A 72,089-nucleotide genomic window follows, 5' to 3' on the forward strand; every position below is an offset into this window, starting at 1 on the left:
GTGATAAACCATAATGGAAAAGAATATAAAAAAGAATGTGTGTGTGTTTATATATACATATATACACATATATATGTTTAACTGAATCACTTTGTAGTACAGCAGAAATTAACACAATATTGTAAATCAACTATACTTCAATTAAAATAAAGAGGCAAAAGGGATTTCCCTGGCTGTCCAGTGGTTAAGACTCCATGTTCCCAATGCAGGGGGCACAGGTTCGATCCCTGGTTGGGGAACTAAGATCCCACATGCCACATGGCTCAGCCAAAAAAAAACAAAAAAACAATAACAATACTTTAACTTAGTAAGTTTAAACTTGATGTGTAATAATATAGGGGACACAATGTTATATGTCAAACATGTTTAAAAAAATATAGGAAACAGTGAGAGGCAGATGAGAGTGGGCACTTGTTTAGGGTGTGGCCCAACTCAGAGGCAACAGGCAACACTGCACTCCACCAGCTGTAGGCCCTGGCACCCCCCAGCCTCAGCTCTCAGTGCCACTCCAGAGAAGCTGGAACACTCTTAGCATTGAATCCATGAGTTCTTCCTCCTGCTGCCCCAGGAAGATACTTGTTCAAAGCCCTTCCCATCGGTGTCAGCAGGATACAATTTGTGTTTGGAGGACCATCAGATATTCAGACTATGATGTTTGGGACCAAAGCAGTCAAATACTTAAGAGTAAGATAATTTCAGTCGAAAGTGTTTTAGAGAACCATGTAAATGAAAGTTTCAGTTAAGGGGGGGGATGGGGTAATCATACCTTTTATGTGCATGTGAATGCATATAATGCATGCGAATTAATGCATGCAAATCTCTCATACTGTGATACAAAGCCCAAAAGCAAAGGGGGGTCCCCACTCCTGAGACCTGCCTTAGGTACAGGAATCTATGACAGTTATAAGGATAATGAACACTATTACTAAGAAAAGCCTGTAATGAAAAACTGAGCCCATCTAAACCTGCAGAATCAGAGTGATTTGGGTCACTTTTTTTTTTTTTTTTTTTTTTGCGGTACGCGGGCCTCTCACTGTCGCGGCCTCTCCCGTTGCGAAGCACAGGCTCCGGACGCGCAGGCTCAGCGGCCATGGCTCACGGGCCCAGCTGCTCCGTGGCATGTGGGATTTTCCTGGACTGGGGCACGAACCCATGTCCCCTGCATCGGCAGACGGACTCTCAACCACTGTGCCACCAGGGAAGCCCTTGTGTCACTTTTTTACTTTCAGCTTTTACAGTAACGCAATGTCTTTCAAGTGTCATCTCTAGTCATGACTTCCCCTGATGTTCCAGAAAGGGTTGCTTATTGCCAATAATTAGAGAAATGTAATAAATGCCTTTACAAATAATTTTACAAATACATTTAACAATGCCAAGTGTTGGTGAGAATATGGAGCAGTTGGAGTTCTTACACACTGCTGGTGAAAGTACAAATTGGTACAGCAACTATGGAGAACTATTTGGCATTATCTACTAAATTTTAACATATGCATACCCTGTTTCCCAGCTATTCCACTCCTAGGCATCTACCCAGCAGAAATGCATTCATATGCACACCAAAAGTCATGTAGATGAGTGTTTACATCAATGTTCTTTGTTGAAATAAGAACCTGGAAGCAACACAAATGTCTGTGATGATACAATGGTTAAATTATGATATATTCACACAATGAAATACTAGACTGTGACTAAAAGAACAAACCATAGGTATATGAAACAACATGGATGAATCTCATAACATGATGAGTGAAAGACGTCAGACACCAAACAGTACATCCAATGCTATTCCAATTATTAAAGTTCAAGCACAGACAAAACAAACGTGTGGTGTAACAAGTCAGGATAGTGGTTACTTTGAGGAGGCAGGAGGATAGTGCTTGGGAAGGCACAAAGGGAGTTTCTGGGGGTGCTGATAAGGTTCTATTTCTTTTTTAAATTTTTATTTACTTTTAAAAATTTTATTGGAGTATAGTTGATTTACAATGTTGTGTTTCAGGTGTACAACATAGTGATTCAGTTATACATATACATATATTCATTCTTTTTCAGCTTCTTTTCCCATATAGATTATTACAAAATATTGAGTAGAGTTCCCTGTGTTATACAGTAGGTCCTTGTTGGTTATCTATTTTACATATAGTAGTGTGTGTATGTTAATCCCAAGCTCCTAATTTATCACTCCCTGCCATGTTTCCCCTTTGGTAACTGTAAGTTTGGTTTTGAAATTTGTGAGTCTGTTTCTGTTTTATAAATAAGTTCATCTGCATCATTTTAAACAATTAGATTCCACAGATGAGTGATATCATGTGATCTTTGTCTTTCTCTGACTTCATTTAGTAGGATAATCTCTAGGTCCATCCGTGTTGTGTAAATGGCATTATTTCATTCTTTTTTATGGCTGAGTAATATTCCATTGTGTATTTTTACCACATCTTCTTTATCCATTCCTCTATTGATGGACATTTAGGTTGCTTCCATGTCTTGTCTATCGTAAATAGTGCTGCAGTCAACATTGGAGTGCATGTATCTTTTCAAATTATGGTTTTCTCCGGATATGTGCCCGGGAGTGGGATTGCTGGATCTTATGGTAGTTCTATTTTTAGTTTTTTAAGGAACCTCCATAGTGGTTGTACCAATTTCATTCCCACCAACAGTGCAAGAGGGTTCCCTTTTCTCCACACTGTCTCCAGCATTTATTGTTTGTAGATTTTTTTTTTTTTGGTACACGGGCCTCTCACTGTTGTGGCCTCTCCCGTTGTGGAGCACAGGCTCCGGATACACAGGCTCAGCGGCCATGGCTCACGGGCCTAGCCTCTCCGCAGCATGTGGGATCTTCCCGGACCGGGGCACGAACCTGCGTCCCCTGAATCAGCAGGCGGACTCTCAACCACTGCGCCACCAGGGAAGCCCAATTGTTTGTAGATTTTTTGATGATGGCCATTCTGACCAGTGTGAGGTGAAACCCCATTGTAGTTTAGATTTGCAATTCTCTGATAATTAGTGATGTTGAGCATCTTTTCATGTGCTTTTTGGCCATCTGTGTGTCTTCTTTGGAGAAATGTCTATTTAGATCTTCTGCCCATTTTTAGATTGGGCTGTTTGTTTTTTTGACATAGAGCTGCATGTGCTGTTTGTATATTTTGGAGATTAATCCCTTGTTGGTTGCTTCATTTGCAAATATTTTCTCCCATTCTGTGGGTTGTCTTTTCGTTTTGTTTATGGTTTCCCTTGCTGTGCAAAATTTTTAAGTTTAATTAGGTCCAATTTGTTTATTTTTATTTTCATTACTCTAAGAGGTGGATCAAAAAAGATCTTGCTGCAATTTATGTCAAAGAATGTTCTGCCTATGTTTTCCTCTAAGAATTTTATAGTGTCTGGCCTTACATTTAGGTCTTTGTTCTGTTTTTAGTTTATTTCTGTGTATGGTTTTAGAGAATGTTCTAATCTCATTGTTTTACATGTAGCTGTCCAGTTTTCCCAGCACCACTTATTGAAGAGACTATCTTTTCTCCATTGTATATTCTTGTCTCCTTTGTCATAGATTAATTGACCATAGGTGTGTGGGTTTATTTCTGGGCTTTCTATCCTGCTCCATTGATCTATATTTCTGTTTTTGTGCCAGTACCATGCTATTTTGATGGCTGTAGCTTTGAAGTATAGTTTGAAGTCAGGGAACCTGATTCCTCCAGCTCCATTTTTCTTTCTCAGGATAGCTTTGGCTACTCGGGGTATATTGTGTTTCCATACAAATTAAAATTTTTTTTGTTCTAGTTCTGTGAAAAATGCCATTGGTAAATTTGATAGGGATTGTGTTGAATCTGTAGATTGCTTTGGGTAGTACAGTCATTTTCACAATATTGATTCTTCCAATCCAAGAACAAGGTATATCTTTCCATCAGTGTTCTATTTCTTGACCAGGGCATAATTACATGTGTGTGTGTATTCATTTTGGAATAATCCAGTCAGCTATACACTTAGGCTGTGTGCATTTTTCTGATAAAAGCTTCAATGAAAGTTTTAAAAAATCAATTGAAAGAATAAAACATGAATAAAACATCATGTCATGGAAAAATACACTTTATTATTGATAACCTAACCAGACACAAGCTATCACTAATGTTAAATGAAAAAAACGGGCACAACCTAAAAGTTGAGAATTATGTTTTATCTAGCAGACTTACTGTGGACTATAGCCTGAGCTACAGCAACTCAGATAGCTCTGAGGGACTGGTCCAAAGAGGTAAATGAGGACCCAGGATATATGAGTGTTTTGCTGAAAAAAAAATGTAGTTGAACATAAAATGATTACTGCAAATCACAAAAAACAGACATCTCCAGTTAATGATTTTGGTGCTTTTCTATATAGGGGAAGATACAAGAGTCTGGGCTCATTAAAATCATTCCTTAGATATGTATCTCAACTGTCTCAGGCCAGTATCCTGTTTTTCTCCATCCTGAATTCCCCTCAGGGGGCACTGTGTGTGTTTGTCTGGGGGGGCCTGCAGTGGCTGATGGCTTGATGGCCTCAACACCCTTTGTTTACTGAAATGGCAGGCAACATTCTTTGTCCATGCCAATCCTTCTAGGTGCCCTCTTGAATGCTTTTTCTTTGCCTTTAGGCTTTATCCTCAGTCATCATTTCTTCTCACTCCACATGCTCTGTATTGATGTCACTGTTCCCATGCCTTCAGTTGCCATGTTAACGCAGAGTGCCCTCATGTTGCTATTTCATACTTTTCTCCCTCAAGCTCAAAAGAAGCATTTCAGAAAGGGTTCCTTGGAACATGAGTCCTGCAAGATACTCTGTGGGAAGAAAACCAGGTCCATGGTCAAATGATTTTGAGAAATGCCTTGCTCTTAGAAATTCACAATATACATTAGCATATTAAAGACTATGTACCCGTTTAATTTTGTGTAACCAAACGTTCCCCCTAACTTCTTTTACATGGAGTCCCCACTCTTTCATTTTTCAGTTAACATTTGCTAATGCCCTAGAGAACTATCATTTTTTAGGGCAACTGCTTTGGGAAATGCTGATGTTAACCCATTTATCCAACTATCTGATGGATGTCTCTATTTGGATGTCACACAGATGCAACAAACTCATCTTGCTCAAAACAGATCTCATACTATCCTTCAGTTCTTAGAGGTAATCAGTCATCAGATCCCAGGATTATATTCTTCAAATCTCACTCAACATCCCCAATCCTCACTGTTTCTACTTCAGGCCATTATTACATTTTCTACCTGGACTATTGCAGTAGTATCCTATATGTCTCTCTTATCCCATTCTTTCTCTTTCCTTGAATTCATACCTCACACTTCCACCAAACTGATCGTCTGAAAACGTACAGTGATTATGTTATTCCCACTCATTAAAACTGAGGATTATTTCTTCATTTGCTTCAGTGAAAAGCTTGAATTCCTTAGTGGGGCCGGCAGGGTGCTCCGTGACTGACCCTTGCTCTGCTCTAAGCCTCTGGTGCCTTCCTTCTCTTCCTCTGTACCGTGTACAGATCACAGAAGGCAACAAATCATTTCCCACCCTCTGCTCCCTCTGCCTAGAATTTCTTTATCATCCTTACAGATTAGTAGAGTCAGAACTGGGTTCCAATTCCCACTTTACACCTTACTAGCTCTGTGACCTTGAACAAGGTACTTTAACACTATGGGCCTAATTTTCCTCATCTGTAAATTGGGGATCATCATAGGCTCAGTGCTTAGCAAAACAAAACCAAACGAAACCAAAAACCCCAAAATATACTTCATACATTTCATTTTTATTTATTTTTAAAAAATATTTTATTTATTTATTTATTTGGCTGTGTTGGGTCTTAGTTTTGGCACGCAGGATCTTCGTTGCTGTGTGCAGGATCTTTCATTGCTGCATGCGGGCTCTTGTTGAGGCACACGGGCTTCTGTAGTTGCAGCGTGTGGGCTTCTCTATAGTTGTGGTGCACGGGCTCCGGAGCACGCGGGATCAGTAGTTGTGGTGCACAGGCTTAGTTGCCTCGTGGCATGTGGTATCTTGGTTCCCCGACCAGGGATCAAACCCACGTCCCCTGCATTGGAAGGCAGATTCTTAACCACAGGACCACCAGGGAAGTCCCTACTTCATACATTAAAAAAAAAATAAAACTGTGACAACATTATGTTTTAAGACCCAATTTTTTTTAGTGGCAATTTTGAAGGATCTTTATTCAAGATTGCCTAGCAAGCTGGTGTCATTTTACCTTTAGTAGTTGCTATCTCTTTTTCCTCTCCCAGCTATGTTGAGATATAATTGACATAACAGTGTAATAACATCACATAACAATGTGTTATTTGATACATTTCTAAATTGCAAAATGATTAGCAATATAGCATTAGCTACTACCACTATTCCGTTACATAATTACCATTTCTATTTTTGTGATGAGAACATTTAAGGTGTACTCTTTTAGCAACATTTAAGTATATGATATAGTACCATTAGTGGGATAATGTATCATTAGAATCACCATGCTGTATATTAGATCCCAGAACTTGTTCATCTTATAACTGGAAGTTTGTGCCCTTTGACTAATGTCTCCCCATTTCCCCCACCCCCTGATAACCACAACTCTACTCTCTGCTTCTCTGAGTTCAACTTTTTTAGATTTCACATACAAGTGAGATCATGCAGTATTTGTTATCTCTCTCTAAGACCCAATGTGTTGCATATAGCCTTTATTTTAACTTTGAATCTAGCATTTAACCAGTAGTTACACACCTCAAGCTAGGCTCACCCATGACACTGCTTCTCCAGCAACCTAATCAGCAGCCCTAAGCCCACTGAACTTCAAGCTTTTCAAGGAGGCCCAGGCCTTACAGGGGCCTCTCAGCGTGATGATGCCTTAGAGAAGGTGTGTTATGTCACCATAACACCAGTAGTTGCAGAAGAGGCCATAGTGTGGGTGCCACCATCTTGCTTGAGGGGGAAGGATGCTGAGTGGCGCACACCAGAGCTGTGGGGACTGTTTTGTTAGTTTAAAGCATCTGTCTACAAACTTCAGTCTTCAGTGAGCACTCTAGAAAATTGTCAGCTTCCCGGGTGGAGCCTATGGGGATCAGGATTGTTGTGCAAAGTTTAAGAACACAGTCTGATTTCCTGTCACCTTACTGACATCCTCTCCTCCAACCTGTCTTCCCACTCACTTCCTTCAAGACATTTTGGCCTCCTTGCCACGTGCCCTTAATACCCAGGGGCACCCAGTAATTTCCCACCTCAAGCCTCTGTGTTTGACTTTCCCTCTGCTTGGTACACTCTTCCTCTGGTTGCCCACGTGGCTGGCTGCTCCCTCATGCTCTGCTTAAAGGTCACCTTTGCGGAGAGGCCTTCCTTGACCTTCTTTCTCCAAGGCAGAAAACAACCATCCTGAATTTTAAAATGATAGCTTTTCGTGTGTGTGTGTGTGTGTGTGTGTGTGTGTGTGTGAATTTTTTTGCCCTTAATTACTTTCTGTCCACCTATTTGTTTACCTGCTTATTGCTTGTCTTTCCCACTCATATATAAGCTTTATGTGGGCAGGGATTTTTCTCTGTTCTCTTTCACTACTGTATAACCAGCTCCTAGCACACAACAAATAAATAGGTAAAGTACTGGGGGATGGCGTGGAGTTTGTCTTCTCTGGGCCTTAGAAGAATCTCAGGGGGTTCAGAATGGGTTACTAGCCTGGAGTTACCTTCCTGTTGCTGAAGACAATCTCAAGTCCTCCCCCACTGTGCCCCCAGTGCACGTCCAGTCTCACGGATGACAAATATCAGTGGGCAAGGACACCAAGATCATGATCCTCACCTCCTGAGGCTCTTGTTTCTTCCTCAAGGTATTTATGAGGGTCCTGGGTGATGGTGGTGAATGCTGGTCATTCAGGCAGTGGCCCACCCATTCTGTCCTGGATAGGCCATGAGAAGTGTGCGTTCATGTCTAAGAGCTGAAACTCGCGTCCCTCAGGGTCCAGCATGTGAACCACAGCCAGAACAGGTTGGAGAGACCATAGCCCTGCTGGTCCTGCAGGAGTGAGGAGGGCTGCCTGGGAGGCTGTGGAGGAGAGACAAGGTGGGAAGGATGGTGTCTGAAGGTGAAGGGGGATGTCTGAGGGAAGAGGCCTAAGGATATTTGTGCCCTGACGCCTATGTCCCTACTATTGTTTTCCCTTCCCCTTCAGTGGACCCTCAGCTGTCTTCCCCACAGCTAACTCTCTGTGCCCACGGGTACCACGTCTCTCCCCTCAATGTGCACCATCTGTCTGGGAAGACTGGAGGAGACCACTTCCCACCTCTTGTCCACCAACACTGTATCTACCTGAGCCTGCCACATGGACCCGAGGACAGGAGATAAGGGCTTGGAGCCTCATGACAAAGTTATCCAGCAGTGGGTGAGGGGCCAGCGGGAGGGGGTCAGAAGAAACGCTTCTTCGTCAGGCTGTCTTGCTCTTCACCTCAGAAGCGGGCCAGATTGCCACGTGGAGGTTCAGACAGGGTCAAGAGTGACAGATGGAGACTAATTTTTACCAGTCAAGGCAAGGGTGGGTCTGAAAGTGGAGTCAGCTGGGAGACTCCCCTTGGTGTACAGGCACCCAGTCGGTTGAGGGCTGCAAGCTTGGGCTTGGTGATCAGTTTGGGGACTTAACATTGCACCTAGGCCTGGGATTTGGGGCCTTGCTTGGAATAAAGCAGCTGAAGTCCCCAGGCTGGAATTTAGCTAGAGTGAAACACCTAGCAACAAGCCAGCCCCTTAGCTACAGCAAGGACACTGGCAATGCAGGCCTGGAACCTCCCCTTGGAATCCTTGGCAAGCAGCCCTGAGGCCTAGAAATCATGGTCAGAGATGGAATGCTTAGTGGAGAATGGGTATCATGGAGACTGGGGCTTGCACCCAGGCCTGGCAGGGTGGGGTGAGGAAGATTAGATTCAGTCACAGGGCATTTGGGGGAGAGGGAGTTCACTCACATTTGGGGTGGGCGTGGCTAAAAGGAACCACCTCTCTGGAGGGCTGACAGAAGATGGCTGTGCTCAAGAAGAGGCCTGAGTGTGGGTACCACCAGCTTGCTTGAGGTTTAGGGAGGAAGGATGGTAAACGGTGCACAGCAGAGCTATGAGGACTGCTGTGTTGGTTTAAAGTATCCATCTACAACCTTCAGTCCTCAGTGAGTACTCTAGAAAATTGTCAGCTTCCCAGATGGAGCCTATGGGGATCAGGATTGTTATGCTAAGTTTAAGAACTTGGTTAATTTAAAATCTCAATGTCAGACTACACTTCTATTATTTATTTATTTATTAAAAATTCTGGACTGAATGTCAATATTATGACATAGTATGAGTATGTTTCATGTTTGGTAATTGCAATCATTGTTGCTTTTGTTGTGGTCATCCATTTACAATGCTTGGTGTCAGTTTATTTATCTCTTGTAAAAATAAAATACAGTTTGTGTGTGTGTGAAAAAAAACTAGGAAAAAAATAAATTAAAAAATGTTAAAAAAAAAGAATAAATTGGATTCTTCATTCACTTCTGGAAAAAGGGTTGGGAACTAATATTTTTTGAGCACCTGTTAGCATCCATGGTTTGAGCAACCATGCTGGGAATTTTATATATGTTATTGCATTCATTCTTACGGGACAGGGATAAAAGAAAATATATTGAATTCTAAGAGACTGTGGGTGTTTTCCTCCCCCATTTCTAAAGAGGAAGGCTGCTGCCTTGGTTAAGGAGCTACCTTTGTAGTGCAGGATCCAGGTATTCCCAAATGAAAAGAAAATCAAGAGATGGAGAGACTCATCTACATCCTTGGCACATTGATATTTTGTGCCAAATAGTTCTTTGTTTTGGAGGCTGACCTATGCACTGTAGGATGTTTAGCAGCATCCCTGGACCCCACTTGAGAATCACAGATATACATGTTTAAGGGTTGAGACTTGGAGGTGAGAAAGGAGCTAGACTAGAGAGGTGGTGGAGTGGGCAGTGAGGACAATTTTGGGGGGTAGAAAGAGAAAAAGGAGAATTTTTTGAGTCACTACTACAGACTGAGGATGAGACAATCCCCCAAAGGATTTTTTGAGAAGTTATTCATTAAGAGTGAATTTTCCCCTTTATAATTTTCTTGAAAGTTTGGATCAGGATTTGAGTTGCTCTGAATTGTGATTTTTATATGGTGGTTGTTTCCTTGAATATGATTCTGTGTTGAAACTGGACCACATGGTAAGTGTTCGTGTAGATTTTATATGGTTTACACTCATAACAGTCTTTTAAATTCACACTATCCCCATTTTTATAGATGATGCCCTAATCTCTCTGAAAGGTAAGATTTCACCTTGTACCATTCTGTCTTCCTCTTCCCTTTGCCTTCACAGAGAGGACCATGTTTCATTTTCTCAAGATTTTTAAAAGATTAGTATGAAAAAACACCTGTTTTTCCTCTTTTTAAATGATGTCATAGCTTACATTCTAATTTAACATCTAACCATCATATGATTCAGAAAGGTATGTCTGCAAGTTTCTTATTGTTGCTATAACAAATAACTACAAATTTAGTGGCTTAAAACAATACAAACATTATCTTACAGTTCTGGAGATCCACAATCAGTCTCAGTGGGCTAAAATCAAGGCGTTGACGAGGCTGCATCCCTTCTGGAGACTCTAAGGGAGAATCCATTTCCTTGCCTTTTCCAGCTTCTAGAGGCTGTGTGCATTCTTGACTCATGACCCTGCATCACTTCAACCTCTGTTTCTTTCATCATATGTATTTTTCTCTTTGACCTGCCTGCCTCCTTCTTAATAAGGACACTTCTGATTACTTTGTGAACCCACCTGAATAATCCAGGACAATCTTTCCATTTCAAGATACTTAGTCACATCTGCAAAGTCCCTTCTGCCATGTAAAAGAGCATATATACAGGTGCCAGAGACTGGGATGTGGGCATCTTTGGGGCCATTATTCTGCCTTCCTCAGCAAGGGTGTAAGACCTCGCAGTATGTATGGTCTCATTCTGACAACGTGCTTGAATTGTTCCATCTTGACTAGATTTTTTTTTAATATGAAATTCTTAGGCTTAGCTGACATTTAATTTTCACACTAGAGTCAGAGTCAGTGCCTGGCTCACAATGACCACTTAGTAAATAAAAGCTAATATTTGTCAGATTGAATTATTACCTATTAACCAGTAAGATTGTAAGACGGGCGTTCTGTACTTTCCTGTGTCCATGACTATTTTGAGGAGATTTTTGGGGAAGAACCTATCCCTCCTCCTGGAGGAGAGTGGGAGAGCAGATGCTTAATGGTTGTAGGATTTTTTTTTGAAGTGATCAAAATATTTTGTAACTAGATAGAGGTGGTGGTTGTACAACATTGTGAATGTATTAAGTGCCACTGAATTGTATACTTTAAAATGGTTAAAGTGGTGAGTTTAATGGTATGTGTATTTTGCCACAATTAAAAAAAATCTCAATGTCAGACTACACTTTTATTATTTATTAAAATTAATTAATTAATTTTTGGCTGCATTGGGTCTTCGTTGCTGTGCGCAGGCTTTCTCTAGTTGCGACGCACGGGGCCTACTCTTCGTTGCTGTGTGTGGGATTCTCATTGTGGTGGTTTCTCTTGTTGTGGAGCACGGGCTCTAGGCACATGGGCTTCAGTAGTTGTGACACACAGGCTCGGTAGTTGTGGCTTGCGGGCTCCAGAGTGCAGGCTCAGTAGTTGTGGCGCAGGGGCTTAGTTGCTCTGTGGCATGTGGGATCTTCCTGGACCAGGGCTCAGACCTGTGTCCCCTGCATTGGCAGGAGGATTATTAACCACTGCGCCACGAGGGAAGTCCCAGAATGCCACAGACTCTTACTATTCTTACCCAGTTTTACTATATATATATTTTTTTCTTTCTTTCTTTCTTTCTTTTTTTCTTTCTTTCTTCTTTCTTTCTCTTCCTTGCTTCCTTCCTTTCTTTCTCTCTTTCTTTTTTTTCTTTCTTTCTTTCTTTTCTGTACCATGTGGCACTCAGGATCTTAGTTCCCACATTGGAAGCATTGGAAGCACAGATTCTTAACCACTGAACCACCAGGGAAGTCCTAGATTTTCTTGAATAAATAGTTCTTCATTTGCTGTACGCTCTTAGGACAATTTGCAGAGACTTTAACTGGTTGCTTTCTTTTAAAAAATTTCACCAACTTTATTAGTTTTGTTGGGAGGGGGTCCATGGAACATCTCACTCTACCACCCTGGAACTCTCCATATATATATTTAACTGACCCAGCTTCAGTAATTGAAAGACTACTATTAACTATCAATAATACTGTATCTAGTTTTAACAAATACAGTGAGTATTTGAGAAATAACGAGAATTGCAAGTGATATTAAAAGAATCATAGGACACTACTTTGTTCAATACCATCCAAATAAACTTGGCAATGTAAATGAAATTTGTGTTTTTAGGAAGATATAAATGGACAAAACTGACTCTGGGATAGAGAGAAAAAAGAATACACTATTTACAATAGAACAAATAGAATGAAAATTCAAAGTTACCCTCCTAAACTGTGCCAGAACCAAAGGAAATCCTAGGGGAATTCTACCAGTGCTCCTTTTTTTTTTTTTTTTTTTTTTTTTTTCAGTACGCGGGCCTCTCACTGCTGTGGCCTCTCCCGTTACGGAGCACAGGCTCCGAACGCGCAGGCTCCGGACGCGCAGGCGCAGCGGCCATAGCTCACGGGCCCAGCCGCTCCGCCGCATGTGGGATCATCCCGGACCAGGGCACAAACCCGTGTCCCCTGCATCGGCAGGCGGACTCTCAACCACTGCGCCATCAGGGAAGCCCTACCAGTGCTCCTTTGACTTTCCCAGAGCTTAGAAAGAAAAAGGAAAACTTTTCAATTCTTTCCATTTATTTATTTTTAATATTTACTTATTTATTTATTTGGCTGCATCAGGTCTTAGTTGCCGCAGGCGGGCTCTTAATTGCAGCATGTGGGATCTAGTTCCCTGACCAGGGATTGAACCCGGACCCCCTGCATTGGGAGCGCAGTCTTAGCCACTGGACCACCAGGCAAGTCCCTCAATTCTTTTTAAATTGAATGTTACACTGATCCAAACTTACCAAAAGTAGGGGAAGAAAAGTGGGAAGGTAACTAACTACAAATTTCATTTATGCATATCTGTTCATAAATCATACATGAAACAATGTGAAAAACACTACAGAACAAAAGAATAATCCAGCATAAACAAGTGGGAGTTTTTTTTCTAGAGATGCCAGGAGAGTCAGATGGAAGGAAATCTATTACTGTAAATCATTATACTGATTGATATTAGGAGAAAATTGGATTATCTCCCAGAACTGAGCCCACGAAGCCACAGCTACTGAAGCCTGCACGCCTAGAGCCCGTGCTCCGCAACAAGAGAAGCCACCACAATTAGAAGCCTGCGCGCTGAAACAAAAAGTAGCCCCGCTCCCACTCGCCGCAACTAGAGAAAGCCTGCACAGCAGCGAAGACCCAACGCAGCCAAAGATAAATAAATAAATAAAATAAAAGGGGAAAACATAAAGGTTTAAAAAAAAAACAATGATCATTCCAAATAAAAACTCATAATACACTAAGAATTGTTGGCTATTTCTTTAACTTGATAAAGCCAATAATCAGCATCGTATTAAGGGTGGGACCACAAAAGCTGTTCCATTAAAGTCAGGAAAAAGATGAAATTGGTCCCTGTCAGGACCTGACATGTCCTAGTTAGCCAATGATGGTTAAGAAATTAGAGACTGAAACTAGAGGAACAAATATTGGAGAGGAAAAAATACATAACTTTTTTTAAAATATAGGTGCCCTGCATATACCAAAACTCTGTGAAAATGAAGAATGTGAAAAACAATAAATGTAAAAAGCTCAAAGAAAATTTAGAATGATAATTATATAAATTTGGGGACAGGGGGTCTTGCCACGCTATTCTTTATAAAGAATATCTCAACTAGGAGTACTTATAATATGGCAAAAGAAGCCAAGGAAATAATAAAACTATATCAGTGACCTGACACAATTCCAATCATTCATCCCACAGATCTCTAAACACTCACCCCAGAGACCCCCTTCACTAACTTCACATAGTCTCCATCACGCACCCCATTACTGACCCTACAGATCTCCATAACTTGGCTTACTGAACCCCAGCCCCCCATCACTAACCCAAGGGGTCATTCCTGATAAAAGCCAGTATCTAGGTGAGTTCTTGTAACAAAGACCCCTTCTGCTGCTTTTTATCTGTCCCCTTCTCTCAGTCCTCACCTATTTGCCACCACTGTGCATCCTCATTAGCAGCTGTGAAGTCAGTTTCCTATGGCCAACAAGGGCGCCTTTGTGACCACAGGGATTTTGCTCCTGGGGGCTCTTCAGTTGCTGCGGGCACTCAGTGGTGCTCCCCACAGCGTTGTGTTCCCAGCGAGTGGCAGATTGGATCTGTTCCTCTGGCAGAGGAGCTGGCCTCTCTCTGGTGGCCTGTCTTTGTACCCTTGGGATAGGACAGCAGGAAGCGGATCAGCTTTTATGAGTTTTGGAACTGCCTCTCAGACTGTAAATTTGGAGAAATCTCTCTTGCTGTTTATATAGTTAAATATAGATATAAAAATATAACATTATATAGATTAATCACATAGATATTGCATAAAGATGTGTTAGCTATGTGATTTATGTAAGGTGTAAAAATAGTTTTCATGAAAATTGTTGAAACTTGTGCTGGTTATATGACAGGTCACTGTACTTTTTAATTACCTTTTGTCCATGTTTAAGTTTCTATAATAAAACTTAAAAAAATCGTTATTTTGGGACTTCCCTGGTGGTGCAGTGGTTAAGAATCCGCCTGCCAATTCAGGGGACACGGGTTCAAGCCCTGGTCTGGGAAGAACCCACATGCCGTGGAGCAACTAAGCCCATGTGTCACAACTACTGAGCCTGCGCTCTAGAGCCTGGGAGCCACAAGTACTACTGAAACCCTTGTGCCTAGAGCCTGTGCTCTGCAACAAGAGAAGCCACCACAATGAGAAGCCCGCGCATCGCATTGAAGAGTAGCCCCCCACCCCCACCCCCCCCACCACAACTAGAGAAAGCCTGCGTGCAGCAACAAAGATCCAATGCAGCCATAAATAAATAAATAAAAATCATTATTTTGAGTACTGTAATGATAATAAACATGGCTCTGTTACCCAAAGCAAGTTCATGTGCTCTATGCACAGTGAGGCCAAACAAACTAGAGTTTGGAGCAGAGAAAGATTTGTTGCAGGGCAAAGCAAGGAGAATGGGTGGCTCGTGATCAAAAGACCCAAAGTCCCCAATGGTTTTGGGAGAGAAGTTTTTAATAGGCAAAATTTGGGGTGAGGGCTTCAGGGTGTGTGACTTTTCTTGTGATTGGTTGGTGGTGAGGTAACAGGGTGGTGCTCCGGAGGTCTCGTGCTCAGCCTGAAGTTACCATCCTCCACCTGGTTGGGGGCCTTAGTTCCTGAGGAAGAACTCAAAGATATTGTTATGTATATTCCTTGAGTAGTAACCAGGACCCTGCTTTAATCACTGCACTGTTTCTTGACTGCTCCTCCTTTGTTTCTGCATTCTCTCTCTTCCTTAATTAGTAACTGTTTGAATCTGCCCTTTGGAACTCAGGGAAGGTGTAAGAGGCTGTGAGTGAAGCCTATTTCCTACAAACAAGAAACTGGGGAAACGGAAAGGATTTGTACCCTGGAGGGCCCCACAGGTTCCTACTCAGTTTCACCTCTTCTCCCTGCTTTTTAAATTGTACTTTTTAATATGTATTCCCCCCCCTTTTCATCCTTACTTTTAGTCCAACTCCAGGCACACTCCTTAAAGCATTGTGTCCTTTATGTCTAGTGACATACAGAAGTATATATTTCACCATCAGTTAATATTTGTAAGTACATAGGGTGAATTGAAACCGCACAACTCAGATGGGATTTGAACCCAGCCAAAACTCAGGTTGGGACTCGAACCCACTGTCTCTTAATTGAAATCACTCACCTGGTCTCAGGACTTAATCAAGCTCAGGTTCTTTATGTCTCGTCAGAGAAAGAATTCAGTGAGAGACAAAGTGATAGGTAAGAAGTGGATTTACTTAGAGAGATACACATTCCATAGACAGAATGCGGTCCGTCTCAAAAGGCAAGAGCATCCTCAAAATATGGGGTGGTTAGTTTTCATGGGCTGGGTAATTTCATAGGCAAATGAGTAGGAGGATTATTCCAACTATTTTGGGGAAGGGGGTGGGGATTTCCAGGATTTGGCCACCACCTACTTTTTGGCCTTTTATGGTCGGCCTTGGAACTGTCATGGCGCTAGTGGGTGTGTTATTTAGCATATGCTAATGTATCACAATGAGTGTATAATGAGGCTCAAGGTCTACTGGAAGTTGAATCGTCTGCCATCTTGGACCTAATCAGTTTATGTTGTACCCTCAATGACTATGTCATTCTTTTAAAGGTTGTGCCTTGCCCCCTTCCCTCCTGTTTCAGAATCAGCCACTATATTTCACCATTATGCAACTAAATCCTCTTATGACCACTAAATGTCTTCATCTTAAGATTCAGAAAGATGCCCATATATCTAAATATCTATATCTAGATATAAAAGTTATTCTATATATTTCCATATGTGCATATTCATATCTATTTTATTTTTAACAAATACATTTATGTTACACACACATAAATCACACGGAAAAAGAATCTCCCTGGCCCAGACAAGGCATCTCGGCTGGGGCTAGGACTCTGGTGCAGGTCTAGTCAACCAGTTCGGTAATGAGATCCCACAGGTTAAGGGCTCAGTCCTGCAAGACTACCCTCTCCCCACCCACTTCAGATGCCAGATTGTCACCCATACTTCTGACCAGTTTCCATGCAGCAGAAATTTGATTAATTCACAGAACTCAGAGAAACATTTTACTTACTAGATTATAGGTTTATTATAAAAGAATATAACCTAGGAACAGCCAGATGGAAGAGTTGCATAGGGCAAGATGTCTGGGAAGGGGGGCAGAACTTCCATGCCCTCTCTAGGTGCACCACTCTCCCCACATCTTCACATGTTCACCAAACTTGAAGCTTTTTATTTCCCCTTCTTACCGGAAGGATAGTTTCACTAGATGAAGAATTTGCACTTGACAACTCTTTTCTCTCAGTACTTAAAAAAATATTACGCCACTGATGAGAAATCTACTGTCATTTTCTTCAGTCTTTTTCTTTTTTGCATTTAAAAAAATTGAGATATAATTGACATATAACATTGTGTAAGTTTAAGGTGTACAATGTGTTGATTTGATGTGTTTATATACTGCAAAATGATTATCACCATATCATTATATATCATATCACCATATATATATCATTATAACACCTCTATCCTGTCACAAATTACAGTTTCTTTTTTGTGGTGAGAACAATTAAGACATGTATATATATAACTGATTCATTTTGTTGTAAAGCAGAAACTAACACACCATTGTAAAGCAATTATACTCCAATAAAGATGTTAAAAAAAAAGATTTGCTCTCTAGGCAACTTTCAAGTATATGATACATTATCACTAGCTATATTCACCATGCTGTGTATTAGATCTCCTTTATTTATCTACTACTTGCAAGTTTGTACCCTTAAACAGTATCTCTCCAATTTCCCCACCCAATCTGCTATCATTTAAATTGGTGTTCCCCTGGGGATAATGCTTTATTTTTCTCTGGCTGCTAAAAGGGAGCAGATTTTGCCACCCCAAAACATGCCTCTTCGGCATATTTTTTAAATTAATTAATTAATTTTAAATTTATTTTTGGCTGCATTGGGTCTTCGTTGCTGCGTGCAGGCTTTTCTCTAGTCGCGGCGAGTGGGGGCTACTCTGGTTGTGGTGCGCAGGCTTCTCATTGCAGTGGCTTCTCTTGTTGTGGAGCATGGGCGCTAGGTGCACAGGCTTCCATAGTTGTGGCACATGGGCTCAGGAGTTGTGGCTTGAGGCCTCTAGAGTGCAGGCTCAGTAGTTGTGGCGCACAGGCTTAGTTGCTCTGCAGCATGTGAGATCTTCCCGGACCAGGGCTCGAACCCGTGTCCCCTGCATTGGCAGGCGGATTCATAACCACTGCACCACAAGGGAAGCCCTGGCATATTATTTTAAGCTGGTTATTTTTAAAAAGACAGGAGCCCTGAGAGAAGCTCTGAAAACTGAGTAGAAGTTACCCTTTTGTAAGAGACCTTTACATTTATAAGGGAAATCTCCATTTGTTAGGTGTCTCCCTTCTGTACCAGGAAGAGAAAGATGATTTTAAATCTCTAGAACTTCTTATCAATGGAGAAGGCAACAACTTAAATCTATATAACAACCTTACCCCTGTTTACTGTGCTTTTCCTGGTCACCTCCCATAACTGACTCTCCTCCCACCCCCTCCAACATTTTCTTCTACCTTTAGCTGGAAGATAGTATTTAAGGTGATGGCTTTGGCCATTTCAGAGAGTTACTCAGTTTTCCTGGGTATCTCCCATGTATACAGGAGGTATACATGTTATTAAATTTTGTTTGTTTTTCTCCTGTTAATCTGTCTTATGTCAATTTTATTAGACCAACCAAAGAACCTAGAGGAAAGAAGGGAAAATTAGCCCACCCCTTCACTGTTTTCAAGTTATTTTCATTGTCTTAGTTTTCAAAAGTTTAATTATGATATATACATATTTTAAAATTTATTTATTTGACTGCATTGGGTCTTAGTTGTGGCATGTGGGATCTTTCATTGTGGCGAGTGGGCTCCAGAGTGTGTGAGCTCAGTAGTTGCAGTGAGTGGGCTCAGTAATTGTGGCACTTGGGCTTAGTTGCCCCACAGCATGTGGGATCTTAGTTCTCCGACCAAGGATCGAACCCGTGACCCCTGCATTGCAAGATGAATTCTTAACCACTGGACCACCAGGGAAGTCCCCCTAATTATGATATATTTTGACATGAATTTCTTTGGGTTCATCATATTGAGATTCCCTCAGCTTCTTGGATCTGTAGGTGTGCGTCTTTTGCCAAATTTGGAACATTTCATTAATTATTCAAATACTCATTTGGTCTCAGGGTCTTTCTCTTATCTTCCTGGGAATTCCATGATATGAATGCTGGGCCTTTTGTTATTGTCTTAAAGGTCTATGAGACTCTGTTTAATATTTTCTGTCAATTTTCTCTCTTGTTCAGATTGGGTAAGTCAAGTTTACTGATTCTACCTTCTGTCATCTCTCCTCTACTAGTGAGCCCATCCAGTGAGGTTTTTATTTCTGTCATTGCCCTTTTTGGTTCTATAATATCCATTTGGGGTTTAAAAAAAATAACTTCTTTGCTGAGATTCTTCTCATTTTTCATTTGTTCCAAGAGAATTTGTAGAGTTTGTAATTGATTGTTGAAACGTTTTTATATTGGGTGCTTTACAATCTTGTCAGATAATTTGAACATCTGAGTCATCTCAGCGTTGGCATCTGTTGATTGTCTTTTCTCATTCAAGTTGTTATTTACTTGGTTCTTGATGTGACAAATGATTTTCTATTGTATTCCAGGCCTTTATCTATGATGTTAGGAGACTATGAGTCCTATGAAAATCTTTCATTTTAGTAGCCAGTCACCCTGTTTAGGTTTGGCATGAAAGTTTCGGCCTAATTTTGGTGCTGTGGTTCCAATGGCAGTTTAATTTTCTGAGCCTTTGTGGTGTTATTTTTATCTGCTTGGTCTATCTGGTGCCTCTGGGGCTCTCACTTGCCTTTGCTGGTGCTGCTTAAGGATGGAAAGGATTTCTACAGGCCAGGCCTCTGGGTGTTCCTCAGTGGTAGACAGATGTGATGAGCTCCACTGACCAGTGCCTTCTGGGTGCCCAGGTGTCTCTGTGCCAGGAAGGGGAATCTCAGGTCAAAGTGGCATCCTGGGTCAGGATGGTTGCTGTGGCTAGGTCCCTCTTGCTGGTTCTGCCCCTCTTGCCTGCTTGGTGACTCTGGGCAGGGGAGAGGTTTTCCAAGTCTGGCCGACTGGTTGGATCCTTCTTTCTAGTTTCACCCACCAGCGTCATGTTTCCTGTTGGGAGAAGGGAATCTCAGGTCTCTTGGGCCTTCAAGGTAAAAGAAGTTTCCAGCCTGGCTTCTTGCTGTGGCTACATCTCTCCAGCAGTTCCCCCCTGCCTGGTTCTTTCAACTTGACCACCATCAATGGCATATTGCCTAGAATTGTGCCATTTGATATTGGAGACACCAGCCACATGTGGCTACTGAGCGCTTGAAATGAGGCTAATGAGACTGAGAATTGATTTAAAATTTTATTCATTTTAATTAACTAAAAATTTAAAATAGATACTCAAGTGGAAGATCCAGTGCTTCAATAAAATGCAATACAATTTTGGATTAAAAGATCTGAAATGATGTCCTGTCCCCATTGACCACATATTGAGAGTCACAACATTTCCCTGGCAAACCTTTCAAATACCTAACTGCCATCTGAAAGAAAAACTGTTCTAAATGTAATGTTATACATTGTGGTAATATTAGACATTTCTTCTGTTAAAAAAAATAGATACTCAATTCAGTTATTGGAAAACTTTTAAAGTATGTTTGAAACAACCTGTGAATATTAATCTACATTTTCTTTTTTTAAAAAGATTATTTATTTATTTATTTGTTTGGCTGTGCCGGGTTTTAGTTGTGGCATGTGGGACCTAGTTCCCTGATCAGGGATCAAACCCGGGCCCCTTGCATTGGGAGTACGGAGTCTTAACCACTGCACCACCAGGGAAGTCCCTAATCTACATTTTCATCTGTAAATTTTATGAAGTCTGCATATAAATCAAGTATTTCTGATGAAAATTTAGCATTCAAATTGAGATGTGTTGTAAATGTAAAATACACATCTGATTTCACAGGCTTACTACAACAAAAAGAATGCCAAATATCTCATTAATAATTTAAAAAATTGATTACATGTTGAAATGATAATGTTTTGGATATGTAGTTTAAATATATTATTAAAGTTAATTTCATTTGTTTCTTTTTCTTTAATGTGTCATCTGTCTGCAGCATATCATGCTAAGTTTCCTCCTCCTTTTCCACCTGTGTTGGAAATTGAGGCTGATGCTCTGTTTGTTTTAGTTTGGGTTTTTGGCCACGTTGAGCAGCTTGCAGGATCTTAGTTCCCTGACCAGGTATTGAACCCGGGACACGGCAGTGAAAGCACCAAGTCCTAACCGCTGGACCACCAGGGTAATCCCCAGGCTGTTGCTCTGTGTCAAAGTGATTTAGATGCTCCAGGCAGGAGTAAGAAGTTTCATTCTTTTTTTTTTTTAGCACCTTTATTGGAGTATAATTGCTTTACAATGGTGTGTTAGTTTCTGCTTTATAACAAAGTGAATCAGCTATACATATACATACAATTTGGAACAGCAAAGTTATTTCTACATAGTAACAGAGATGTTCACATTTCATTAGTCAGGGAGGCTAAATTCTGCCTCCCACACAGAGCCATTGGCCAGCTGCACCACCTGCCCAAAGCAACCTCAAGCCTTTGCTCCCACCCACTTCCACTTCCCTCACACAGCTGTGTCATCTATCTGCACCCCCGAAGGCTATGCACTGCCCCCTCCCTGCACTGGACAATGAGGACCTCACTGATTTACAGACCAGGAAGCCTCATATACCTAGGGAGGCCAGAGCCCCATTCTTACTCAGCCATTGGTTAACTGTGCCTTTTGTCTACAGCCTCTCAGGTGCCACTTTGGCTGCCTTCTTTCACATGGCCGTGGGGGTTACTACCTAGCATCAGTTTACTATGGGCTGAAGAAGCTAAAGCCCAATTTCTGCAGTCATTGGCTAACTATTTGTCTGTAGCAACTCAGGCTAGACCCTGCCTCTTTCACCCTGCACATAGCAACTAGGGGCTTCTCCCTAGTAACAGGCTGCTGCTTCATCCCATTGGCCACCAGAAACTAGATCCCACCTTTCGTACACAGCCATTGGACAGCTGTACCATCTATCTAAAACCCCTCAGACTTGGTCTAGACAAGAGAGCTCAAATTGCTGGCGTCCATTAACTCTTCCACCACCACTGCTCATATGGTAGGACCTTGAATTTGGTCATTTGTTATTTGACCAACCATCAATGACCCTCTTGTCAAAATCTAAAATCCAGGCTCCTGTAATAACATTTCTACTACCTTTGGACCAAATTTCAACCCTATCAGTATTGCTCTAGTCTGACCTGTAATCTACAGCTCTGATAATTCTTCCACCATCAATGCCTTTCTCGTATCTTTTAGCATTCAGCCTTTAATTAACTATTCCTCCATCAATGTCTCTCTGATCTGGAGCTTGAACCCAGGCCTATTAATTTCTCCACCATCAATGCATACTAGGCCTGATCTCAAACTCGACATCTGTGAACCTTCCAACATTAATGACCTTAATAAAGTCCATCTGATAAAGACCACAAGGGTCACATCCATAGTTGGACAGAAATGGATTTTTTAAAAACAAGTTATTTATTTATTTATTTTCAGCTGCATTGGGTCTTCGTTGCTGCGTGTGGGCTTCTCTAGTTGCAGCAAGCAGGGGCTACTCTTCATTGTAGTGCGCGAGCTTCACATTGCGGTAGCTCGTCTTGTTGTGGAGCACGGGCTCTAGGCTCACGGGCTTCAGTAGTTGTGGCACGCGGGCTCAGCAGTTGTGGCTTGTGAGCTCTAGAGGGCAGGCTCGGTAGTTGTGGCACGCGGGTTTAGTTGCTTTGTGGCATGTGGGATCTTCCCGGACCTGGGCTCGAACCTATGTCCCCTGCATTGGAGGTGGATTTTTAACCACTGCACCATCAGGGGAGCCCAGAAATGGGTTTTAACTTGCTGCAGCAAGGGAGACCACACACTGTAGGAATTGTGGAGGATCTCACTTAGGATGGCCAACTTGTTTTAGTTTTGCCTGGGACTTTCCTGATTTTAGCACTGAAGTTCCCTTGTTCCAATAAACCCCTCAGTCCTGGGCAAACAGGTATGGTTAATCACCCTAGTCTCACCAAAGGAAGAAATAGGATTATTTTAAGTCCCCTACATGCGAACAAGTTCCGTTCTGAGAGTGCATTTGTAAGTCCAATTTATTCGTAAGCCCAACAAAGTTAGCCTAGGTACCCAACTAACACAATTGGCTATATAGGACAGTACTGTAATCGCTTTATAATACTTTTCACACAAATAATACATAAAAAACAAACACAAAAAAATAAAGAAAACATTTTTAATTTTACAGTACAGAACCTTGAAAAGTACAGTAGTATAGTACAACAGCTGGCATACAGGGGCTGGCATCAAGTGAACAGGCAAGAAGAGTTACTGACTGGAGGAGGGAGAGGAGGTGGGAGATGGTAGAGCTGAAGGATCGTCAGCAATAGGAGACGGAAGGCAAGCTGCAATTTCACTCACACCTGACATTGATGGCACAGGTTCTGGTTCCTTGCTGGATTCAGTTCTATCTAGCCTCTTTTTTCATCATAGATGACATGGTAGCACTGGATTGCATTCTGAACGGCTGCTGCAACCTTCGTGTACCACTCTACGTTCGGGTCCTGTGCCTCAAAAACTAACAGTGCCTCTTCAAATAAAGAAAATCCCCTTGTCATTTCCTGCATCGTGAATCTCTTCGGTTCTTCAGCAGTACCAGCTACATCACCGCTGCTTTTTCACTTGCTTCCGGACATCCTGGGCTTGAAATAAAGATGCTGTACTCCTGTATTCTATACAGTATGGTACTGTAAAGTACATAAAAGCACAACCACTTATAGAGGATGCACACACATGACAATGTACACCAGACATGTGAGCTAATTTACGTGATTGGACATGTGAACGCACGTCAACATCTTCGAAAGTCCGCAACCTGAAGGTTGTATGTAGGGGACTTACTGTACTACAGGATGTTGGGGAAGAGTGGAGTTCAGTTAAATTTAAATGAAGCAGAGTACTGATTAGCCCAAAGCAAAGTAGGTTGTTATGTAAAAGAGTCAATGTCAAGTCTGGACTGTGAGGTGGATCCAGTGTCCTTTTTATTTAGAAATGCTAAATTAAAAAAAGATGTGACATACTGTCTGCTAAGGTTTCCGCTACAGATGCAAGAAAAAAGTGTCCTTATGCTTTCTGTCTGATTGTGGCATCCGAGATTGAATGGGGGAATACAGGGGGAAATTGCAACTGACAAATAACCTTGTGAATAGTAAAAGCCTCCTTTATTTCAAAGAAGAGTTTATAAGAGCAGTATTGGAAAATTATTCCCCTACACCCTTGCCTTCTGATTTTACTTTTAAAAGCATAAGGGTTCAGTCTGAGCATGGGGGGAGGGATAGTTAGGGAGTTTGGGATCAGCATGTACACACTGCTATATGTAAAATGGATAACCAACAAGGACCTACTGTATAGCACAGGGAACTCTGCTCAATGTTATGTAGCAGCCTGGATGGGAGGGTAGTTTGGGGGAGAACGGATACATGTACATGCAAGGCTGAGTCCCTTTGCTGTGCACCTGAAACTGTCACAACATTGTTAGTCGACTATACTCCAATATAAAATAAAAAGTTAAAAAAATAAATGTGACATGTTTGCTTCAGATTTGAAGCTCTGAACCTGGGTTGGAAATCGAGTCTGCTTCTCTGTGTCAAAGTGACTTGGATCCTCCAGGCAAGAGTGGGCTGTTTTATTCTTACTGACATAATTTCAATTAACAAAGTTTCTGAAAGTCTATGATTTTAGAGAACAAGTTTTCTGGGACTAGGGTAAGGCAAGAGAGACACTCACTTCAAAGTGCAAAATTTAAGGGGGCACCAAAAAACTCAGTAATCAAAACCAATAACATTTTAGTGCAATATGTTCAAAAGTCAAAATACAAGAACATTCAGACTATATTACAAAGCAACAGTAATCAAGACAGTATGGTACTGGCACAAAAACAGAAAGATAGATCAGTGGAACAGGATAGAAAGCCCAGAGATAAACCCACGCACATATGGACACCTTATCTTTGATAAAGGAGGCAGGAATGTACAGTGGAGAAAGGAGAGCCTCTTCAATAAATGGTGCTGGGAAAACTGGACAGGTACATGTAAAAGTATGAGATTAGATCACTCCCTAACACCATACACAAAAATAAGCTCAAAATGGATTAAAGACCTAAATGTAAGGCCAGAAACTATCAAACTCTTAGAAGAAAGCATAGGAAGAACACTCTATGACATAAATCACAGCAAGATCCTTTCTGACCCACCTCCTAGAGTAATGGAAATAAAAACAAAAATAAACAAATGGGACCTAATGAAACTTCAAAGCTTTTGCACAGCAAAGGAAACCATAACCAAGACCAAAAGACAACCCTCAGAATGGGAGAAAACATTTGCAAATGAAGCAACTGACAAAGGATTAATCTCCAAAATTTACAAGCAGCTCATGCAGCTCAATAACAAAAAAACAAACAACCCCATCCAAAAATGGGCAGAAGACCTAAATAGACATTTCTCCAAAGAAGATATACAGAATGCCAACAAACACATGAAAGAATGCTCAACATCATTAATCATTAGAGAAATGCAAATCAAAACTACAATGAGATATCATCTCACACCAGTCAGAATGGCCATCATCAAAAAATCTAGAAACAATAAATGCTGGAGAGGGTGTGGAGAAAAGGGGACACTCTTGCACTGCTGGTGGGAATGTGAATTGGTTCAGCCACTGTGGAGAACAGTATGGAGGTTCCTTAAAAAACTACAAATAGAATTACCATATGACCCAGCAATCCCACTACTGGGCATATACCCTGAGAAAACCAAAATTCAAAAAGAGTCATGTACCAAAATGTTCATTGCAGCTCTGTTTACAATAGCCAGGACATGGAAACAACCTAAGCGCCCATCATCGGATGAATGGATAAAGAAGATGTGGCACATATACACAATGGAATATTACTCAGCCTTAAAAAGAAATGAAATTGAGCTATTTGTAATGAGATGGATAGACCTAGAGTCTGTCATACAGAGTGAAGTAAGTCAGAAAGAAAAAGACAAATACCGTATGCTAACACATATATATGGAATTTAAGGGGAAAAAATGTCATGAAGAACCTAGGGGTAAGATAGGAATAAAGACGCAGACCTACTGGAGAACGGACTTGAGGGTATGGGGAGGGGGAGGGGTGAGTTTTGACAGGGCGAGAGAGAGTCATGGACATATACACACTAACAAACGTAGTAAGGTAGATAGCTGGGGGGAAGCAGCCGCAAGGCACAGGGATATTAGCTCGGTGCTTTGTGACAGCCTGGAAGGGTGGGATGGGGAGAGTGGGAGGGAGGTAGACGCAAGAGGGAAGACATATGGGAACATATGTATATGTATAGCTGATTCACTTTGTTATAAAGCAGAAACTAACACACCATTGTAAAGCAATTATACCCCAATAAAGATGTTTAAAAAAAAAATACAAGAACATTGATGATTGAATCATTAATAGAGAACATGAAGCCAGATCAGAAAAATGCAACATAGGTGTTGGTAGAGTTAAGAAAGGTTCAGGTTCGAGATTAGCTCAGAGACGCATTGATGATGGAAGTAAACAGGGTCTAGGATTTGAGAGGTTGACCAGAAGTCACAAGAATAATAAGTTTTGGCAATTTATGTCGAGGAGCGTGTGTTACAACAATATTCTCATATTTGCCATTCTGTCTTTCATCCAGTTCATAAATACTGCTGGGGAGACAGAGAAAATGGGATAATCTGAGAGGTTAACATTCTAGCTCTCCAGATTGTTGAACTGAGGTCCAGAGAAAGGAAATGAATGTCCTCAGGGTACCCAGCAATCCATACTCAAGCTTAGCCAGGGTCTACCTGCCGGGTTGGAAACACCTTATGCAGGGAAAAGAGCTCTTTACCTCTTGTCAGAGTAGGCTCCCTGCAGGAGGGTATACTAGGACTAGGTTTTAAAGACTGTGTATAGGAGTTCAGAGGTGAAGAACACCAGAATTCTCTTCTCTCCCAAGAGTCAGTAGCAGCTCCTGAATTTCCATATAAGAGAGGCTAACCTGGTTGACAGCAGGTATTGGGGGCATGTCTTGGAGATGCATTTTCATCGAAAGTGTGCTTAAAATGTTTTCTAAATAGTTTTCTATTGATAATTTGCTGAAAAACATTAGTTGTCCATATCAAAGGCTAGTATTATTATTCTTACCTACTATCATTTCAGTGGGGTAATGGAGATTGAGGGGGATTAAAGACCCCTCCACATCAGTTCCACAGTCCGTCAAAACGAGACTGTACCACCTTGACTCCTCCCCTCTCTTCTACAGTGGTATCGCCCAGCAGGGACTTTTCCCCCCCTCTTCCTAGTGGTATCTCCCTTGAAGATCGGGACACATCTCCCCTTCCCCCGTGGCTGGGGTTTGGCACCTCTGCTTCTGTAAACTTGGCACAAACCTATAGAACTCGGTTCCAAAGACCAGCTTCTCCCGGAAGCTTGTCTTCAGAAAGTTTCTACCCATGAACGACACCCCGCCTCCGTTGCCTATGGAACAGCCCACTGTACGGAATGGATGCTATGATGGCGGCCCTCATGGTGGAACGCCTCGGCGCAGCCATGTTCCTCGCTCGGCACCGCTGCTCATGGACAAAGTCTCTGCAGATCCATAACTGCACCTTGTTCAGAGTGGGTAGACCACAGTCACACAGCTCTTGTGTGATTGTGTGCGAAATTAACAGCCCAGAAGGGGCAGGTTCAGAGGTGAGGACAGGAAACGGAAGTGGCCCTCAGAGGCTGTTTAAGTCTTGTTGGCGCGCGGCACTAAAGGGAGTGCATGAGGGTTTGTGGCGTGACAGTCATCAGTGATTTTGAGGTGATGGCTTTGTTGGCTTTTGGGAATGACAGTTTGTGGGGTCAGTTGGTGGGGAATTAAAAAGTCTGGTGAATGGGAGTGTATGCGGGTCAGGGAGGGATGGAGGCTTCTGAGGTAGTCAGTTTTTAGATTCCTTGCTGCATTTTGTTGTCAAGTCCTAATAGTGTGTGTGCGTTTAGATTTTTTCCTCAGTCTCCCCAGAGATTTGCTAATTTTATTAGCCTTTCCAAACAACCAACTTTTGGCTTTGTTGATCCTCTCTGATGTACCTTTGTTTTCTCTTTCCCTAATTCCTGCTATCTGTGCTATTTTCTCTTTTATCTAACTTCTTAAATTGGTTGTTAATTCATTAATGTTCAGCCTTTCTTTGTTAAAATGCATTTGAAAACATGAATTTCCCTTTAAGAGTCTCTTTAGTTGCGTTCCACAAAATGTTATATACACCATCTTATTATTGAGCTTTGTGTTTAATTTTTCTCTTTCATTTATTCTTTACATTACTATAATGTTTTGGGAGGGTTGACATTTTAATTAAATTTTTTATCCAGGGGTATGGTATGTCTGTGTGACTATTTTATATTTGTCAATTTTTTTAACTTTTTAAATTTATAGGTGCGGCTCCTTAAAGAGTTTATTTTACATATTTTATATTTTTCTTGTTATCATTACTAACGGATTTTTTTTCCGTTTTCATTTGGTCATTATTATACAGGGAAAAAACTATCTGATCTTGTAATTTTATCTTGTATCCAGCCCCTTATCAAGTTACCCTATGACTTCTGGTAGAGTCTGGGGTAGGTTTTCTATGTATAAAATCATATCACTGGCAAAGAAAGCTACATTTTCATTTCTTTGCAATATTTATTCTGATTATTTTGTCTTCTATTGTGTGACCTATAGCCAGAAAAAACAATTTTGAGTTGTATCAGACATCCCTATCTTTTTACTAATTTTAATGGCAGTTGCTTCATCATTTTACTTTTTAGCATAGTATTTCAGGGATGTGTTTTGTAAATGATTTTTGTGATATTTAAGTGATTTACTTCCTCCCTAATTTTAGTTTGAGTTTTTATTAGTAATGACTGCTGAATTGTGTCAAATGCTTTTTTGGTGTAAGTTAAAACCAGCATGTTTCCTCCCCCCCCTCTAATTTGTTGATTTAATCAATATTATTAATGTTGAATCATCTTCTGGAAAGAAGAGGCTCAGAGCTTCTCCGCAGAAGAATTTAAGAGGGATTTTTCACCCTAAAATGGTGAAATAATTAAAGTGGACAGAAGAGACCCCTTTCATTAAGATTACCAGGTTTCCAGGTTTTTTGCTGCCACAGTCACTCACCAGGACCCCATGGACAAGTCCTTCCCCTGCCTACCCCATGGAGCTTCAGCACCATTCACTGCCTCACTTTCACCTTCTCCCCAAACCCAGATCTGCCGTGAACCTGGAATTGAGGTATGAGCTGGTTGGCTAAAGTGTGAAGCACCCTCTGTGGAGCCACCCAAGAGTAACAGACTCTGAGTTCATTAATTTGACTCCAAATATCATGATCGTTTCCACAATCTACCCTCACTAATACTCAGAGTGGGAGTTGCTGAACTTTGTGGGGCGAATGTGGAATGACAGTGATGACGTGGATATGTCCTTTTAGGATTTGTTGGTGTCTCTGTGGAGCTGTTGAACTTTCTGCATATTGGAGGCTGCAGGATCTTCCATTTATTCTGACTGCAGCCCACGTACAAAGGCCTCTCCAGCTTTGGAAGGTGGGCTGGTACTCAGAGTCAACATGCCAGCTAATGGGAAATCACCCCAGAGGTTTCCTGCCCTGGTTCCAGGACAACCTGGCAGATCATTTGAGGTAAGTAAGAGGAGCCTACTTTTCCCCATTTTTTTAATTTTAAAAAAAAATTTTAGACAAAAGTTTGTATTTTTTAGACCAATTTTGATTTTTAGATAACTGTAAATTCAAATGCAATGTACTGATGTACTGTTTACCCAGTTTCCCCCATCATAGCATCTTGCAAAATCTTGGTATTGATACAGTATCACAACCAGGATATTGACATACAGAACATTTCCTTTACCACAAGGATCTCTCATATTGCCCTTTAATAGTCACACCCACTTCCCTCCTGCCCTCTCCCTCCTTAACCCCTGGCAACCAATAATCTGTGCTCCAGTTCTATAATTTTGTTATTTCAAGAGTGTTATATATGTAGAATCATACAGTATGTAACCTTTTGGGACTGGCTTTTTTTACTCAGCATAATTCTCTGGAGATTCGTCCAGATTGTCACATATATGAATAGTTTGTTCCTTTTTATTGCTGAATAGCATTCCATGCTATGGATTTACCACAGTTTGCTTAACTAGTCACTAGTTGAAGGACATCTTGGTTGTTTCCAGGTTTTGGCTGATATGAATAAGGATGCTGTGATTGTGTAAGATTTTTGTATCGAAGGAATGCACATGAGTGCAATTGCTGGATTGTATGCTAAGAGCATTAAAACAATTAAGTGACCTAATTTTTAGTAGTTCTAGATTTACAGAATAATTGAGATGGTAGTATTAGTGTGGTACATTTGTTACAATTAACCAATATTGATACATTATTATTAATTATAGTCAACAGTTTACAGTAAGGTTCACTCTTTGTGTTACACATTCTATGTGTTTTGACAAATACATAATGACATATATCCACCATTACAGTTCATACAGAACGGTTTCATCTGTGCTTTAGTTATTCATTCATCTTTCCTCTCCCCCTGCCTGAAACTCTGGCAACCACACTCTTTTACTGTCTATAGCTTTGCCGTTTCTAAAATGTCATATAGTTGGAATCATACAGTCTGTGGCCTTTTCAGATTGACTTCTTTAACTCAGCAATTTGCATTCAAGTTTCCTCCATGTCTTTTCATGGCTTGATAGCTCATTTATTTTTATCACTGAATAATATTTCATTGTATGGATGTACCACAGTTTGCTTATCCATTCACCTATTGAAGGACACCTTGGTCGTTTCCAGTGTGGGGTGATTATGAATAAAGCTGCTATAAACATATATGTACAGGTTATGGTGTAGACATAAGTTTTCCTTTCATTTGGGTAAATGACTAGGAGTGCAATTGTGGGTCACATGGTAAGACTTTGTAAGAAACTACCAAACTGTCTGCCACAGTTTTTCATCATTTTCATTCTTACCAGCAATGAACGAACATTCTTGTTGCTTCACATCTTTGCCAGGATTTAATACTGTCAGTTTTTTGGATTTTAACCATTCTAATAAGTGTGTAGTGGTATCTTATTGTTTTAATTTGAAATTCCATAATGAAAAATGATGTTGGACATGGTTTTACATGCTTATTTCCCATCCATATATTTTCTTTGGTCAAGTGTCTATTCAGATCTTTTGCCCATTTTGTAATGGGGTTGTTTGTTTTCTTATTGTTGGTTTTTAAGAGTTCTTTGTATATTTTATTTTACTATTTAAAATTTTTTTAAAAAAATATTTATTTATTTATTGGCTGTGTTGGGTGGGTCTTAGTTGCGGCACGTGGGATCTTTCCTTGCAGTGCGTGGGTTCTCTGTTGGGGCGCACAGGCTTCCCTCTAGTTGTGGTGTGTGGGCTCCAGAGTACATGGGCTCTGTAGTTGTGGCACACTGGCTCCAGAGCGTGTGGGCTCAGTAGTTGCAGCACGTGGGCTTAGTTGCCCTGCAGCATGTGGGATCTTAGTTCCCTGACCAGGGATCAAACTGGCATGCCCTGAATTGCAAGATGGATTCTTAACCACTGGGCCATGGGGGAAGTCCCTCTTTGTATATTTTTAAATACAAGTCATTTTATCAGTTATGTGTCGTGCAAGTATTTTCTCCTGTTCTGGGCTTGTCTCTTTATTCTCTTAACAGTGTCTTTCACAGAGCAGAATTTTAAAATTTTAATAAAGTCCAACTTGTCAGTTTTTCTTCCATGTAACGTACTTTTGGTGTTATATTTTAAAACACTGCCAAACCCAAAGTCACTTAGATTTTCTCCTGTTATTTGCAGAAGTTTTCTTTCTTTCTTTTTTTTTGGCTGCGTCATGCAGCTTGTGGGATTTCAGTTCCCTGACCAAGGATTGAACCTGGGCCATAGTAGTGAAAGTCTGGAATCCTAACCACTAGGCCACCAGGGAACTCCCTATTTGCAGAAGTTTTATATTTTTGCATTTTGCCTATAAGTCTAAGATCCATTTAGAGTTAATTTTTGTGAAAGTTGTCAGGACTGTGTCTAGATATTTTCTTTTTGCATATGGATATCAAATTGTTTCAACACCATTTATTGAAAAGGCTGTCCTTTCTCCATTGAATTGCTTTTGTTCCTTTGTCAAAGATCAGTTGTCTCTATTTGTGTGGGTCTATTTTCTGGCTCTCTATTTGTTGCATTGATAAATTTGTCTATTTTTACCAATACCATACTTTTATTTATTTTTAAATTGAGGTATAATTGACTTACAATATTATATTAGTTTCAGATATACAACATAGTGATTCGATATTTGTATGTATTGTTAAATGATCACCATGATAAGTCTAGTTGACATCCATCACCATACATAGTTACAGAATTTTTTTTTCTTGTGATGAGAACTTTTAAGATTTACTCTCTTAGCAGCTTTCAGATATCCAATATAATATTATTAACTATAGTCACCATGCCTGTACATTACATCCCCATGACTTATTTACTTTTTAACTGGAAGTTTGTACCTTTTGACTCCCTTCACCCATTTTACCCTCTCCTCTCACCTCTGGCAACCGCCAATCTGTTCTCTGTATCTATGAGTTTGTTTTTTTGTTTGTTTTGTTTTGTTTTAGATTCCACATATAAGTGAGATCATACACTATTTGTCTTTCTCTGTCTGATTTATTTCACTTAGCCTGATGTCCTCAGGGTCCATCCAAGTTGTTGTAAACAGCAGGATGTCTTTCTTACTCATGGCTGAATAATATTCCATTGTGTATGTGTGTATATCTATATCTATATTTATATCTATCTCACATTTTCTTTATCCGTTCATCCATTGGATGGACACTTAGGTTGCTTCCATATCTTGCCTATTGTAAATAATGCTGCAATGAACATGGGAGTGCACATATCTTTTCAAGTTAGTATTTTCATTATCTTCAGATAAATACTCAGAAGTAGAATTGCTGGATCATATGGTAGTTCTATTTTTAATTTTTTGAGGAACTTCCATACTGTCTTCCATAATGGCTGCACCAATTTGCATTCTCACCAACAGTGCACAAGGATTCTCTTTTCTCTATATCCTCACCAACAATTGTTACTTGTCATCCTTTTGATAATAGGCATTGTAACAGGTGTGAGGTGATAGCTCACTGTGGTTTTGATTCGCATTTCACTGATGATTAGTGATGTTGAGCATCTTTTTTTTTTTTTTTTTTTTGTGGTACGCAGGCCTCTCACTGTTGTGGCCTCTCCCGTTGTGGAGCACAGGCTCCGGCCATGGCTCACGGGCCCAGCCGCTCTGCGGCATGTGGGATCTTCCCGGACCAGGGCACGAACCTGTGTCCCCTGCATCGGCAGGCGGACTCTCAACCACTGCGCCACCAAGGAAGCCCGAGCATCTTTTCATGTACCTATTGGCCATTGCTATGTCTTCTTTGGAGAAATGTCTATTCAGATCCTCTGTCCTTTTTTAAATTGGATTGTTTTTTGCTATTGAGCTGTATGAGTTCTTTATATATTTTGGATATTAACCCCTTGTCAGATATATAATTTGCAAATATTTTCTCCCATTCAGTAGGTTGCCTTTTCATTTTGTTGATGGTTTCCTTTGCTGTGCAGAACCATTTTAGTTTGATGTAGTCCCACTTGTGTATTTTTGCTTTTATTGCCTTTGCTTTTGGAATCAGATCCAAAAAAATCATTGCTAAGACTGATGTCAAGGAACTTACTGCCCATGATTTCTATGAGTTTTATGGTTTCAGGTCTTATATTCAACTCTTTAATTCATTTTGAGTTAATTTTTTATATGGTGTAAGATAGTAATCCAGTTTCATTTTTTGCATGTGGCTGTCCAGTTTTCGCAACACTATTTTTTTGAGATATTGTCCTTTTCCCATTGTATATTCTTGGATCCTTTGTCATAAATTAATTGACCATATATGCATGGGTTTATCCCTGGGCTCTTTATTCTTTATTCTGTTCTGTTGTTGTTTGTGTCTGTTTTTATGCCAGTACCATACTGGGGTTTTTTTTCACTAAATTTATTTATTTATTTATATTTTTTTAATTGAAGTATAGTTGATTTAAAATGTTGTATTAGTTTCAGGGTACAGCACAGTGATTCAGATATATATATATATATAATTTTTTAGATTCTTTTCCCTTATAGGTTATTACAAAATATTGAGTATAGTTCCCTGTGCTATACAGTAGGTCCTTGTTGGTTATCTATTTTATATAGATAGTAGTGTGTATATGTTAATCCCAAACTCCTAATTTATCCCTTCCCCCTTTCCCCTTTGGTAAAGGGGAGGTAACCATAAGTAACCATAAGGTAACCATAAATTTGTTTCATGTGTCTGTGAGTCTGTTTCTGTTTTGTAAATAAGTTCATTTGTATCTGTCTGTTTTTGTTTTTTTGCTGCACCACCAGGCTTGCGGGATCTCAGTTCCCCCACTAGGGATTGAACCCAGGCCACGGCAGTGAAAGCGCTGAATCCTAACCACTAGGCCACCAGGGAACTCCCTGTGTCTTTTTTTAGATTCCACATATAAGTGATATCATATGATATTTGTCTTTGTCTGGCTTACTTCACTTAGTATAATAATCTCCAGGTCCATCTATGTTGCTGCAAATGGCATTATCTGATTCTTTTTTATGGCTGAGTAATATTCCATTGTATATATATACCACATCTTTTTTATCCATTCTTCTGTCGATGGACATTTAGGTTGCTTCCATGTCTTGGCTATTGTAAATAGTGCTGCAGTGACCATTGGGGTGCATGTAACTTTTTGAGTTACAGTTTTCTCCCATACTGTTTTGATTACTGTAGCTTTGTAATATATAGTTGACCTTTGAACAACACAGGTTTGAACTGTGTGGATCCACTTATATGTGGATTATTTTCAATAGTAAATACTACAGTACTACACGATCTACAGTTGGTTGAATCTGTGGATACAGAGAAACTAGGGATAAGGAGGAACCAAGTATATGGTGGGCCAACTATAAGCTATACATGGACTTTCAACTGCGCAGAGGGTCAATGCCCCTAATCCCGCATTGTTCAAGGGTTTTAAATCAGATAGTGTAATGCCTCCAGCTTTGTTCTTCTTTCTCAAGATTGCTAGTGTGTTGCAGTATTTAACTTACTGCAAGAAGTGAACTTACTGCAAATAAGTAAACAACAATTTAACTTACTGCAACGTTTAGTTTTGTTAGGTTTATACTTAAGTGTTTCATACTTCTGAGTAATTATCAATGGTTTCATATTTTTTATTTTGGAGTCCACGTTTTCACTGCTAACATACAGAAAAACACTTGGTTTTTGTATGTTTTTCTATGCTTTCTATGACCTTTTCATCTGGTAATAGGGACAGTTAAATTTCTTCCTTTGTATTCTGTATGCCTTTCATTTCCATTTCTTGCCTTATTGTAATGGTTAGAACTTCCAGCACTATGTTGAATAAGAGTCGTGAGAATAGACATCCTTGCCTTGCTCTTGGTCTTCAGTCTTTTATCATGAAGTATAACGTTAGCTGTAGTTTTGTTTTATATGCTGTTTATCAAATTGAGGGTGTTCCTCTGTATTTCTCTTTCTATTCTGGTTTTTGCAGGAATGGGTGTTGGATTTTTTCAAGTGCTTTTTCTATATGGATTGACTTTTGAATATTGAACCTGCCTTACATCCCTGGAATAAACCCTAATTGGTCATGGTATATAATTCCTTTAATATATTAATGAATTATAGTTGCTAATATTTTGTCAAGAAATTTTGCCTCTATATTCATGAATGATATTGCTGTGTAGTTTTCTTTTTTATACTATATTCATCCAGTTTTGTAATCAGGGAATGTGTTAGTTTCATGTGGTTGCTGCAACAAATTACCACAAACTTGGTGGCTTAAAACAGCAGAAATTTATTCTCTCATAGTTCTAAAGGCCAGAAATCCAAAATAAGCATCACTGGACCAAAATCAAGGTGTTGACAGGGCTTTACTCCCTGCAGAGGCTCTGGGGGAGAATCTGTTTCTTGCCTCTTCCAGCTTTTGGGGGCTGCAGCTATTCCTTGGATTGTGACTTCATCCCTTCATTCTTCATGGCCAGCATCTTCAAATATCTCTCTACTGTCTTCACATCACTGCCTCTGTGTGCGTCAAATCTTCTTTTGCCTCCCTCTTGTAAGGATACATGTGATCACATTGAGAACCCACCTGGATAATACAAGATACTCTCCTTATTGGAAGATCCTTAATCACATCTGCAAAGACCTTTTTATTTTTGCCATGTAAGGTGATATTCATAGATTCCAAGGATTAGGATGTGGATATGTTTGGGGGGCCCCTTTTCACCTATCCTAGGAAAATACTAGCTTCATAGAATGAGTTTGAAAGAATTACCTCCTCTTCTGTTTCCTGTAGGAGATTATGTAATTGTGTTAATTCTTTGTTAAAAGTTTGGTAAAATTCTCCAGGGGAACCATCTGGCCAGAGATATCTTTCTTTGGGTGAGTTTTATTTTTTATTTTAAAAAACTTTTATTGGAGTATAGCTGATTTAAAATGTTGTGTTAGTTTCTGCTGTACAGCAAAGTGAATCAGTTATACATATATCCATTCTTTTTAGATTCTTTTATGAGTTTTAAATTATGGATAAATTTTCCTTAATAGTACAGGGCTACTTAAATTATCTATTTCATATTGGATGACTTGTGGTCGTTTGTGTTTTTTGAAGAATTGGTTCATTTCATCTAAGTTATAAGTGTAGAATTGTTCATAGTAATTTCTCTTTTGATGTCTGCTGGGTCTGTAGTGATATTCATTGTTTCATTCCTGATATTGGTAATTTGTGTCCTTTCTCTTTTTTTTTGTCAGTCTTACTAAAAGTTTATCAATTTTATTGATATTTTCAAAGAACCAGCTCTTTGTTTAATTGACTTTTATATATTGTTTTTCTGTTCAGCTTCATTAATTTCTCTTCTATTTTCTTCCCTCTGTGTGCTCTGGGTTTATTTTGGTCTTTTTTTCTTTATTTTTAAATTGAAATATAATTGGCATATAACGTTATGTAAGTTTAAAGTGACAATGTGTTGGGAGTTCCCTGGTGGCCTAGTGGTTAGGATTCCAGGCTTTCACTGCTGCAGCCTGGGTTCAATCCGTGATGGGGGAGCTGAGATCCTGCAAGCTGTCCTGTGCAGCCAAAAAAAAAAAAAAGTGACAATGTGTTGACGTGATACATTTATATACTGCAATATGATTACCCCTGTAGCATTAGCAAACACCTCAATCACATCACATAATTATCATTTCTTTTTTGTGGCAGTAACAGTTAAGATCTAGTCTCTTAGCAACTTTGTATAATACAGTGTTGTTGACTATAATCACTATTCTGTGCATTAGCTCTCTTGGACTTACTTATCTACTAGTTCCAAGTTTGTACTCTTAACTTATCCTCAATATGGTCTTTTTTTCTAGGTTTTTGGTGTGGGACCTTAAATCTTTGATTTGAGACTTTCCTCTTTCAAATGTATGCATTTAGTGCTGTATATTTTCCTCTCAGCAATGCTTTAGATGTGTTCCACAAATTGTAAATATGTATTTTTTTCATTTTCATTTAGTTCATTGTATTTTTTGGATTTTCTTTGGACTTCTTCTTTGAACCATGGATTATTTAGAAGTGTATTGTTTCATTTCTAAGTATATGGAAATTTTCTTGTTATCTTTCTGTTATTGATTTCTAGTTTGATTCCAGTGTAGTCAGAAAAAATGCCTTGTATAATTTCAATTCTTCTAAAATTGTTGGGGTTTGTTTTACGGCCCAAGATATGCTATATGTTCCTTGGACACTTGAAAGGAGTGTGTATTCTGCTGTTGTTGGGTGGTGTGTTCTGTAAGTGTCAGTTAGATCCTGTTGGGTCATTGTGTTGTTGAGAATGGTCATTTTCTGTTTAGCTGTTCTGTAAATTGTTGAGAGAAGGGGTGTTGAAGTTTCCAACTATAACTTGTCTACTTCTTTCAGTTTTATCAGCTTTTGCTTCTGTGTTTGCTGCATACACATTTAGAATTGCTTTGTTTTTCTTAATGGATTGACTTTTTTATCATTATATATCTCTCTCTGTGTCTGGTAATTTTTTTTTCTAAATTCTAATTTATCTGATATTAATATAGCTACTCATGCTTCTAGCTTTATTGAGGTATAGTGGACAATACTTCTGCTTTCTTTTAATTAATGTTTGCATGATATATCTTTTTCCATACTTTTTCCTTCAACCTGCCTATATTGCTATATTTGAAGTGACTTTCTTTTAGATACTATACAGTTGAGTCATGTTTTTAATCCTTTCTGTGAGTCTCTTTTATTTGGTGTAGTTAGACCATTCACATTTAATGAAATTAATGATATGTTAGGCCTACATTTACTATCTTTCTTTTCTGTTTGTTCTCTCTGCTTTGTTTTCTGTTTTATTTTTCCCTGTCTTCCTATCAGTTTCTTGAGCATATTTTAGAATTCCATTTTGATTTACATATAGTGTATTTGAGTGTATTTCTTTGTATAGTTCATTTAATGGTTGCTCTAGATATTACATTATATACACATAACTTATCATTGTCTATTGCTATCATCATTTTGCCAGTTTGAGTGAAATGTAGAAACCTTGCCTCCCTTTAATCCCCTTTGCAGTCTCCTGTTTATCATTGTCTTAAATATCTTGTCTACATACATTTAGAACCAGATCAAACAGTGTTAACATTTTTTCCTTTAATTGTCAAACATAATTTAAAAACTCCAGAGGGGAAGGAAAGTCTATTGCACTTACCCACATTTTCATTTACTGTATTCTTTCTTACTTTGTGGTGTTCCAAGATTCTTTATTTTATCTTTCATTTTCTGTTTAAGGAATTTCCTTTAGCCATTCTTTTAAGGTAAGTCTGCTGGTGACAAATTCTATTAGTTTTCCTTCATCTGAGAATATCTTTATTTCTCCTTCATTCCTGAAGGATATTTTCATGATATAGGATTCTGTCTTGACAGTTCTTTTCTTTCAGCACTTGAAAAATGTTATGCTACCTCCTATGGCATCTGTGGTTTCTGATGTGAAATCTGCTGTCATTCACATTGTTTTGTAAGGTGTTGTTTCTCTCTCATGGCTTTCAGTGCATATATTTTATTTTATTTTTTTAAAGATTTATTTATTTATTTTATTTATTTATTTTTGGCTGTGTCGGGTCTTAGTTGCAGCATGTGGGATCTTCGTTGAGGCAAGTGCGATCTTTTGTTGTGGTGCGGAGGCTCTTCATTGTGGTGCATGGGCTTCTCTCTAGCTGTGGCGTGTGGGTTTTCTCTTCTCTAGTTGTGGCACACAGGCTCCAGGGTGCGTGGGCCCTGTAGTTGTGGTGCACTGGTTCCAGAGCACATGGGCCTTGTAGTTTGTGGCATGCAGGCTCTAGCTGAGATGCACGAGCTCAGTAGTTGTGGCATGCGGGCTTAGTTGCCCCACGGCATGTGGGATCTTAGTTTGCTGACTAGGGATTGAACCCGCGTTCCCTGCATTGCAAGGTGGATTCTTTACCATTGGACCACCAGGGAAGTCCCTCAGTACATATATTTTAATCTTTAGTTTTCAGAAGTTTAAGGATGTGTCTTGGTGTGGATTTCTTTGGTTTTATCCTATTTGGGGATTGCTCTGTTTCTTGAATCTGTAAATTTATGTCTTTTGCCAAATTGGGATGTTTTCAGCCATTATTTCTTCATGTACTTTTAAAGCCCCATCCTCTTTCTCTTTTCCTTTTTGTGTTCTGATAACATGAATGTTGGTTCTTTTGCTACAGTCCCACAGGTCCCTGAGGCAGTATTTTTCCAGTCAATTTTGTCTGGGTAATTTCTATTCTTCTGTGTTCCATTTCACTGAGTCTTTCCTCTGTCCCATCTGTTCTGTTGTTGAGGCCATCCATTGAGGTTTTTTGTGTGTTTTTTGTTTTTGTTTATTTTTTGGCTATGTTGGGTCTTTGTTACTGTGCATGGGCTTTCTCTAGTTGTGGCGAGCGGGGGCTACTCTTTGTTGCTGTGCGAGGGCTTCTCATTGCAATGGCTTCTCTTGCTGCAGAGCACAGGCTCTAGGCACACAGGCTTCAGTAGTTGTGGCATGTGGGCCTCAGTAATTGTGGCTTGCGGGCTCTAGAGCGCAGGCTCAGTAGTTGTGGTGCATGGGCTTAGTTGCTCCGTGGCATGTGGGATCTTCCTGGACCAGGGCTCAAACCCATGTCCCCTGCATTGGCAGGGGATTCTTATCCATTGCGCCACCAGGGAGGCCCCCACCCATTGAGTTTTTAATTTTAGTTATTGTGTTTTTTAGGTCTAAAATTTCCATTTGGGTCTTTTTTATATCTTCTATTTTTTTCCTGAGACATGCTCACTGAAGCGTTTTTGTGATGACTGATTCAAAATCTTTGTTGGATAATTATCTCTGTTATGTCAGTCTTGATACCTATTGATTTTTTTTCATTCAGTTTGAGATTTTTCTGGTTCTTGATATGAGTGATTGTCAATTGAAACCTAGGCATTTTTGGTATTATGCTATGAGAATCTTGTTCTTATTTAAACCTGTTTTAGCTGGCTTCCTCTGACTTCACTCCAGCTGGGGAAGAGAGGGCGTCACCTCATCAGTACCAAGTGGCACTATATATATGTGTGTGTGTGTGTGTGTGTGTGTGTGTGTGTGTATATATATATATATATATATATATATATATATACACACACATACCACATCTTCTTTATCCATTCATCTGTTGATGGATACAAGATGCTTCTGTGTCTTGACTATTGTAAATAGTGCTGCTATGAACATTAGGGTGCGTGTATTTTTTTGAATTACAACTTTGTTTTGTATATGGTGTTCAGAGTTTTTAGTCATACTTAGCAGGAGGAATGGGGAGAAGTATATTTACTCTATTTTCCCAGAAGCAGAAATCAGCCTACTTCTTAAGAGAGAAAAAAAACACAGAGCTCATTTCCAGTTCAGATTAAAATTACAGAACTTTTACTTCTTTGCTATTATACTTACATATCTTTTTTTGGTGGAGGTGTTATAATGACATTAACACAATTACTTTCTTGGTTTATCCTATAATATAACAAATAATGGCAAATGAAGTAAAACTAATAAGAATGGTTGCCTTTTCTAAAAAAAAAGAAACATTGGGAGTGTTAGATAAATATTTTTCCATGTCCAGAAATAATTTTCTACATAATTTTAGTGGTTACATAGCACTCCATCCTTTGAGCACTGGCAATGGTGGTAAGTTTTCATTATAATTGACAATTTGATGGTGAAACTCCTCGATTTATTTCTTTACATACATCCATGATTATTTGTTAAAGATATTTTTTGGGAAATTGAATTTTTGTGTCACAGGAGAGGGTTCACTAAATTGTGAGGAATTCAGTGGATGACAGTGAAAAATCTTCCTCTTCACACTAAACGGTAATATTGTTTGGAGGCTGATGATTCTGGGCAATGCGTGTCAACTTTTTCCTGATCAGTGCTCTACCCCTCTCCAGCTCTTCCTTCCCAGATCTTCCAAAAAAGAGTTAGAGATGGCCACATCTCCAGCCAGTTTTTATTTGTTCATTTATTTACTTATTAATTTTGTTTTCCTGTGGTTTTTAGGGAGCTTCTAAGTATAAATAGACAAATATTAGGATAAAAGGAAGGGAAATAAAAAGAAGAAGATATCAAAACAAGTTTTAGAATTTAGGCATGTTGGTCAACAATCCTACACAATTAGAAACTTTGAAGTCAAGATTTATCTTTGATATTCTGGGACGACATAACAGAGTTAAAAGTCCAATCAAACACATGAATTTCAACACCCCCACAGAGAAATCGATAATTCCTCTATAGTAAAGGTCTCCTGATACTTGAGAGTTAAGAAATCTTTTGATGGATCTTCATATGGATGATGGAAACAGTATCTTCAATTACAACTTTGTCATAAATGCTATTACAGGACTCCTATGGCTCTTTCTCTTTTTGAAAATATTTTTTTCATTCAGTGTTTAAGTAAGATGAAAACCTATAAGATTTTGCTTACAGTTAATGAGTGATAAGAGAAAGGGTGAACATTAATTATCCTCTGATTGGGTAATTAAAATGCATCTGACCCAAAGTCAAGTTACTCAGTGATATACCAGTTACTTTGTGTGGGCTTAAGAGTTTTTGACCAAAATACTTCTAAACAAAGCATGCCATCTGAGAGCATAGGGATACTGGGTACATAAAATACTACATAAGAAAGTTGATGGAAGGAAGTTGTGTCAGACCTTTAGATTCTTTTTTTTTAAAAATTGAAGTATAGTTGATTTACAATGTTGTGTTAGTTTCTGGTGTACAGCAAAGTGATTCGGTTATACATATATATATATAAGTATATATATGCTTTTTCATTATAGGTTACTACAAGATATTGAATATAGTTCCCTTTGCTATACAGTAGGACCTTATTTATCTATTTTATATATATGACCTTTAGATTCTTTAGGCTTCTGACAGTTGGTTGCCATATGCAGGGACTTTGCAACCAGTTCATCGTTATTTTCTCTCTTGACTTTTCTGAGTTAGACAGTTTTAACCCACATCCACTAAGCAGGATTAAAGAGACACTTTAAAATAAAGATTAGTTGGAAAACATAAAGCAATCCTACATCCCAGTAGAATTTTAGTTGAATTAAATTGTAAGAGAAATGCAATGATTATTGCACGTATTGTTCTAATCTCACTACATCTGTTGAGTAGAATTTGCATTCCAAGTGTTTTCATCTTCACCATCATTGAGTCCTTAATCTGTCTCCCTTCCTTTTTGAAGTCTTCCCCATGCTTTTCCGACACTCCTTTCTGGCTGGTTCTCTTTTTTTCTGAGTTGCTAGATGGTGCACAATTTGAGAGTTCTGATGATGTTGTTATCAAAGAAGTCTGTGCAGGAGGAGCATTACCAAATAAGAAATTGCTAATCAATGTCCAGATGACGTGGCATGGATAAAGTACCATCCCCAACAGTGTCCAAATGTCTCCACTGGAAGAGTGCACCATGGATGTAGTTGGTCTTTCTGCCTGTGCAGTAAACTGCCATGCTTTTTCTCAAGGAGCATCCAGAGGAAACTGATTTATAAAGGAAGAACCATCAAGAAGTCAGAATTGGGGCTTCCCTGGTGGCACAGTGGTTGAGAGTCTGCCTGCCGATGCAGGGGACATGGGTTCATGCCCCAGTCTGAAGATCCCACATGCTGCGGAGCGGCTGGGCCTGTGAGCCATGGCCGCTGAGCCTGCGCGTCTGGAGCCTGTGCTCCGCAATGGGAGAGGCCACAACAGTGAGAGGCCCGGGTACTGCAAAAAAAAAAAAAAAAAAAAAAAAAAAAGACAGAATTGAATTATTGCAACAATGTTTCTTTCTCTAGCATAAGATTCCCTCTTGAATTCCACTTTTGCCTGTTGTCAGCAGCATTCCGTTCATGATGCCCAAAGATATCAAAGAGAGCTACCACTTTTTGCAATTCAGACATAACTTACTTTTTTTCAGGCCCTTATACAAATATGGCCTTCTTTTGGGTCATTTTATAGAAAGGAGCTAGCAATGTTTGCAGATGTGGACCATGTATCCTGCAAAATCCATGTAATCCAATCATGGGCTGTGTTTCTTCTTAGTACCAAAGGTAGGCAACAACACTTCATTTTTTGTTGCCTGTGGAATGTCACATGTGGCTCCTGCCAAGGGTATTCCTAAGAATTTCACCATTTGAGTGGGCCCTTAGATTTTTGTTGGATTTATCAACTAGCTTCTGTTGATCATATGTGTCACTGTTGCATTTAAGTCAGTCCTTGTTCAATCTTCAGTTTCCGATATTATGATATCATCAATGTAGTATATTATTATACTTGGGACCTGCATTAAGTCTAAATCCCTTCTAACCAAATTATGACAGTTGAATTATGACAGCTGGTGAATTCAAATAACATTTTGACAGTACAGTAAATGTAAATTAGGATCCTTCCCACATGAAAGCAAACTGTAGCTGACTCTTCCCATATTGAGATAGGGAAAAAAGCATTTGCAGGATCAGTCACTGAGAACCAGTCTCCTTTAGCTTCCTGTATTTTTCCACTGTTGAAACCATATCAGGAAGTACTGATGCTATTAGGTGATACTAATTTATTTAAGCCTTGATGATCTGCTGTTAGTCTCCCTGAGCCATCCACCTTTTTCATGGACCACTCAGGGCTATTCTAAGAGAATTTGTTGGACCAGCACTCCAGCTTCTAACATGTCATTAATTAAAATGGTAACTTTTTTTGTCCACCACATTTTCTACACTGTTTCAAAATAACAACTTGTATGAGCTTAGGCAATTATAAAGATTCTCATTTATCATGTGCAATTAATACTGGCCAAGGGATGAACTTATACTCCTCTTGTTTTATAATACTACGTAGGAGAAGTATTCCCCAGTCAGACATAAATATCAATCTCAGGAATACATTTAGATGAAGGAGGTACAGTTCACATAAAGTCTTTTCAAATATTCCCATTTTCATGCAGATTTTCGCCTTAATTCCATCAACTGTTGCATCCCTATATCCTTTTAATCTAACTGTGGCCCCTGTTAGGACTTGACCAACAGATTTTGGAATCATAGTGCATTATTCTTCCATGTCAAAGAGTCCCAGAAAACTTTCTTCCCTGCCCTCTGGCCATTTACCCACATATGTGCATATGGCCTTTGGGTACTCAGCTGGGTGTTGAGCCTGGCTGAAGACTAAGATAAACCTTGAGTCCATACTGATAGTAAATGTATGAACGAGGGAGAAAGGAAAAGCCCTTCCTTAAGGTCTGGTGGCAACTAGTAATGTGGAAAGAATGATGGAGTTAGAAAAATAACCTTTTGCAACCATTCTAGTTAGTAATAATTAAGCCAGGCAAGAATCACTGATGGATGCCAAAGCTATTCGATGAAAGTTTAATGAGGAGCAATACATTTACATAGTTTCAAGGTATGTTCCTACACATTGCTCATTAATTACATAGGGAAAATTGGTAACTTTACAGTGGAGAAAACTGATGGACACTACCTTAACTAAATGATCAGAAACATAAAATTTTTAATTTGAAGAGTCCTCATAATCTCACCTTCTGGAGGTAACCAGTCTTAACAGTTCAGTAACTATCCCTCAGGAATTCTGAAGTTTTTCTGGATATGACTGATTGATTGTTCCAGAGACATTTGTTGAGAAGAGTATCCTTTCCCCACTGAATATTCTTTTTTTAAAACATCTTTATTGGAGTGTAATTGCTTTACAATGTTGTGTTAGTTTCTCCTGTATAACAAAGTGAATCAGCAATATGTATACATATATCCCCATATCTCCTCCCTATTATGTCTCCCTCCCACCTTCCCTATCCCACCCCTCTAGGTGGTGACAAAGCACCGAGCTGATCTCCTTGTGCTATGCGTCTGCTTCCCACTAGCTATCTATTTTACGTTTGGTAGTGTATATATGTCAATGCTGCTCTTTCACTTCATCCCACCTTACCCTTCCCCCTCCCCGTGTCCTCAAGTCTATTCTCTATGTCTGTGTTTTTATTCCTGTCCTGCCCCTACGTTCATTAGAACCATTTATTTTTTTTTAGATTTCATATATATGTGTTAACATATGGTATTTGTTTTTCTCTTTTTGACTTACTTCACTCTGTATGACAGACTCTAGGTCCATCCACCTCCCTACAAATAACTCAATTTCGTTTCTTTTTATGGCTGAGTAATATTCCATTGTATATATGTGCCACATCTTCTTTATCCATTCATCTGTCAATGGACACTTAGGTTGCTTCCATGTCCTGGCTACTGTAAATAGTGCTGCAATGAACATTGTGGTACATGACTCTTTTTGAATTATGGTTTTCTCAGGATATATGCCCAGTAGTGGGATTGCTGGGTCATATGCTTGTTCTATTTTTAGTTTTTTAAGGAACCTCCATAGTGGCTGTATCAATTTACATTCCCACCAACAGTGCAAGAGGGTTCCCTTTTCTCCACACCCTCTCCAGCATTTATTGTTTGTAGATCTTTTGATGATGGCCATTCTGACCGGTGTGAGGTGATACCTCATTGTAGTTTTGATTTGCATTTCTCTAATGATTAGTGATGCTGAGCATCCTTTCATGTGTTTGTTGGCCATCTGTGTGTCTTCTTTGGAGAAATGTCTATTTAGGTCTCCTGCCCATTTTTGGATTGGGTTGTTTGTTTTTTTGATACTGAGCTGCATGAGCTGTTTGTATATTTTGGAGATTAATCCTTTGTCAGTTACTTCGTTTGCAAATATTTTCTCCCATTCTGAGGGTTGTCTTTTGGTCTTGTTTATGGTTTCCTTTGCTGTGCAAAAGCTTTTAAGTTTGATTAGGTCCCATTTGTTTATTTTTGTTTTTATTTCCATTTCCCTAGGAGGTCCCCACTGAATATTCTTGACACCTTTGTCAGACATCAATTGATCATATATGTGTGAATCTATTTCTAAATTCTATTTTGTCTCATGGATATCTTTTTTAAAATATTTATTTATTTATTTTGGCTGCGCCAGCTCTTAGTTGTGGAATGCGGGATCTTCATTCCAGCATGCGGGATCTAGTTCCCCGACCAGGAATTGAACCTGGGCCCCCTGCATTGGGAGCATGGAGTCTTACCCACTGGACCACCAGGGAAGTCCGTCTCATGTATATCTTTACAAAAATACTACACTGTTTTGAAAACTGTAGCTTTATAAGTCTTGAAATGAGGTAATGTAAGTCCTCTAACTTTTTTCTTGTTCAGAATTGCTCTGGCTAATCTAAGTCTTGTGGTTTTATTTCTATATTAATTTTAGAATCAGCTTGTCCATTTTTAGTTCTTAAATTTCTTTATTGATTGTGATCAGTGTTGCTTGTAATATTTCAATTTTAAGGAACTTACTGAGATTGTTTTCTTTGTGCCCTAGTATATGATCAAGTTTTGTGAATGTTCCATGTACACCTGAGAAAAAGTATATTCTGTATGATCTGGGTATAGTGTTTCTTTCTTTTGTTCTTTCCTTCTCTCTCCCTCTCTCCCTCCTTCCCTCCCCCGCCTTTCTCTCTCTCTTTAAAAGTCTCCCATTAGAGAAAGCTTCTATTTCTTTTTGTATCTCTGTAGTTTTCAGCTTATGTAGGCTTCTGCTGTGTTACTTTGTGCATAGATATTTACAAATATTTTTATTGTTATATCTTCATTGTGAACAGGGCTTGTAACATTACGAAGTATCGCACTTTATCTTATATCCTTCTGGAATTCTACTCTGTCTGGTATCAGGATTTCAATCCCTGCTTTTATATTGTTTTCATTTGGTAAATCTTTGCCCATCGTTTTAACTTTAGCCTTTTTGAAAGACCATTTTAAGCATGTCTCTTGTATACAGCATTGTGTTGGGTTCTGCTTTACAAGGCAATGTGAAAACCTTTTTATTTTAATAGATGAAGTAAGCCTATTCACATTTATTTGTATTACTGTTTGGTAATATAAATAATACAAATATATTCTCAGTTCTCTCATTTTATCTTATGATGTAATTACTGTGTGTATTTGTTATATTTACTGTGTTTCTTTTTCTATTGAGTGTTTCCTCTAAACTTTTTTTGGTAGTTAGGAAGACTTGTATTTTTATGCTGGTGGTTACCTTTGTGTTAATCCTTTTTATAGTACTCTTAGTCAACCCTTTTATCTTTCTTTTTATTTACATATTTATTTATAAAATTATATATATTTAAGGTGTACAGAATGATGATTTGATATACATATACATAGTGAAATGATTCCTACAGTTAAGCTAATTAACACATCATCTCCTTACATAGTTACCATTTTTTGTGTGTGATGAGTGCACCTGAAGTTTACTCTCTTAGTATATTTCCATTGTTCAAAACAGTGTTAAGTATAGTCATCATGCTTGTATATTAGATCTCTAGACTTTATTCATCCTACATAAATGTAACTTTATACTCTTTGACCAACATCTCTCCTCATTTCCCCCATACCCTTGGTAACCACCATTCTACTCTTTGCTTCTGAGTTTGACTTCTTAATTTTTTTTTTTAGATTCCACATATTAGTGAGATCATACAGTATTTGTCTTTCTGTCTGACTTATTTCACTTAGCATAATGTCCTCCAGGTTCATCCATGTTGTTGAAAATGGCAGGATTTCCTTCTTTCTCATGGATGAATACTACTCCACTCTATATATACTAGATCTTTTTTACCCATTCATCCACTGATGGACACTTAGGTTATTTCCATATATTGGCTATTGCAAATAATGTTGCAATGAACATGGGAGTGCAGATACCTATTTGGGATAGTGATTTCATTTCCTTTGGACATATACCCAGAAGCAGGACCACAGGATCATACAGTCGTTCTAGTTTTAATTACTTCAGTAATCTTCACACTGTTTTCCATAATGGCTTTACCAATTTACCTTTTTTTTTTTTTCGGTAAGTGGGCCTCTCACTGTTGTGGCCTCTCCCGTTGTGGAGCACAGGCTCCAGACGTGGAGGCTCAACGGCCATCGCTCACGGGCCTAGTCACTCCACGGCATGTGGGATCTTCCCGGACCGGGGCACGAACCCGTGTCCCCTGCATGAGCAGGCGGACTCTCAACCACTGCGCCACCAGGGAAGCCGCAATTTACCTTTTTTAAATTAATCTTTTACCATCTAATTTGTCTCTCATCTGTTACCTATATAGCAGTAAATGATCTTATTCAGTTTTCCCCTTTCTTTCTCTTCTCCTCCCATATTTTAGTTGTATTTTTTCTACTTTGTCAGAACACTTAATGTGTATACATTATCCTTCAACCCATGACCCCAGCCTTATTTTAGTCTTATCTTTACCGTTAAATATATGAAATGCTTACTGTCAGTCCTTTTGCCAGAATTTTCCCATTCATTGTTTTTGGTTGAAGCTCATTGTTTAGTATAGTGCTATCCAGTAACACTTCCTTCAGTGATGGGAATGTTCTGTATCTGTGCTGTCCAGTACTGTCCAGTACTGTAACCAGCCACATGTGGCTACTGAGCACTGGAAATGTGCTTTAGTGTGACTGAGGAACTGAATTTTTAATTTTATTCCATTTTAATTCATCAAAATTTAAACTCAAATAGACACATGTGGTTAGTGGCTACCATATTAAACAGTGAAGCTCTAGCAAATTCCTTAGGAAGGGCACACATATTCTGGCCTATTCAAAACTTTTTCTGATGGCCTTGATACTTGAAGGGTATCTTGGCTGGATATAATTTCCTTTATTTGTACTTTCTTTCCTTACTTTTCTTGAATGTGCTGTTCTACTATTGCCTTGCTTTCTGTGTTGTTTTTGAGAAATGGATGCCGATCTAATTCTTTTGCCTGGAGGCCCTGAGGAATATTTTTCTTTGCCTTTAAATTCTAATAGTTTTAATTAGGATATATCTCAGAGTTGATTGTTCCAAGTCAATTTTCCTTGGTACCCAGTGGGCCCTTTGATTGTGTTGAGGTTTGTTTTATGATCCAGGATATGGTCTAGCTTGGTGAATATTCCATGTATACTTGAAGAAACAGTTAATCTCAGTTTTTGAGTGAAATGTTCTACAATTCCTTGGATGATTGGTGGTGTTCAGTTTTTCTGTATCCTTGTTGATTTTCACTCGTCACTAAGAGAGGTGATGAAAGTTGGCAGCCATATTTGTGGATTGTCCCATTTCTTCTTTCAGTTTTGCTTCATGTATTTTGAAGCTATATTGTTAGGGCGATCACCCCCACACCCCTGTTCCCAGGGCTTCCCCATCTTGGTCCTCTAGCTGGACAGTTGGGGCTTTCATCTCCATCCTGGCACTCACTTTCTGCAACTAGGTTTGCCCTTGAGGCCAAGTGGTGAGAGGTTAGAAGAAAGGCAATGGGGATCCTTCCCATACTCTTCAGACCACTATTCCTCTGGCCAAAGAAGAGGATTCCTCTCCCTTAGAGTTTGAGGAGCCTGTTGCTGCAAGGTTACATCTTTGGCACTGGGATTTACTTTGGGGCAGGACTGCATGAGAAAGAAAAGAGGCTTTCTCTCATTTTCTCTGTCCCACAAGAGCCCCTCCCACCCCCTTTCAGTCTTCATGTCATATTGGTGTACCTGCTACTCTGTATTTGATGCCTCTCTCAAGCTCTGTGTTCTCTTAGCCACCCAGTTTATTCTGGTGGCTTCAGCTAGTGCTGAAATGCTACTGCCTCTCAATCCTTCGTCTATCCTAGCCTCCTCTCACAGATCCAGCATCATATATGCACCTTCCAGCTGGACCTCTCTATCAGTATGTGACATAAACACTCCAGCTCAGGTCCAAGATCTATCTCAATTTCCCCTTCTGCCAACCCACTGTCTTTCCTGTTTTGCTAATCTCAATATTGTGGCACCAGCCTCAACCCAGCTGTTCATCAACCCAGCTGTTCACTCTCAAGGGAGGGTAATATTCTCTCCCTTTCTCCTACTCGATAATACTTCTGTATAACTTATAAATCTAACTATATTGTGGGAAGGTCAGAAAATATTCTGATCATATAAAGAGTCAAGTATTTTGGAGACTGATGATAGATAGAAAAAAAAAGGTGAAAATCCCTCCACTGTCTGCCCCTGAATATCTCTATAGCCCTTTATCTCATCACAGCCCAAAGCACTGTTTTCCTGTCATACTGCGCTATTTATAGTTCTCTAACTCACCATGTGTGTTTCATGTCTTCCTGCCTTTTCTCATACTACTGCCCCATCCATATTCGTGAGGGAGATTATATTCTTGTTTAAGGATTCAAAGCTCTACCTCCCCAATAACACAAGTTGGAATCTTATTCCATCCCTTGTGAAAGTCCATTGCACCCTGTACACATGTCCAGCATAGCTCCTGTAACATATCATTGCAGGTGTGTGTTCACATTTAGGCATACCTCCGAAATATTGGAGGTTTGGTTCCAGACCACTGCAATAAAGAAAATATCGCAATAAAGCGAGACACATGAATTTTTTGGTTTCCCTGTGCATATAAAAGTTACATTGACATTATACTGTAGTCTATTAAGTGTGCAATAACATTATGTTTAAAAAAACCAATGTACATACGTTAATTAAAAAATACTTTGTTGCTTAAAAATGCTAACCATCGGGCTTCCCTGGTGGCACAGTTGTTGAGAGTCCGCCTGCCGATGCAGGGGACACGGGTTCGTGCCCCAGTCTGGGAAGATCCCACATGCCGCGGAGTGGCTGGGCCCGTGGGCCATGGCCGCTGAGCCTGCACGTCCGGAGCCTGTGCTCCACAACGGGAGAGGCCACAACAGTGAGAGGCCCGCGTACCAGAAAAAAAAAAAATTGCTAACCATCATCTGACAATTGCAGGGTTGCCACAAACCTTCAATTTGTAAAAAGCGTGATATCTGTGAAGCACAATAAAGTGAAGCGCAGTAAAACACGGCATGCCTGTGCAAGTCTCCTTATTGGGGTACGAGCTCCTTGAGAGCAGGCACTCTATCTTTGTTTCCCCAGCAATTGGGACAGGTCCAGGCACAAAGTGTTAACTCAGTAGTCAGTGGTCTTTTCTCCATGAATTGAAAAATTAATACACTAGCAGGACTGTTCTGTGTTTTCCTCCCCCAAAGTATAGTATCAAGAAAGAAAGGGTCAGGTTTCCAGTGCCAGCTAAAAACTGTCACTTGCTATCTGCCCCTACAAGGATGAAGTCACTAGCCACTGCAGTCACTGACCTTCAACATACCCTAAAAGGAGTTCAGGGTGGAGATCAGGAATGAGACACTCTGTGCTCTGGGAGAAACTGGCAGAGCAGGCCTTCAGATAGTTAGATATTTTCAGGAGAAAATTTTCTGAACTCAATTTCTTGCATCTTCTCATATATAGCAAAGCACTAAAACCATTAACGGAGACATCTGCTCCTTCTGACTAGCAGCAACCTTCTACCAAGACGTGTGCTTAACTGCATGTACCCCCTTCACCAAAATCACATATATACTGACCTCCCCCCTTGCCTCTTCAGAGCAGTTCCTCAGAGCTATCTGAGAGGCTGTCTCCTGAGCTATAGTCCTCATTTTGCCCCAAATAAAACTTAACTCACAACTCTCACGTTGTGCTTTTTTTTTTCAGTTGACACCAGTGTAGCTTTTTCTAGTCAACTGTCAAAAGTGCTCTATTGAAAGAATTAGTTCCCACACATCTTTTCCATGTGTCCCATTCTGATCATTGCAGATTGTTGTTACAGGGATCTGTGTCATTTGAAGACGTGGCTGTGGATTTTACCCGACAGGAGTGGTACAGACTGGACCCTGCCCAGAGGACCATGCACAAGGATGTGATGCTGGAGAACTACAGCAACCTGGCGTCTGTGGGTGAGGATTATTGTCCATGTAACTCCTGGTAGCATGTGTTTCCTTTCTTGGTTGCTGTAACCTGGGCAGCCTTTGCAGAGTTCAGTGATACTTTAGTTCTAGATTCAAGGGGTCACAGATGATTTATCAGTTTGGGGCACCAGGAAGAGTGTGTGTGTTCTCACTTCCCCCAATGAAAGGTTTCAATGGGCGCCCTTCCTTGTGCAGCTCATGAAGATGCACTTTTCTCCTCCATCAGAGGCCCTAAAGCTCAGACAACTTGGCCCACGTCCTGTGCCATTTCCCATTAACAGGCCTCTGCGTGGCCAAACCAGAGATGATCTTCAAGTTGGAGCGAGGGGAAGAACTGTGGATATTAGAGGAGGAATCCTCAGGCCATGGTTACCCAGGTGAGTGAGCAAGAGCTAGACATATGGAAAATAGGGGAATTAAGAGCTCAGGAATTCAGGTCAAAGGTTAAGTTTGGGCAGTGTTTTTCAGGAATCTCTTTTCAGAGGCCCTTGCTCTTTGAAAATGACCAGAGGACAAAGGTCTACATGCTTTAGATACCTAAACCCTACATCCCAATATCATGCTCACACTTAAGTGCTCTCTCCTGTTTTATCTCAATTTTTGTAGTCATTTACCACTCTTATCTTTCCCTGCCTGCCTCAGCTTAGACATTTATTCTTAGCTAGTCTGTCTCTCTTTAGTATTCTCAATTGCCTTCCTTCCCTCCATTGCCTTGGATGCCTTCTGTTGTCAAGCAATCATTCATACATTCATTTCGTCATCTACCAAATCCTAAATGAGGTCAACTATATGCTGGTCACATTCTAGGTGTGGGGATCCAGTAGTGAATAAAGTAATATCTCTGTTCTCCTGGAGCTTGCAGTCTAATGAGGGAAAGAGACCAGAAACAAACAAATACATGGTGTTTGGTAGTGAAAAGAAAATCAATTCAAGATAAGAAGAACAGACAGTGATGGAGTTTGTGCTTTTGGGGAATGTGGTCAGAGAAGACTCTTTGGGGAAGTTAACATTAGTGCACCAACATCAGTGAAGTGAGAGAGACAGAGCCATGTGGAATTTTAGTATTCTGAGCAGAGAGAACAGTAAGTGCCAAGCCTAGTCTGAGCAATATATCATAGGAACAGCAAAGATGCTGGTGTGGCTTAATGGTGGGTGGTGAGAGTGTTAAGAGGTGATATCAGAGAGTTAGCTGGGGGCTAAGTTATGTAGAATTTTTATAGGCTTTGTTAAGCATTTTAATTTTACACTGTGACAAGGGAAAGCCTATGTTGGTTTTGAGTGAGAGAGATATGATCTGATTTGTTTTTAAAGGCTCTCTGTCACTGCTGTGTGCCAACAATTCTGTTGGGGGTAATGCCCTCAGTCATGATAATGACCTTCAGCATCAGAAGCTTCAAACTTTGGATCAAACTGTTGAATGTGGGAAAGCCTTCTACAAGAGAACAGCCTTTGTTGGACATAAAAGAACACACACAGGAGAGAAAAACTTTGAATGTCATGAATGTGGGAAAACTTACTGCAGGAAATCAAATCTTATTGAACATCTGAGAATACACACAGGCGAGAGACCCTATAAATGTGGTGAATGTGCAAAAACCTTTAGTGCAAGATCATACCTCATTGCTCATCAGAAAACTCACACAGGGGAGAAGCCCTTTGAATGTAATGAATGTGGAAAATCTTTTGGCAGGAAGTCACAACTCATTCTACATCGGAGAACACACACAGGAGAGAGACCCTATGAATGCACTGAGTGTGGGAAAACCTTTTCTGAGAAGGCAACCCTCATGATTCATCAGAGAACTCACACAGGGGAGAAACCCTATGAATGTGGCGAATGTGGGAAAACATTTCGTGTTAAGATATCCCTTACTCAACACCAGAGAACTCACACAGGGGAGAAACCCTATGAATGTGGTGATTGTGGGAAAAACTTTCGTGCAAAAAAATCCCTAAACCAACATCAAAGAATTCACACAGGCGAGAAACCCTATAAATGTGGTGAATGTGGGAAATTCTTCAGAATGAAGATGACTCTCAATAATCACCAGAGAACTCATACAGGTGAAAAACCCTATCAGTGTAACGAATGTGGGAAATCTTTCAGGGTGCACTCATCTCTTGGAATACATCAGCGAATTCACACAGGAGAGAAACCTTATGAATGTAATAAATGTGGTAATGCCTTCTATGTCAAAGCACGCCTCATTGAACATCAGAGAATGCATTCAGGAGAGAAACCCTATGAATGTAGTGAATGTGGAAAAATCTTCAGTATGAAGAAATCCCTGTGTCAACATCGGAGAACTCACGTAGGAGAGAAACTTTATGAATGAAGTGAATGCAGAAATGCCTTCTATGTGCAAGTATGCCTCATTGACACAGGAGAGAGACCCTTTGCCAAGGATGTGGGAAAGCCTTCTGCCAGAAAGCACACCTCAGAGAACATCAGAGAACTCACTTAGGCCAGCCCTTGCCTTGTACTATGGAGAAAGCTTCTCTAAGAAGATTCCCCTCACCATTTGACCAAGCTCTTTGGGCCATCTGATTACTGGTGCACACAGAGTGCACTTGTAACAATTTGGCTCTTATGTTGGTGTGAAAATTGTCCTGATCGCCTTAGGGAGTGGCTCATTGTTGTTTTCATTTCATTTGGATTTCCCTAATTAGTGGTGAGGTTGAACATTGGCTTACCTGTTGACTGGCCATTTGTTTTATTTCGTCTGTGCAATGACTGTTCATATCCTTTGCTCATTGTTTTCTAATGGGCTGTTTATCTTTTACTTCTTGGTTTAAATGTTGTTTTTCTTGTTTTTTTTTAATATGTGAAAATATAAAAATCCTTTTTCAGTCATGTGTGTTGCAAATATCTCCTCTCAGACTGTGACTGGTTATTTAATTTTTTTAACTCTTTTCTTCTGCTGAGGTTTTATGTTTTCACATTATTGGTTTCAAGGTGATAATATTCTCCTATACTTTCCTCTAAAGTGAAGGTTTCACTTTCAACATTTAGAATTTTAATCTACCCTAAATTTTTTCTTTGTAATATGAAGTCTACAATATATAATGCTGTATTTCTTTTAACTACTTTACATCAGTGGTATCACACTATTTTTAAACTTATGCAACTTGCTTTTTTTCACAAAGTGTTACATTTCCAAGATCTATCCATGTTGATAAATATATTTATTTGTCTCTCCATTCCCCTACTGAAAGACATTTGTATCATTTTTGTGTTTAGTGTTTAAATCTAGAAGTGGAAATGATGGGTCCAGGGTGTAGACAGTATGCCAGTTATTAATCTATTGTGCTTCAGCTCCAAACCTACCCTTCTATACTCGGCTTTGTGATGCTGGGGCCATGACTACAGAACACGTTTCTGTCTTGCCAGCTGCTACTCCCTGTTGGGTCCTACCAGTAAGAGATACTAAATATAAACATTGAGTCTGCGGAAAGAAGAAGGGACTTGCTCCTTTTTTCCTTCTGGTTGGCTCCCTGTTCATCTGTCAGCCCAGCATTGCTTCTTCACTTGGTCAGCAGCAGTTCCTCATGGTAGCAGCAGTTTAATCCAGTTTTCACTTTTCCAGCACTAACAGCTTTAGGGTACCCCACCCCCTCAGAGACCTAGCAGCATCTGGCTGGTGCCACCTTCTTAGAGGTATGAATCCCAGTCACATGAGACCCTGCTTCCAACCTTCTATTTTTAATAATTCCAACTTCTTCCCTTGTTACCCTAGGCCAGCTGCTTTCTGCAGTTGCTACCTCCATGATTTTAATGTTCTCTTTTTGTCTTTTAAGTTACGTGGTTAATAACTTCATCACTAGTTAAAAATTCATTATAAGTTCTCTCTGTTAAAGTAATCAGTATGGTTTCTGTCTCCTAACTGGGTTCTGATTGATATAGAAGTTTTTCAACTTGACTAAATTTTAAAGTTAAAAAAATTGCACTAATTTACACTCTCATGAGCAGTTTGAGAAAAAGTTTACATTTTCACACATATTCACCAGGACTTATCTGTTTTTTTAAAATTGTTGCCGATCTGAAAGGTGTAAAATGGCTTAAGCCCTCCCATCCATGAATATGGTTTGTCTTTTTATTTAACTCACCTTTTAAAATTTTAAATAGTATTGTATGGTTTTCTCTAAGAAATTGTCTTTGAAAGTTAATCTTTTAATAGAAAATTTGCTCATGTACATGTATATACATATATATTAAAATATTATGTATTATGGGGTATATGTATATTTATATGTAATATGTGTATCTATATATATGTATATAAGTGTGTGTGTATACATGTGTGTGTATGTCTCCCCAGAAAACATTTTTGGTTTATATATTCATTTTATTTTACCCACATATTTACCACTTTGATTGCTCTTCATTCTTTTCTGCATTTCCTCCAGGATCATTTTCTTCTTTGCCTGAAAAATATCCTTTAGAGTTTTCTTTAGTGGAGGTCTATTAGTGATAAACCTCTCAACCTTGTGAATATTTTCTCTTGTACTTTTTTGATAAGCAAAAGTGAATCCTTTACCTTTAATACTTGGTAGCACTGTGCCATAGTAAATTGATGCTAAATTAAATACTTTTTTTTGCTTTTTTCCCTGAGTGTTCCATAATGATTATGACAACCCAGAATATTTGAATTAATCACCAGATGCCCCCCAATACAGCATACACTTGAATATACATATTACACTTTCTTCACTTTGTATATAGCATGCCCTCATCCTCATTTACTAATTATTAAGTTTATCAAGATGATATCAGTTCTTCCAATCTTCATCTCATCCATTAAAAAAATTAAATTTGATGTTTTAAAATTATTATGGAAAATGTCAAACATAAAAGTAATCTATAGTGACAGAAAGCAGATCAGTGATTGCCTCTGGGGTAGGAATTAACTCCTATGAGGTAGGAGGGAACTTCCCAGCGTGATGAAACTATTCTGTATCTTGACTGGAGTGGGTGTTAATGGGGATACACAAGGTCATCAAACGAGTAAACTTAAGATTTGTGCATTTTATTGTACGTAAATTATATCTCAATTAAAATTTTAAAACAACAATAAAGAATTCCTTGTTCCCATATCAGGAGTCAAATGTGGGCTGCTTGGGAGAAAACCAAGAATCTTGACCACTAGATCAGATGAAAGACACTGGCAATGGGAGACTTGGTCCTCCCAAGGCTTTAGAAATGGTTTTGCTCCATGAAAATGACCTTTACTAAGGCCCCATGATGGGTTGTGCTGGCCTTCCATTAGCTACCATCACCTATGTGGTGATCCCTACGGGCCAATACTACTGTGTGTATTTGGCTCCCAATAGCCTAAGCACAGTCTCTCCTAATCCTCCATTAGCATTGACTACCATGATGTAGTTCTTACCCCCATCACATGTCTGCACAGTGTCTACTAACACCCACTCCATTAGCTTATAGCAGTTCTTATCACCACCTTTAGTTAAGAGCACAGTGTCTGCTGACCTTCCATTAGCTCACAATAGCTTGTCTTCCCACACTTTTTATTCCAGCAGAGTCTGCCGACCCCCTTTAGCTCATAACATCATGTCTCGCCACCCCTTTTAGCTGCTATTACAATTTTTACTGACCTCCATTTGCTCACAGCATAGTGTCTTTTCACTCCTTTAGCCTCCAGCTTAGTGACTGATGATCTATTAACTCAGTATCATGTATTTTTGCCCTCTTTTAGACTCAACATGGTGATTGCTGACCTCCCATTAGCTCCCAGCGATGTGTCATCACCTTCATTTATACCTAATGCAGTGGCTGTTGACCCCATGTTGGCTCTCACCACTTTGTTCATTCCCCACTGTCCACTGTACAGTATATTTAATCCAATGAGTTCTAATCGCAGTATCTGCTCATCCTACATTAGATCCCCTCACTATGTCTGCTGGTTTTTTATTAGCCATGAGTACAGTGTCTCTGACCCCCATGAACCCATAACACAGCACCGTTGCACAAATATTTATCTGCTGTTCCCCAGTTAGCCACCAATATGGTGACTTTGATCTCTTGAGCCCCAGCTCAATGTCTGCAGAACTCACATGACCTTGTCACTCTATCTTCTGATCCCCCATTTACCAAGTTCCAAGTTTTTTACCTGAGGACCCCTAAATAGCCTCCATCACTATGTCGTCCGACCTTACATTATAGCCTATTAGTGCATCTGTTGACCACACATTAATGTCTTCTGATTTGTCAGACACCCACACAGAGTATGACCTCCTTGAGGACCCATTACCATGTTTTTTGTCCTTACAGTAGCTGAATCCCTGTGTCTGCTGCTGAGTCCCTCTCCCTCGCCTTTAACCACGAGTATTGTGTCTTTGACCCCTTGAGGCCTGAGTAGAGTTTGCTGACCCCACGTTAGCTCTGATCCCAGTGTCTGTTGATCCTCCATTAGGCAGCAGTACTGTTTCTTCAATATGCATGAGGTTCCAGCAATGTATTTGCTGATCCCCAATTAGCCACAAGATCAGAGACTAACCTCCATGAGATTCTGGCACAGTATCTGCTGATTCCACAGTAGTCTCATCTTGCTGACCACCCATTAGCAATGAGTACAATGTCTTTGACCTTCATAAGTCCCAATCACAGTGTTGCTGACCCTGCATTAACCATCATCACTGTGCCTGTTGATCCCCCATTAGCCACTAGTACAGTGTCTGAATGCAATGATGTCCCAGTACAGTGCATGCCGACCATACATTAGAGCCCATCACCATGTTTGCTAACCCTATACTGGCCTCAACACTGAGACTACTGACTACCAGCTACTAGTTTAGAGCCTTTGCCTCACGTTTTTCAATCACAGTATCTGCTACTGATCCTATATTAATTAGTGTCACCACTGTGTCTTCTAATCTTCGCCACGAGTAGAGTGTCTTTGATCTTCATAAAAAATCTGACTAGTGTCTGCTGATCCCATATTAGTACTTTATTACCCTGCTGATTAGCCATTAGCCACCACTAAAGTGATTTTGTCTCCACCCCAGCATCAGCCCATTCGCTACCCCCATCCCTGTGGATGCAGGTTACTCATCCTCTAATACAATGTATTGACCTCATGAGCCCCAGCATAATGCCTGGGACTCATTAGAGCCTACCCTGCATTAGAGCCCTTTATGGTTTCTGATGATCTTCTATTGGTCGCCAGTACAGTGTCTTTGACTCCCATGAGTCCCCATAACCATATCTGCTGGTGCTGTATTAGCTCCCATGATTGTTGAATTCCCACTAGTCATTAATATACTATATTTGATCCCTGTGATTACTCCCCACAGTTTCTGATGACTCTCTATTAGGACCAGTCATTGTTCCCTGATTTCTGTAAATTGGTTTGTTGGCTGTTTCAATTGTTCCTTGGACTCCGGTGGTTCCCCAGTCCTGCAGACTCCTTTTTTATTTTTCCTTTCCCAGCACTTCAGAGACTCTTCTTTGATGTTTTTGGCCTGATCCTCTGGATCTAGGCCCTGTTGCTCTCGCTCTTTTGTAGCCCCTCTGACTGTCTCCCAAATACAAGGACTGTTTTGTGGTCTCTTCAGATATTTGATGATCCCTCTGTTCCTCAGGTCCAGACACTATCCCCTTGTCCCGTTAGCTGTTTCCTGGTTTCTCTGGCTGTGCCCTCAGCTTGAGATTGTTCCCTTATCTGTCTGGCTGTCTCCTAGGTATTTCTAGCTGTTGCATGACATTTAGGGATGTTTTCTTCTTCCATTTGCCTGTTCTAGAGTCTCTCTGGTTGTCCTCTAACTACAAGGACTGTTTTCTGGTCCTTTGGCCTTTTGATAATTTCTCTGACTGTTCACATCAGTGCCATGACAGTTTCCTGGTCCCTATGGCTGTTTTCTAGTGTCCGGGGATGTTTCCTCAGCCCTGACCTATTGTCTGGAAACACAGACTGTTCCTGCTGCTTCTGGCAGTTCCCCAATACATGGAATAGGTTACTTTACCCTCCCTGATGTTACCTCAATCCTGGGTATGTTCACATGTCTTATTGCTTATTTTCTGCTTTTGCCATTTCTCAACACCAAGGACTGTTGTATACACTGGATGTGGCCTCAGGCATTAAACAGCAAGTGGGGGGCTTCCCTGGTGGTGCAGTGGTTGAGAGTCTGCTTGCCAATGCAGGGGACACGGGTTCGTGCCCCGGTCCGGGAGGATCCCACATGCCGCAGAGCGGCTGGGCCCGTGAGCCGTGGCCGCTGAGTCTGTGCATCCGGAGCCTGTGCTCCGCAACGGGAGAGGCCACAACAGTGAGAGGCCCGCGTACCGCAAAAAAAAAAAAAAAAAAAACAGCAAGTGGGAGTTGCAGGCTCCAGAGGGAGCACCTTCCAGGTGCTCCCTTTAGCTGTGGCTGCTATGGAGAAGCAGACCCTACAGAGAGGCTATTTAGTTCAGAGTCCTGGTGTGAGTCACTACATCTCCTCCCATTACCCTTCTAGAAAATCCATTAAGGTGAGTAAAATGAGTTACCCCTCACCCCCACATTCCATGTGTCTCTGTGTGAATCTCTGCTTGGAAAAGAATCTCTGATGGCTGAGAGGAAGTACAAGGGGTTGGCAGTCCTGTGAGGTGTGCAGCATGGGGTCCAGCTCCATGGGTAGCCTGGGGGCTGGCCCTACCCTCACCCAGCCCTCAGTACTTCTCCCTGAAAAAAATGGGTCTCACAGTCCCTACCCAGAATCCTTCTGAGGTCTGTGATAGGGTTGGAGGATGATTTATGGGTGTATTCACCCCTTGGATATTTTTTCCAATCAAAACACAGAACTCTCATAATAATAACTTCATGTGTAATATTACTAACAGTGACAATTGCTAGACAGGCAATGTAGTGTAATGATGAAGAACATGAACACTAAAGCCAAATCTGTATTCAAATCCGAAGCCTTAATGGTTTCTTAGCTATGACACCAAAAGCACGTACTATAAAACAAAAAGGAAATAAATTGGGCTTCATCAAAATTAAATATTTTTGTGTGGTAAACAGTACTGTCAAGAAAGTAAAATGTCAACCCACAGAATGGGAAAAATATTTGCAAATCATGTATCTGATAAGGGATGTGTATCTCAGATATATAAAGGACTTGTATAACCCAGTAATAAAAAAATAACCCAACTTAAAAATGGGCAAAGGAAAAAAAAATGGGCAAAGGATCTGAATAGACATTTCTCCAAATGAGATATATGAATGACCTAAGTACATGAAAAGCTTCACAGCATCATTAGGCATTAGGGAAATGGAAATCAAAACCACAATGAGATATTTCACAACCACTAGTAGGCTAGAATAAAAAAGATAGACAATAGCAAGTGTTGACAAGGATGTAGAAAAATTGGACTCATCTTAACATTGCTAATGGGATGTAAAGTGGTGCAGCTGTTTTGGAAGAAAGTTTGGAAGTTTCTTAAAATGTTAAACCTAGAGTTACCATATGATCTAGGAATTCTACTGCTTGGTATCCACCCAATAGAAACGTACACACAAATGTTCACAGCAGCATTATTCAGAGTAGTCCCAAAGTGGAAACAGCCCAAATATCCATCAACTAATGAACGATTGATCAAAATGTGGTATATCCATAAAATAAAATATTCAGTAATAAAAAGGGATGATGTAGTGAAACATGCTACAAAATTGATGAACTTTGAAAACATGTTACTTGAAAGAAGCCAGTCACAAAAGACCACATATTGTATGATCCCATTTGTATGAGATGTCCAAACTATGGAGACAGAAAGTAGATTAGTGGTTACCTAGGGCTAGGGTTGGGGGAGGTGGGAAAAGTGGAGAGTGACTGCTAATGGGTTTCTTTTTGGGATGATGAAAATATTCTAAAATTCTATTGTGATGGTTGCACAACTTTGTGAATATACTAAAATTAATTGTCATATTAAATGGGTAAACTTTATTGTATGTGGATTGCATCTCAATAAAGTTTTAAGAAATATTATAAAAATAAAAAAGATATTAACTAAGTATTTCTTAATTTGATTCCTTATAATATTTTTTAAAGAAAAACAATTAATTAGTTCCCACTTACAAATGAGAAAGAAATCCTGCCTTTTCCTAGCTCTGTGTCCTTGGGGAAATCATATTACTTCTCTATGCCTGTTTCTACATCTGTAAAATGGGGATAAAAATAATGCCTAGCTCATACGGGCAGTGTAAACATTAAATGACATTATATATGTAAAGTGCTTAAAACAGTGCTAGGCATATAGCTCTCTGTACTAGTTATTGTAAGGTCGGATCTTAACAAAAGGCACCGCGAAACAGAGGAAAGCTTCAAGTGAGCTTTATTAGGGAACGCTCCCGGGCGAGGTTCACTGGTCCGAGAGAAAGGGGCCAGAGAAGTCGCACCCGGGCGAGGGTTGGGCAAGATTTTATAGGGGAAGAAGGGAAAGGGGTGTGGTGAATCCGGGAGGGCGCAGGTTATTCCTTATTTGGTGGTCTCTTCAGGTATCGTGGCAATATCCGGGTGCAGGTTGCATCAGTCTTGGGACCGTTAGTCCCACCCCTCGAAAGGCGGGAAGGCTGGGCCGGGTGGAAAGTCCCCAGGTCAGTCCCTGGAACTGGGTGGTCCGGAAAGTCTCCAGGTCAGTTTCTGGAACTGGGTGGTCCGGAGAGTTTCGATCTGATGCAACCTGTGAGTCTGATTGCGTTTCCCTGCCTCGGGCCAGTTGGCCTTACAGTTATTATTAGTAATAGTAGTGGTAAATATATTTTATAACAGTAGTGATAGATCTTAGTAATGACCATTTACATTATTGCAAATAATGTTTTATTAGGAATGATAATTTATAATATTGGAAATAATGTATAATATTAGTAGTAATAATTGCATGCCCTCTGGCATCTTTAGTTTAACTCATGATTTTGACAAACTCAAAGACATTACAAATATTTAATATACTCATTTGTAATGTTTTTCTTATGGTGATGCTCATACACTAATTTCTAGTGTACAAATCCCCCCACTGAAAAATACCAACATTTTCAAAGACTTCTGAGGACAGCCATCCCCCAAGCGATAATGTTCCTGCTTCTATTTCCAAGTGAGGTCACATTCTGAAGTGGTGGGGGTTATGTATCTTTTTGGAGGACACAATTCAACCCATAACAATTCTCCATTATGCAGTCCTCACTGTGGACAAATCCCCATGTTTATAAATCTCTACTGTTGCCAAGAACAGATGACAAATCCCCAAGCCCTGTGTAAATAATTCCCTTGAAAAGTACCCTCTCTTCATTGTGGCATATCCCCTCTTTCACAAATACACAGCTGGCAAATACTGTATTAGTTTTCTATCGTTGTGTAACAAATTACCACAAACTTAACAGCTTAAATCAACACCCATTTATGATCTCACAGGTCAGAAGTCCAAGTAAGCTTGACTGGGTTCTCTGCTTAATGGTCTCACAAAACCAAAGTGTTGGCCACACTGGACTCTTCTATGGAGGCTCTTAGGAAGCATCCATTTCAATCTTATTCATGTTATTGGCACAACTTAGTTCCTTGCAGTTGTAGTACTGAGGTTCCCATTTCTTTGTTGGCTGTCGGCCAGTGGTGGTTGCTCTCTGCTTCTAAAGGCTAACTGCATGCCTTACAATGTGGGCCTCTTTGTCTTCAAAGTCAATTAGGACGTGCCAAATGCTTCTCATGCTTCCAATTTCTCCAGCATCCTCTTCTGTCACCAGCAGGAGAAAACTTTGCATTTCTGAAGGGCTAAGGTACTTAACTAGATTAGCCTCACCTGGATAATCTCCCTATTTTAAGGCAAACTGATTAGTAACCTTAATTACATTTGCAATTAATTTGCTACATAATGTAATATAATCATGGAATTATATCTCATCACATTCACAGGTTACATGCACAATCAAGGGGAGATGTTTATATAAAGCCTCCTGCAATCACTTTTGCACTATCTTCGTATTCACAAATATTCATTCCACTGGCATATCTCCATTGACAATCCCCATTGGCAAATTTCCCTTCTCATAAATATCTACTCACTGGAAAATCTTTCATTCCTTAACCTGTTGGGGGAAAAAAAAATCACCCCATTCCAAAAAGAAAAATCCCTTAAAATATCTCCACTCATGACCTCTCTTGACAAATCTCCTCACTGAGAAATAAAAACTATTGACATATCACCAGTCTGCCACTGAAAAATCTTATGCATAAACACCCACTGGCATCTTTCTTATTTATAATCCCTGTTGAAAAATCTCTTTTTATAAATAACCTCCATAATACATACTCCATTGTTGTTGTCCATTGAAAAGTCTTTATAAACACCCACCTGATGGTGTAACCTATTTATAACCTTTGATGACAATTTGCCTTGTTTTTAAACACTTGACTATTGGCATATGTCCTATTGCCCAGCTCATTTAAAAAATATACCTATTATAAATACCCTTGTTGACATATACCCCATTGACAATATCTGTTGTATATCTCTCCATTCATATACACCTATCAATGTATCCCTAAGTGATAGCTCCACATTTACCAGGATCTATATTCATAAAAACCTCTCCCCCTCAACCAAGTATAACTCTATTGATGATCACTGGTGACAAACCTCTTTATTCTTAAATACTCACCAAAGTCATATCACTCATTGACAACCCAATTTACAAATCTACTGATGTGCAAATACCTTCCCATTGGAATTTTTTTACATTAAAAATCCCAGTTGAACATAAATTTTCACCTACTGGAGAATATCTCATTGACAGCCTACATTGACATATCTCCCCTTTCTTAAATATTTCTCAATATATCCCACACTGATGAGCACTTAATAGATACAAGTTCCTTGTTTATAGATACAGGTTCATTGGCATACTTGTCTCAAACCCAGGTTACAATATTCCTCATTCATAAAAATCACACCAACTGAAATATATCTGTTACTGATGATCTCCATGGACGAATCTCCACATTTATAAATTCCTGCCTGTGACTTCTTCTAGCCAAGATGGAGTCCCAGGGCCTGGATTTACCCTCATGCCAGGAACAGACAGAACAAAAACCAGACAAAGTACATTGAGAAAAAAAAAAGGTTTTCAAGACACTGGATATTAGGCAATGAAAAACAATGATCCCTGAGGAAAGGGAAACAAATGAAGTGAGTCATATGATTTTTCCAACGTACTTCCTCGAGAGAGTTTCCAGGGTACTGCACAGAGAGGGGAAACTGAGGAAGAGACTGGTGAATTCCCTGAGTTGAGAAGGAACTGAGAGTCTAGGGAGAACAAGGCAGCTAGAATTTGTAGGACACACCACCAAAGTGGAGAAAACTGCACAGAGAGAAGATCCGGGTGATCTGCCTAGGGTCCTCCTTGAGTATTCAGTTGACTATCAATCAGCACATGTGTGTGAGGCCAGGGAGAGAACCATCTGTAAGGATAAGAGGAAATGGTGTTTGATGCTCACACAGGGCTGGGAATAGTGCCTGTTCTCAATAGCTAGACTGGAAAAATAGGGCATTGGGTAGATAATTCAAGAAGCTATTGCCTTAGTAGCAGGGATTAATTAGCCCTAGGCTGAGCACTGCTCCAGATACACCTAAAAAATTATATTAGCAAGATGTGCAAGGATCAAACTCCTTCCAAGTAACTTAGTTGTGTCCCAGAACAAAACTCCAGATGACTTATAGAAATGCATATATGTCCAGTACCCAACAAAATAGAATTCACAATGTCTGGCATTCAATCAAATATTACCAGGCATGAAAAGAGTTAATAGGAAAAGTAATGAGAATAATCAAGCAATCAACCAACCCAGAAGTGACACAGAGGTTAGTATTAGCAGACAAGGATATTTTAAGTTATTGTAAATGTATTCCACATGCTCAGAAAGTAAGTAGAGATTTCGGAAATATTTTTTTAAATTAATTAATTAATTAATTTTTGGCTGAGTTGGGGCTTTGTTGCTGCGCACGGGCTTTCTCTAGTTGTGGCGAGCGGGGGCTACTCCTCCTTGCGGTGTGCGGTCTTCTCATTGCAGTGGCTTCTCTTGTTGCAGAGCATGGGTTCTAGGGCGTGTGGGCTTCAGTAGTTGTGGCACGCAGGCTCAGTAGTTGTGGCTTGCAGGCTCTAGAGCACAGGTTCAGTAGTTGTGGTGCACAGGCTTAGTTGCTCTGTGGCATGTGGGATCTTCCTGGACCAGGGCTCAAACCCGTTTCCCCTGCATTGGTAGGCGGATTCTTAACCACTGCACCACCAGGGAAGCCCGGGAAATATTTTAAAAGACCCAATTACACGATTTCCACTTCTGGGAGAATGGAGCAGATGCACTTTTTCCCTATTCCTCTTGCTAAGTACAATAAAAAACTTTGGAAATGATATTTATAAAACAAACATAAGCTGACTCAGAAAGGTGGAGTGAAGGAGGCAAGCTGGCTAAGGACCTCAGGACCCAAAAGAAAAGAGCACATTGGGAGTTCCCTGGTGGCCTAGTGGTTAGGACTTGGTGTTTCCCTGTCATGGCCTGGGTTCAATCCCTGGTCAGGGAACTGAGATCCCACAGCTGTGTGGCACGGCTGGGGAGGGGGGAAGAACATTTGTTCTATGGGTTTTCTTTTTGCCTCATATATCTGACAATGGTGGAGAACCTGGCAACCTAGAAATGCCAATGGGCCCAGACAAGAAAAAAGACCCTACAAAAGCCAGTTCTGTCTAGTAAAAGAACCAGGGAATGGGCAGCTTAACAATATGGTAAACTTTCAGAAAATAGTTGCTTTACTGCATCCCAACAGTATAGAAAAAAAATGTGGTCCAACTCCCATCCATGCTAATAAATGCCAAGTGAAGAGCTTATATTTTCACCCTGAACAGACTGTAAAAGTCATGCCAAACCCCTGCCAAGGTGGTGTCAGAAAAAATCGACTATGAAGCCAGGACTTTTGTCCCCACTGGGTGGTAATGAGCCCTCACCTATATGATGTCAGTGGAAACCATACAGGGAGCCTAGATTTCCTTTCTCACATATCTGCATCAAGGCACCCCTCTCTTTTCCCCTAGGGTGGTGTCATTGGAGGCCATGTGGAAAACAGTAGGGAGGCACTGCTACGCCTTCCAGCCAGGGAAATAGTGGAGTCCTACTTGGTTGTGGAAGCAGTCTTGCCCAGCAGTAACAAGGAGCCCCCCAACTCTGTTATTAACAGAGACTGAGTGGGGAAACTAGACTTCTTCCCATAGCTGGCATTAACAAACTGGCATCCTCCACTCCTTTTCCCTGCTGGAGTGGTGTCAGAAAAAGCCAGCTTAGACAGAAGGTTTAGGGAATTCCTTGGTGGTCCAGTGGTTAGGACTTAGCACTTTTACTGCCGTGGGCCTGGGTTCAATCCCTGGTTGGAGAACTAAGATCCCACAAGCCCCGTGGTGCGGCCATAAATAAGAACCAGGATCTTACAACATAATATAGAAAGTGTTCATCTTTCTTTGTTTTTTTTGGCTGTGCAGCTTGTGGGAATTTAGTTCCCTGACCAGGGGTTGAACCCAGGCCATGGCAGTGAGAACGTAAAGTCCTAACCACTGGACCACCAGGGAATTCCATGAAAATGTTCATCTTTCAATTGAAAATCACTTTTCACACCAAGAATCAGGAATACATGTGAACACCAAGATGACAGAGATGTTAGAATTATCTGACAAAGATTTTAAAGTAGCCATAATAAAAATGCTTCAATGATCAATTATGAACACATTTGAAACAGATGACAAAATAGAGTCACAGAAAAGGAATAGAAGGTCTCAGCAAAGATATAGAAGATATAAATAAAAACCAAATGGAAATTTAGAACTGAAAAATAGAATAACCATAATAAAAAACTCAAAAGATGAGCTCAGTGGAGAAACAGATGAAGAAATCAGTGAGTTGGAAGATAGAAGAACAGAAATTACCCAGTTTGAACAACAGAGAGAAAATAAAATTTTTAAATGAATGGGGGACTTCCCTGGTGGAGCAGTGGTTAAGACTCCACGCTCTCAATGCAGGGGGGCCCGGGTTCTATCTCTGGTCAGGGAACTAGATCCCACATGCATGCGCAACCAAGAGTTTGCATGCCACAACTAAGGAGCCCGTATGCCACAACTAAGGAGTCCACCTGCTGCAAGTAAGACCTGGTGCAACCAAATAAAGAAATATTTTAAAAAAATGAATGGATCCTCAGGGACTTGTGGGATTATAACAAAATATTTAATAGTCCTGGAGGAGAGGAGAAATAGGGCATGACTGAAGAACTACTCAAAGAAATAATTGCTGAAGAATTCCTAGATTTGGTAAAAGACAAACCTACAGATTCAAGAAGCTGAGTGTTTATCTGGGAATGTGTTTATTCTTCCTTCATTTTTAAAAGATAGTTTTGCTGGATATGAGATTCTTGGTTGGTAGGTTTTTTCTTCCAGTACTTTGGATATGTCATTCCATTGCCTTCTGGCCTCTGTTTTTTGCGGTACGCGGGCCTCTCACTGCCGTGGCCTCTCCCGTTGCGGAGCACAGGCTCCGGACGCGCAGGCTCAGCGGCCATGGCTCACGGGCCCAGCCGTTCCGTGGCATGTGGGATATTCCCGGACCGGGGCACGAACCCATGTACCCTGCATTGGCAGGCGGACTCTCAACCACTGCACCACCAGTGAAGCCCCAGCCTCTGTTGTTTTTGAAGTCAGTTGTGAATGTTATTGGGGTTCTCTTCTATATGAGTCATTTTTCTCTTGCTGCTTTCAAGATTTTCTCTTTGTAGTTGCCCTTCTGCATTTTTATTATGATGTGTCTGGGTAATGATCTTTTTGAATTTATCCTGCTTGGAGTTTGTTGAGCTCTTGGATGTGTAGATTAATGTTTTTCAGCAAATTGGGAGAGGCTACAAATGGGTCTTGACAGGAATAGACACTCTGAACTGAGCTGTGCATACCTGGAGGGAGATGCAAATGCTCATACTACTATAAAATGACCAGAACAGAAGATATTGTACCAATTTGAACCACCGAGTTACATTCTTCAGACCAAGGAACACACTTTACAACTGTATTAGTCTGCTTGGGCTACCATAACAAGATACCACAGACTGGGTGACTTAAACAACAGAAATTTATTTCCTCACAGTCTGAGAGTCCAAGATCAAGCTGCCAGTAGGATTGGTTTCTGGTGAGACCTGTCTTCCCAATTTATAGATGACCACCTTCTCACTGTGTCCTCACATGGCATTTTCTCTGTGCTTGTACACCACTGGTGTTGCTTCCTTTTTTATAAGGACATTAGTCCTTTTGGATTAGGGCTCTACCCTTGCAACCTCATTTAACTTTAATTACCTCCTTGAAGGACCCATCTCCAAATATAACCACATTGAGGGTTAGGGTTTCCAGATATAAATTTTGAGGGAACACAATTCAGTCCACAATAACAATCTATAGCGTCCAACAATGAGCAAAGAGGTATCCTAGGAGTGGTGCTTTGATAGAGACTTGGAACAGGCAACTGAAATATTTGTTGTCTAAAACTGGGAGAGATAAGGGCATGCAGGGCTGACTTACACGTCTTTACAGTGTGTGCTCACACTCAACATGAGGGTGGCCAAGAGAGGGTCTCCAATAGATAGATTCCTTCACTTTTCAGAAGAATCTGGGGAAGAGGAGGTGGGAGAAGATGCTGGTATGACTATACAGTTTCCCCCCACAACACTTCAATGTTCTTTTATTCCTACCTGATTCAGTGGTCCCAGGACCAGGGCTGCAATTGCAGGGGCCAGAAGCTGGGATGATTCCTAGGCAAGAAACTTTAATTGTACTTTCATACTTTTGCATCAGAATTCCTAAAGGCATAATGTGATTGATAGACTGTGCCTTCACCCAACTTGGCAAACTTAGGGTTGACAGTGAATACAGCTGTATTACCTAGTGGTTGAGATAGACCACTAGTTCTGTACTTGTGATGATACCCTATATAAATGGGAGTGGACTGAAGGGGAAGCATTTGCTAGACTGGTATTGCTGCTGGCAATCTGGACCAGCACAGTGGCCGAACCTATTGTCCCCTCCAAAGGAGGTAAAGTTTGGATCAAATTCAATGATAAATGGAGAGAAGAAGGAATATAGCTGAGAGTAAAAGAATGAATAAATAGGTTATGCAACAAGGGAAATCCATTACATTGGTGCCCGAAAAGCTCAGAGTAAGAGGTGATATTGTCTCTTAACTCAATTAAACCAAATGCCAGAAAGAATGAAGCCATATGTTGCCAAAACTACTCCTACTTTTGGAACCTGAGAAGGTCAAATAGAAGTCTGCAAACCTGAGTGATATTGTTCTGGGAGATGAATGTGCCAATATCTTTTGAGTATTTTATTTTGGAGAGAACACTTAACAAGACATCTACTCTCTTGACAAATTTTAAATGTACAGTATATTATGTTGACTATAGGTATGGTGCTGTATGCAGATTACATCTACTATCATGTTATAATATGGTGTAACACTGCCGTTGTTGCTAACACTATATTTATATTGATGGTCAAATACATGGGGAAATTGAGTTAAAGACTTTTCAGGATATAACACTGATGGCAAATGACTAGCTTAAGGAAGAATTAGATTTAGCTAACCATCAGCTAATCTCTATGCTAAATAGTTCCACACAAGTTTATCATAAGGTATAAATAGAGGTAGATCAGAGAGGAAGAGTAATAAAATTGGTATAAAAATATGAAAATGCATGTAATGGCTTTACAGGATGGATTTGAATTATTGAAACTGAGGGTGAACCCTTGAACTTGCAATTGGTGTCAGAGTGAGGACAGTCTTGTGTGGGGACTGTTCCAACTTCTGCCTAAGATAAGCATACAAACATCAATTGCTTTTCTATATACTAGTAATTAACAATAAGTAATTGAAATGAAAAATGAATACTACACAATAAAGTAGAAATAAGACAACACCAAGTAAAATAGCATCAAAATGTGAAATAGGGAATAATTTGTCAGATGTGAAAGACCCGTACACTGAAAATTACAAAATATTGTTGAGAGAAATTAAAAAGAGAGGTATACCTGATTTATGGGTCAGAAAACTTAATATTGTTAACATTTCAATTCTCCCCAAATTGGTCTATAGATTCAAACCAACCCCAGTAAAAATCACAGCAGCTTTTTTTGTTGTTGAAATGAACAAACTTATTCTACAATTTATATGGAAATGTAAAGGACGTAGAATAGCCAAAGCAACTCTGAAAAAGAAACAACTTTATTGAGGTATAATTTAGGATCCATATTTAAATTGTACAATTCAATGACCTTTTTAAAAAAACAAAAGTTTATTCTTAAATGTACAACAGGCTCCAAGACAACACTTCATTCTAGATTTGGGTGGCAACAGATGTTATGGCAGGGAACCCAGATGTTTAAACAGGAATGGAATTAAGGATCACCTCAATGACTTTTATTAAAT

The 72,089-nt window shown here is 39.9% G+C and overlaps 1 protein-coding gene across 1 annotated transcript; it reads left to right on the forward strand.

Moving 5' to 3' along the window:
• Positions 1-29,679: 29,679 nt before the first annotated feature.
• Positions 29,680-55,152, forward strand: ZNF157 (zinc finger protein 157). Its single transcript, XM_065900152.1, is given in 5 exon segments — positions 29,680-29,751; positions 52,466-52,592; positions 52,886-52,981; positions 53,916-54,998; positions 55,001-55,152. Coding segments are annotated over 5 exon segments (1,530 nt in total).
• The last annotated feature ends 16,937 nt before the right edge of the window (positions 55,153-72,089 follow it).

The sequence above is a fragment of the Phocoena phocoena genome, chromosome X (genome assembly GCF_963924675.1).
Source record: "Phocoena phocoena chromosome X, mPhoPho1.1, whole genome shotgun sequence".
In the NCBI taxonomy this organism is placed as follows: domain Eukaryota; kingdom Metazoa; phylum Chordata; class Mammalia; order Artiodactyla; family Phocoenidae; genus Phocoena; species Phocoena phocoena.